Genomic DNA, 54,081 nt, shown 5'->3' on the forward strand with positions numbered 1-54,081 from the left:
TGCTTAACATCTTCCAGTTCCAGTTTGTCTTTTGTTGTAACACAGGATAAGTCAATTCCTAATCTCCTGGGATGGCTTCAGATTTTTCCATCAATTAAAAAAAATAAATAAATAAAATATACCAGTCAAAAACAGAAAATATTCCATTAATGCAATCACTGTTATAAGTTGTCACAATCTGTCAGAGGGACATATTTTTACAAGAAACTATTGTTTTAAAGAGACACTGCTCCTGTAATTGTTTCCTTGCTTGTCAGTAAAAACTTCTATAATAATAACTTAGCAACTACATCAATCTGGAGACAGCTCTGTTATAAAAAAATTAATAATGTACTTGTTAGATCACATTTATCCATTTGTATTAACTCATTTAAATTAGTTTTGCAGCATTAAGGACACTGTTGCATTTCTATCTTAACTATTAAATGTTCCCATGGATACCATGATATCTTGAAACTGTCATTGTTACCCAACATCATCAAACTGTCAGAGTCTCATCAGGGTCCATGGCTACGTCACAGACATGTTGCTTGTAGTTTTAAAAACAGCCTTAATTTGAGCAACAGTTTCAAGCTTTAACAGTTTCCACGGTTTTGAACCCGAGATGAGATAAAAATATCAGAGCTCATTAATTTGTCGCCTTCAAGTTTCAGAAAAGTTGCGTCATCAGAAACATCCAGATGTGAACCAAGAGTTCAGATGTTTCACCCATCATTGAGAGGCCTTGTTGCTTTTTACTACAATGAGGCTAAACTGCAGAATAGACTTCATTTTAAAGTGAAAGAGTAATACTGAAGTTCCCATCTAATGATGGATCAATCAGATAGTTACTGTATGACTGTAAAAAGACTATCTGTAACTAGGAATGCTAGAGAATCTTAATATCATGAGTTCTGACAAATCACTCTAACATCTTTATCAAACATGCATGCTTTCATGAATGTATACAATATTCAAACATTTGGAAATTCTGATTTTATAGTTCATTTTGTGGCTCAACATGGAGCTATCTCACCAGGGATGTTTTAAACTTGTTGGTGTGCAGGCCTGCCTATTAATGTACTGTAATTTCTGTGAGTAAAATGCTTTATTGTAATTTTTTATTTTTATAGGACACCACACCTGTCTCTAGCCGCCCGGAGGCCCTTATTTGTCCAAGTATGCGCACCTGTTCGGCTAATTTAGAAACGTAACATTATCAACTTCATCCACAAAATAATAACTTGGATGTTAATGTTAATTCATCCTAAACATGTTAATATCCATCAGTTCAAACACATAATAATGAGATTCAAAGCAGAGGGAACCTAAACCGTGAGATGTTTCATCAGCCAGACCACAGGAAACTAAATAACTTACAAATTTGACATTTTATGTAATATTTCTAATTAAAACTTAGTAGCTTAGCTGTAGCTCGGGCTCGTGTTTCCACACCTCTCTTAGCTAACATGATACCTTAGTGTCAGAGACTCACCTTGAGGAAATGTTCCCGTTACTATGTCTCTATAATGTTCCCGCCGTCCATAGCGAGCTGTTTACTAAACACACGGTCTGACACGACTGAGTAGAAAATAAAACTATAAACTCTGTTTCTGTCTAAACACGTGGAGAAGAGACTGCGGCAGAATGAAACGCAGACTCCATTAACAGCTAGCTCCTCCCACTTAATGACAAAAAAAAAAAAAAAAAATCACTTCCGTTTGGCGGGCGAGTCACACAAAACCACTAGCAGTTCAGTTTTACCTCCACTATAAACCAGCTCGGTCGGTCAAACCTATTCTGTTCATCACAGGAGGAAACCATAAAGCTCCGTACATTCAACGTCAGACATATGGGGCCCCTATGAGAGGCCCCAAGGGCCAAAACTTACTAACTCTTACACATACTATCAAACTCTCTTACCAGAGGTTAAATCTTTGTGTTCATTAATTTGCAAAACAACATTATGTATCTGAAAAAAAATTAAATATATTGTGTGGGCAAAAAATCCTGTAAAGCATTTATGTGCAACTACGAGTTTATTCTTTTGAAAAATCTGCAGAGTTCCAGTTCCGGTTGTAGCTGCGGTGTTAGTACCGCACATGAATGTATGATTATCAGGTGAAATAAGAGTTTTTTTGTTTTCATCAACTCTGTCGTTAAAAAGATGTCAGTCTAATGTTTCATCATAGCAACAACTGAGGGAAAAACAACAAATCCCTGATAATAATATCTATAGAATTTTCTTCTGTCTGAATTTGGCCTTATTATAATTTTTTTTTTCTTTGCAATGTCTCCTCTCAGATTTCCTTTGTTGCTCAGAGTCAAATTAATATAGATTTCTTAAAATGACTCAAATAACAGCATGTCGGTGGAAAGCTTTTTGTGCTGTGTGAATTGATCTCTGTCATATTTCTGTGCTTTTGAAACATTGCGACGGCGCAGAGCGTCACACTAAAACATGCTCCATAGGAGAAGAGAAACTCAAGGACAAACTCCATCATAAAACAGATTTCCTGGTTTTCTGCGCCCCCTCCTGGTGGAGCAAGCAGCTACAACAAATGGGAGCAAATCTCCAGGCAGTGCAGATGCTAGTTTATCTACGCATCTCCGTGCTTGACGAAAGTTTAAAGCCAGACTGTGTTACAAAGTCATTTTGCTGAACCGTCTTCCCCTTAAATTGTGGTAAATGCGTCAACATTCAAATTCAAAATATTTTATCACATAATAAGTAGAGGTGCACCGACTGCAGTTTTCTGGCCGGTCGCCGATTACCGATCTTTTAAAAAAACCTAACTGACCGATTCCGATTTTTGCCAATACCATTTTTTTTTTAAATCATAAATGTTGCTCAATATATCAAGAAAGTTGCTGAATTGGCAACAATGGAGTGACTACTGTTAACTGTAAATGTGCAGACATGAGCTGGACGGCTGGTTTGCCAGTCAAGCCTCTCAAGGGAGAAAAGAAAAGCTGGTTGATTTTTAGACTTTTGCTGATGTTGATAACATTGGTGGATAAGATCGGCTTCACACCTGAAGATATTTGATTTCCACAGATATATAACATTTTACTCCTTTTATCTGTACGCATACATTCATGTTCTCAAAGCATCGCTAAAATGAATGTTTTAAGAAAGGAAAGATCAAGGTTGTGAACTGATTAAATGTGCATGGTGAAGGTTACTTTGAAGAAAGGACAGTCTTTGTGTCAATCTTTGGATGTTTGGGTTTTGATTTCTGAGCTCTTTAATATCGTTAGAAGGGTAGCTTGCCTGTTTCTTTTAGGAACTTTATTATTAAGATTAATTACACACAGATGCATATTTGAAAGCCTTTATTTATGACAATTTTCTGCTTTCAGCTAGTAAAAACATGGCATTTACAACTAGAATATTACATCAGACTAAAAAAAAACAAAACTACGTTTAAAACAGAAAACGAAAAGTACATTTAAAACTTGTTTAAAGGTTATTTACAAAAGCTTCTTTTGACTCATCGGGACGAATATGTTCTAATTTATTATATAAGACTGTCTATAGCAGCAGCTGTGAGCAGGAGGAAAATGTCTGTCTGTGGTGATCACAGCGACATAGAAAGGGCAGGATGCTGGAAAAGTTTAAGACAAAAGGATTTGTTAGTTTTCTGTTCAATTAATGAAGTGAGAACAGTCAGCAATTTTATCAACGTGTCTATGAAAATATATAATTACAACTGAAATAATCCATTTGGTGGAATCTGTTGCATGGGCACATGGATTGTATATAAACACAATACCAGATTGTGTAGCTTTGGCTGGTATGATCTTTGTAATTAGTGAAAACTACTAATCTAACCTAATTTTTTTTTTTTTTTTTACCCCTCCAGGGGGTCTTTTTGTGGGCTCTAGTGTCCCTTATATGACAGTAGACTGACAGGTAACGGGGAAGCAGAGGGGGGAAGACGTGAGGCAAATGTCGTCGGGTCCGGGAGTCGAACCCGCGACGGCCGCGTTGAGGACTGAAGGCCTCCAAATACGGGTCGCGCTAACCGCTACGCCACCACGGCGCGCCCAATCTCACCTAATTTAATTTTTCTCTGACTTGTTACCAGGATTATATCCTGAATGAACACCAAGCCAAGTTACATCTGGAAACTCAGTCTGAACGTCGTTCTGCCTTCAGAACCACTCCGTGTCCTAAAACCCAGTTCATCTGTTACTATGAAAGAATCCTTACATTTGCTTATTCTTCACGTTTCTGAAGTTGGGACACTAAAAATATTGGATGAATAATCCACAAAAATACAATACTGTAACAAAAACACTTGCTACAGTATGTTATGTAATTGCATCCCCTGTAGACGAAGTGATCATCCTCATCTCATTGTCTTTTTATTTTCTTCTTCTTCTCTCTCCGTTCCTCCGTCGTCTCCTGGCTCTTCCTCTCTGCTCTGGGCTGAAGTGGATTTATTTCCAGGAGCAGCTGAAACAAAACATCAGTCAGCTCTACTGTTGTTAATGCAGTTAATGCTACTAAATCTAACAACTTCTCAGTACCTGGAGGTTGATGCTTCTGAGCTTTATGAACTAAACACTCAACACAGATGATGGCTGCGATGAGGAGGAGGATGAGCAGACATATCAGGATGAAGATGATGTAACTAGGTTTGGAATGGTCTAACGGTACATTACAGAGACAGAGGAATATAAATGTAGAAGTTAATGAAAGTCAAGCTTTTTGGTATATTTTACAAATAGTTTGAATATTTAGAAGAACATCTATCATAAATGCAGACTGCATGAAGTGAAATCTTCGGGCTCTGCCATGTTGTCTGAACTTTGCACCTATAATTCTGGTCCATTTAAGCTGCTGTTGGTTTTTTACTAATCTGTTGTCTTCACACAACAAGATTAATGAAGAAAAATACACAAGGTTTGAACTCTTCCAGACATTTTATAGCTCCTATTGAAGAATGCATCATGAAAGTATGTATTTTTTTTATAAATATTTCTATAATGTCAAACATGAAATTGTTAGCTACTTGGATTTAGACTAAAATTTCCTGCTGTTCTTTGTAAGCCTTGCTGCTATTATTTCTTTTATTTACAAACAGTGGAACTGTCATTACATTTGTTTTGACTTTTAAATATTCTAGATTTCATTTTGACCTATGTTTATTATATTCCTTTTATAATTATTCATAGGTGTGCTGCAGGGGAGTGAAACATGTCTGAAATAGCAAATGGTAAACCAAGATGGAAACAGTGACAGTTTCAATATTAGGGCTGTGATTTAACTTATCATCAAATTTTCAACAAAGGCAAATTTACTCCATAAAATTATTCTCGTAAAATGAAAAATTATTATTGCACAGCTTCAATATCACAGTTTGCAGCTGTGATATTGCACATCTGCAGACAGGCAGCGATGCAATAACAAATAAGATTCACACTTGTAATTATTCTCTGATTTCTGAACTTAATATTCCACCCAACAGTCAGATTAACAGTGTTTCAGTCACTTACCTTCATGTGTGCTTTTAGTGATGTTCTCTCTGGCTGTAACAATGATGGTCGTTCCATTTCCTTCAACTACAGCTAAACGTGGTATCTCCACAATAACCTTGCAGATGTATCTTCCTGAATCACTTCTTGTCATGTTTTCTATTATCAGAACTGAATACATACTTCTCTGCTCATTCTTAGAGCCTGTAGACTGATTTATGACACACTCATTCTTTATTAATGTTTGGTTTTTCAACCATTTAATTCTAACTCTTTCTGCTGCCCCATTAAAGCAGCAGGTGATCCTTCCTGTCTCTCCTTCTTGAACGGAAACATCAGGACTCTGAGTAACAACAAGTGCATCTGAAGAAACACCTGGACAGAAACACAGCTGAGAATCAGTTGTGTGAAGCTGAAAATGTTCTGGTTTTGCACCTTGATATGGAAATGAGCCACATAGGGATATTTATATGATAGGTTTGATTTAAACAAAGAGCAGAAAATAGCTGAGGGAAAATGTCGCTCTTGCTCATTACAATTGCATTTCCTGATCGGACAGTGATGAAATAAATGTTTTTAATTGTCATTTTATAAAATATCCATATTTACATAATGCCTGACATAAACTTTTGACATCAGACATCAAGATTAGTTTTCAACAGACTTAGATCTGAGTTGTTCTTCTGCCTTGGAACAGGAAGTCATCGGCTCATTGGTGTTGCATTTATTGTATTTTGATTGTTGTATTAATCTTTTATTATCTGACTAATGACAGATCAAGCCGTGTACTCCTCCTGTCTCTTTGTAACAATTCCCAGCCATGGTTTACTCACCTATGATAATAGTTTAATTTAGTAGTAAATTACTTCCGTCAGCTTTGAACGCGACGTCCATGTTGAGCACGAGGTTTTGTGTTTCTCAGAATAAAAGCTTTTTCATACAAACTAACCAAGCGTAATTAGCTGAAGTTAGCTGTTTAGCAAACATTCATCCTTTTGTTTTACAGTTTTCATTTCTGAGAAATAGACAGCATCCAGCAGAAATGAACAAACGGTAAATAAATGAATATATTTAAAGAAAGTTACTCACTCCCAGATGAACCTGCACAGAGGAGCAGCAGACTGGTGAGGAGACGTGCCATCGTTTGACCAACGAACACTTCGAAATAACGATAACTGTCTATCCTCTAGCACAGATCACTCTGCCCCCTCTTTGTCTTCATTATAAATAATCTCAACTGTTTTTGAGGAGCAATGTGACAAACCACAGACAAGGTTCCTTCCTCTCTAAAGCGTCACTTCATTTCTCAAGCAGACAGAGATCAGCTGGCAAAGTCCATCCATCTGTATTTGTTCTAAAAATTAAATACATGAGATTTGCAGTTCATATTTTTTAAAATGCATGTTTTATATTTTTAAGGATTTCCACTGGGGTTCAATTTCCAACCTTAAGAGAACTACAAAGAAAAGAGACACATAGAAGCAGCACACGCTATCTGGGAATGGGAGCTGAGGTCCAGTCTGACGATTGTTATAGAAATCATGTCTTTACAAAATGTGAAACGACTATTAATTCGATCTCAACTTGCTCTGTAGGGTTCAGTGATCCAGGACCCTGCAAATAAAAATGAAGATTAGAATACATCTGGGGAGGCGTGCTGTGGTGGCGTAGGGGTTAGCGCGACCCACATTTGGAGGCCTTGAGTCCTCGACGTGGCCGTTGCGGGTTCGATTCCCAGACCCGGCGACATTTGCCGCATGATTTCCCCGCTTTCCTGTCAGCCTACTTTCCTATAAGGGACACTAGAGCCCACAAAAGACCCCTGGAGGGAAAAAAAAGAAGAATACATCAGAGATCTCTGTTTTCTTATTCTCATATCTGCAAAATACGTCAGTGTAATAACTGAGCCTCATTTAGAGGCTCAGTTATTTACAGTCCATCTGAGGTCATGCTAATGAAACATGACCTCTGTTAGTGTGAAAGCAGCGCTAAACAGGAAAAAGCTCAACCGCAAACTTTATAAACGTACTGGTGGCGCTGCTCTGGACCAACTTTTACTGTCTGTTTGCTTCTGACCCAAACAGACAGAAGCAAACAACCAGAGAGATTTTCTCCTGTCAGAGTTTTACATCCACTGAGCCGACTGTGGCTTTTAAACCATTTGAGAAAACCCAAGGGATGATGCCGTCTGTGACTTCTGGCTTCACAAGCTGTGAATGCATGTTAGCGCAACAACACTTCCACCATGTTGCTTCCTTTCGCAGCATCCAGATGCCTGAAAGTGCCACTTGTATAAACAGCATGAACACATCTGGCCTTAATACGGTCCAGGAACAAACAGGCTTCTGAAGATGAATTGTGTGTTGTGGAATTTTCTGATAGAGAAGTGATTAGGACTGAACCCTTTGTCTTTAAGAGTTTTATTAAAGCTTATTTTAACAACTATGCCACAAGCCAATCCTCCACAGAGGTTCTGTCTGAAACCTGTTGAGTGACTCATTATCCACAACAGAACTAGTCCTGTTCCTACATGGGCTGAAAGGCCGCAGAGAGAGGATGAAGCCATTTCTCCAAAAGCAACACAGAGAGCTAGATTATGATTTGCAGATGCCCTCTGGGACAAAGAGTTTAATTTTTGGAGCCATGTTTTCATCTTCCCATGAGAGGATTGTGGAAATAAACCCAACATGTTGTCGAAATCGGAATATTCTTGAGTATAAATGCCACCAACTCAATTCTCCTGTTCTTTAATTTGGCATTTAGGAAAGATGGGCTAAAACAATCCTGTCATGAACGGTGCGGTGAGGGGTGGTGAGGCAGACGCTGCAGACCCAGGTAAGATGAATAAATGATTTTAATAAAGCAAAACACAGTCCAAAATAACGGGCAGCACGGCCGAGCGGAAACCAGGGCTCGATGCCGGTAGCAACCTTAAAAATGAATGGACAACGGAACAACATGAACGCACATTAGACGAGGACCCGACAGAGAACAGACACACAGGAGACACTAAATACACTGGGGGTAATCAGGGAACAAGAAACACCTGGGAACTAATCAAAGGGAGAACAGGACAACACGGAGACACAGATACACAGGAAACTCTAAATAAACACACAGCAAAACACCGATCACAACAAATCTATATTTTTCCACATACAACATGACTATTTGTTTAAGGAGTTGTCATTGTATTTCTCCAAATTGCTTCTGTTCTATGTGTGTTTCTTGTTTTCATGTCGGTCCCGCATTTATCTGCTGCAGATCGATGTTGTGAGTCTGTAGGTTTGTGGTTGAGCGGCTTCCTGTTCAGCCGTCCGAGACAGAGAGTGAAGCCGTTTCCGATAAACAGACCTCATGATGGTTCAGAGCTCGATGCGAGCGGGAGTCTCTGCACGCCGTGCTGCTGTCGTATTACTGACATGGTGTGGAGGAAAAGGAATTGATTGAGAGGCAACAAAGAAAATCTCAAAAGCAGGTTCTGGTTCTGCTGGGAAATCAGTTTTAGACCTAGAGAAAGAAGAAGAGCAGTTCTATGAAAACACCATTTTTTCACTTCCTCCAGATCAACCAAATCAAAACTGTGCATAGGGCAAAGATTAAAAGTACTGACAGCTAAGCTAAAAACAATATTTTAAATGGTATATTAGAACAGGATCAGCAGAAAAGAAAGAAATACTTTTATATCTAATGTGACTGAATTATGTACAAAGAGCCATAGAATTTCAAATTATGCTGTGGCTCATATGCTATTTATATTATAGCATTTAATGAAGCACTTGGATTATGTTGCATCAGCTGATTCATGACGTTTGAAGAGCTATGACGTTCACGGCTTTTAAATACATTTATGAAATATTAGCTTGTCCCTCAGATATTCTATATGTTTAGAAAAAAACTAGAGAAACGGGCTGTGAGAGAAAGGTGTGACTCTAACGCACACGGAGGAAATAACCTGTGGTTTCCTACGTTCTTCTTTGTGAAGACTTTCAGATGAAAGTCTTCATCTTTCAGCATCATCACTCCGTTCAGGCTGCAGACAGTCGGGTGACAGGATGAACCTCCTCAAGTGTTTTCTGCTCCTGTGTGTCGGTTTAGATCCATCCTGGGGTAAGAACAGAAAAATCTTTGTTTTTGCTTCAGTTATCACAAATTCATAACATATAACTGTGTCATCTACACAGCAGTTAGTCGCAATCGGTTGAGCTCGGACATATTGGAATAAAAATGTTTGAATGAATCCTGCAAAGCTTAAAGACAGAACGATATTACGATACAATATCGTTATATCGACATTCGAATATCGATATAACGATTTCACTTAATGGTTCTAATTGATGGTCCTACAAAATAAAATTGCAAAACTAAGTGAAGACAGTTGTGTTTCTATCGTGCACATCGACAGTCATGTTCGATAAATTAGAATATCCTTGAAAGTTCATTTATTTTAGTAAATAAACTTCAGTTTAGTTCACTCTGTGAAAAATTTTATATAGATAAATTACACACAGATTGATGACTTCAAGTATTTATTTCTGTTAATAACGACGATTTTCCGCTTGCGGCTGATGAAAACACAAAATCGGGATTAGAATATTACATCAGACCAAAAGGAAACACATCTATAACACAGAAATAATAAGAAATATGTTTAATACCTGCTCGAAGGTTGTTGTTTTCAAAAGGTACTTGTAATCTGATGAATGAGCCTCATCAGAACGCATGTTCACTTTTCCAGAAAAACGAATAAATACTACAGAAAACAGAACTGCTCTGCTTCCTCGCCACACATTTTTGCGAATATTTTTCCCGATGCTTGTGACTGTGTCCCTCCGCAGGTGTTTTGTCCCACGCGCTTGCTGTGAGTCAGAGTGCGGACGTTTCTGTCCTGGAGGGAAAGACGGTGAACGTCACTTGCTGCTGGACTGACACTGGCAGCAGAGTCGGCCTGAAATGGCTGAAAAACCAAACTTTAATTGAGAATAAGACCGTCATGAGTCAGTCCGAAGGCTCTTGGAGGGAGCACCAAAACAAATGTGAGAATCTGACGTTGGGAAATATTAAGAGAACTGACTCAGGAACGTACATCTGCAAGGTTAGCGTGGAAATACCAGTTTTAATTGAAAGTGAAGGAGCTGGTACGACCATCAGAGTTACACCCAGAGAGAACCCAGCTGACAGAGAAGACCACCAGACGAGAAACGGTAACCAATAAAACTCTTTTGACCGAGATTCACCAAGAATCCTGTAAAATAACATATTTGTTTAATTTGAAGGGAAGAAGAGGATAGAAGAAGTAGGTGAAGACAGAGGAGATGACAACAGTAAAACCCACATTGCAGGCAGTAGGTGACAAAACACCAGAGACCTGAGGCTCATAGAAATACAGCAACGGAGAATGGGAGAATGTCTGTTCTAGAAACTCTGTCTTTATCTTTATTTAGAAGATAAAGAGAAGGCAGTCATACACAAAGAGAAAACAACTGACAGACCAATGAATCGCATGGCTAAAGGTAAGTGACATACCTGATATTTGCAGTTTTAGTAACTAATAGTGTCATTTGTTGTCGCGATACCATATGGAGCTACCAACAATCCGTACAAGAAGATTTAGCTGATTATTTTTTACAGATAAGGAGAAAACCAGAGAGAAATGGGGAGAGAGAGAAAACCAACGACCGGCTGACGGTAAATCAGATGTTACGTTTAATATGTTGAGCCGTCAAGACTTTGCACAACCCGCATAACATAAAAGCTGAACTGACAACAATAACTTGTGTGGATATTGTATTTAGACGGTTCCCAGGAGCTGCTGTTCACCTTCATCCTGAGGTCCCTGCCAGTCATCGCCCTCATCACTGCCTTCTTTTGGCTCTACTACGTAGGGACTAAAGCCCAGAGAGAAAAAGCAGGTATTGGATTACATCCTCTCAAAGTATCCTGTACGGATACTTAGCTGTGGAGTTGACTGATGTTATGTTTTTTGTTTTTTTTAAATTTCCAGCTGCTTCTGGAAATAAAGCGTCTTCGCAACAAAGCACAGAGGAAAACCGAGAAGAGACTGTGACTAAAGAAGCAAAAGGGAAACGAACGAAGACCAGGATGTCTAGTGATCATCATGTTCATCCAGTAGAGGACGTGGACTGAACTGCCTATATGTCCATTTATTTTTACATTCAGTCTGCTGACCTGTAGGTCTCAGGGATGTTGGAGCCCATCTCTAATAGTCAACGGGCGAGAGGCAGGATTTCTCCCTGAACTGACCCGGCTACCAGCCCAACAAAGGTCAACACAGACACAAACTAGACGAAAACATTCAAACACAACTAAGTGTAAGTTAAAGTATCCAGTCAACCAAACATGTATGGTTGTGGAGGAAGGAAAGAAGCAAGAAAGTAAAAAGTAATTTATAAAGTGTCTTTCAAGTGCTTCAACAAACAAAATAGTAACTACAAACTTACAAGAAATTTGTGTATGTGTGGGTGAAGGGCCCAGGGCAAAGTGCAATGTTCCTTTTCAACCTCAAATTGTCATAATTTGAGTTTTTCTCTGTGTTCATTTTGTGTTCTCTGTGTCTCCGTGTTGTCCTGTCTCCCCTTGATTGCTCCCAGGTGTGTCTCGTTCTCCGTGATTACCCTCTGTGTATTTATTCCCACTTGTGTTCTTTGTTCCTCGTCGGGTCCTCGTCTCGTTTGGCGTCTTATCTGATGTTGTGCTCAGTCCATTCGTTTCTCCTTGTCGCTACCTGTGAAGAGCTGGTTTCCGCTCTGCAGTGCTGCCTTGGTTGGTGGACTACATTTCTGGATCAGTTCTGTCATTAAATATTCTTTATTTCACTTACCTGGATCTCCTGGCGTCTACCTCACCACCTACACCTACACATCATGACACAAATAGTATTTTGTATGGGAGCCAGAAAAACAGAATATCATTAAAACAGTTCAACCGTTTAGCTGGATTGGCCAAGACATGTTTTAATGAAGGTATCGTAATATTAAATATATTACAATATAAGGTATGGAATGTAATACTGGTACGCACACAAATTTCATGTTCTTGTCATGTAAAAAATTGAAGACATTTTACTGACTTTTTTTATTATTATTAATTTGGTGCAATGAATCACAGAGATCTTGCTTAACCAAGATATTTCAAGCTGTGCTAGTTTGTGACCTTATCGGTGGAACATATGTGCAAATTTACTATCCAATATCAGTGCAAGACTGAAAGACTGAACTATATAGTGTTCAGTCACAGGCTTGGGTGGAAAAACCAGAAGAAAATAAACATTTGGACATTTATTTTTGTTTGAAACAGAGAGCTTGTGATAGTAACACTTAACTGTTGCTGACACTTTATAAGGGATTAATACAGTCTTCTTGGACGCTTTCTGCTTGTTCACTGTTTTCTATTGGATCTGAGGCCTTCACAGAACAGAGGCTTTTATTCATATTTTTAATCTGTTAACATTTTTAGAAACCACATGATTTTTTTCCCCCCACTTCAAGATCACACACTCCGTTGTGTTTCTAGTTGCAACATTGCAAAACGTGGAAAAAGCATAGAGGGTATAAGCCATGAATGTGACTGAAAGCTAACACCTTTTTCTTCATTACGAAGCATTGTTGTGTAGTTTTTAAGATTAATTTAAGAATGAAGAGCTTTTCTCCTGACCGGTTCTACAGAAACGAAGGTCGTCTCCAGGAAAGCGTGACAGTGTTTCTGCGTCATCTGCTCTGCGTGGTCAACCGCACCAAGGTTTACCACCACCTTCACACAGAGCTATAAAAACGTTCAAATGCTCCTTTTATGTTTAGATTTATTAAACCCAACAAAGACTTTCTAACACAGAATCACAACATTACTATTGATCTGATATTGTATTGGCATCAGATTAAGAAAAATACATTTTTTAAAGCTAGAAATAAAAACGCAGAGGGCTGCACTCAGAATACTGGTGTCTTGCGCCCCCTGCTGGTGAAACAGATGCCTCACCGGTCTGGATGTGATCACTGCTAGCTGAATTCTTGCTAGCTTTTTGTCGCTGGTCACTTGGATCAGATGTTTTCTCTTTTATGCAGCGATGACAATGTTAAAGCAAGTTCTTTTTCAGACATCAGGAACACAGAGCTTGCTCCCACTTTCGCTTTCATTTTCAATTAATCCATTTCAATTAAAAAAAAATACTCTTATTATTCCAAAAGGGAAATTAAATGTTGCTGACCTCAAACTACTCAAGTTTCTGTAAAGAGTTGTTGTAGATGCTGAAGGTTGTGGTTAGGAAGCTGAATTAGCTTCCTGTAGGGGTCAGTATTATAGTTTTTGAATTCCTGGTTGTGATGCTGCTGTAGTCTAATGGATGATAGCAGAAGAGGTCTCACTCTCCACAATACATTCATAGAAGATATACATCTTGCCACAATTCCTGAATGGACAAACCTCCCTCTGTCTCTTTTTGTAGACCGGTAAACACTGAGACATTTATGTCTCTGCTTCTTCATTTTCCCGTTTCTCCTGAAAGCTACAATCAGCTGATTTGTTTTAACTCAAAGATTATTGTTCCCACACTGCGCAATAAATACTCCACCACATGTTTTTAATGTTGTTTTGATGCTCCTGATAACTACACTGTCAACTGGGCGTTTGTGCTGTTAATAGGACTCTGTCTTGTGCTGGAAGTATGAACTATGCAAAGTGAAAATGAACGGCGAGAGTACAGCTCCCTGTGGTGCTCCTGCACTGATGACCATCTGGTTTGACCCACAACACCACAGTCTTACACACTATGCTTTTATCTGTCTGATATTTGTTGATCCAGTTAATCTCAATCAAAATTGCACATTTTTAGCCTTCACAGCATCACTAAGTCATGTGTTTTCATCCAGTTATTTTTCCAGCATAAAAATGTACTGCTGCAAACACACTTGATCATTTTTCAACTTGTGATTTATCGCCAGGGAATGATGAGTACATTTAATTCTTCCCTGCATTCAGCTTGTGGGTGGGATTCTGTTCCTTTTGGGGTTCATCGTTTGACAGTTTGGTTGGCCTTTTTTTTTGTTTGTTTGTTTGATGTAACCATTTCCTGCTAAGTTGGAAAAAAACGCCTCAGTGGTTTGTTTACGTGTAGAGATCACGGAAAATACAAGCCGAAGCCGCAACAAGCATTGGTATCAGGTGAAGCTGTTTGCGCTAAACCACAGCCAGGGGCGACGGTAGCAGTAGCACACGCTGCAGTCATAACCAGCGGTTAGAGAGCCGCTGCTAGTAGGGCTAGAAACTGCTGGGAGGCCTTAGCAGGAAGTTACAATCTTCAGCCACCAGATGGCAGCAGAGGGGGACGTAAAACTAACGTCTCGCTCCGCTTCTGACATTAAGTTTAACATCGTCACCTTCCTAAAATAATGGCCTTGGTGATTTCTTTTTTTTTTTTTTTTGCCAAAATGATGTTATTGCCTAAATCGTTTTTAGGTAAAAAAATAAAAAATAACAACAATATAACAAAAAAAACAACAAAACAAAACAAAAAATAACACAGGTCATTATTTTATCAAGGTGGCCAAATGTGTGTGTGTTTTTAAACTAATTCAAAAATGTCTATAGTTCATATTGAGTTTAAAACAAAAGGTTCAGATTTAAGTAGGTGGCCATTCTGTTGAGAGATTGTGAGGTGTCGCGTCTACAGAGGCGGATTTTCACTGGTTCATTCAAACATGTGAAATGTTTAAACGGCTGTAACGTTCCCATTTGATTTTAAAAAGTAAAAGTACGATTTGGAAAAGCCGAGTTGTTTTCCAAACAGAGGATTGTCATTTTTAATCCGGAGGTTCCAGAATATCGACAAGTTATGAAAAACGCTTTGTATGAAAGGATAGGAAAAAAAAGACTTTGTTCGTCTCACACCGAATTCTCACGCAGTGAGAGGCTCACGGGGAAGTGGTAGGTGGCATGGCAAGGTGTTAACATTTATCCTGACCTCTGAGTCACTGAAGTAACGGATCATCTCTTATGAGAGATTTCCACAACTAATATCTGCTGAGAGAGGCAGCGGTAAAGGTCACGTATGCACCTCTCTGTTCAGCAAAGTCAATCACTCCCTTCGGCTAACGATTCATAATTCCCATTGACGCTCTCAAATGATTACATAAGTTAAAGCAAACAAACAAACAAACAAACAAAAAAACAAACATGTACTGGTATGCTTAGCATCGCTACTGTTCCTGCAAATGCAGCAGTGGTCATTAAGGCCAAACGGCTCCTGTTAAGTTTCATCAGATGTTTCTACAGAAATAAAGATCTTTACTCCTCTGTGCAAACTGCAATCTGGCTTTTTTTTTTTTACAGTCGTTTAGAAGTGATATCTTTCTCCCTGCTCTATTATCATGTTTCTTGTTTTCCTCTTTCATTGTGTTAGGTATTTTCACGTAAAACACTTTGAACTGTCTGAGCTGAAAGGTGCAAAGCAAACAAACAAACTTGACTTGACTTGACGTGGAAAACCTGAGCTGAGAAGCTTTGTTCTTGCCGCCATTTCCTCCCTTAAGAAGCTCAACACACATCGAACCTAACTTGAAGACGAAGTCGTTTAAGTGGGCGTCCGTGTGACATCGTAGTTGTGACACAGGGAAACAGGAAGTCATGGAATCATACTAATTGAGTACTTTGATCAATATACCAAAAAAGGTATTTTTACTACTGCAAGGAAAGATTAAAATATATATTTTTAATATTTTAAGTCTTTGACTGCTGTGGCATTACCCTAAATCAAATCAAATCAAATTTTATTTGTATAGCACATTTCAGCAGCAAGGCATTTCAAAGTGCTTTACATCATATCAAACACAGAAACACAATGCAACATAGAATTGAGATGTTATTTGTGATATTTGATCACTTTTTGGATGTCTGGGTGGTTTAGATCAGTCAAACATAAATGCTCATTTAGAACCAAACCATCAAATGCTTAAATTAAACTTTGCTAGAAAGCACAGTGGCAAGTGGCCGTCGCACCTTTTTCAGAGGTGACACTTTGGTGTCAAAAGAAGTGTGAACAGCACCGAGTCAGAGAGATAATAATGACTGAACACAGAGGTCCCACTTTCACATCACCACACAGTCACATTAACTTAAGCGGTTAAATATTAGCAATGCCACATAAACAAGAAATAAAATGACATAATCTACATGTAATAATTGTAAACTGTAAAATTTCTCAACTGCACAAACTGGCAGAAAAACCTCACAAGTTTATAGAGCTAATCTAATATTTTTCTTCCAGTTTGTACAATCTCATAGGTGTCAAATAGCAACATATTCCCCAGAAATACATGTGAAAATATGGAGACAAAACCCAACTGCCCTAGTTAGAACTAGGGTGAGAATAAGCGACGATCTACAACGTGACGTGTAGGAACAAGACCGGCCGGTCCATTAGGAGGTGACTAGTTGCCATGTTTGTTTGTTTGTGAATTTACAGGCCGTCATTTATTGTACTGCAGAGTCTTGATGTGAAGGCTGATGCGCGGCAGTGGCAGCTGTGAGGTTTGTGGTTCGTCTTCCTGTTTGTGTCGAAGCGGAGCATGTGGCCATTTTCTTTAAGCAGACCAACATGAGAAGTAGAACAAGAGGGGCGAGGTGGCCTGAACAGACCCTGTAAACAACCGGGTCACTAACATAATCTGCTTTTCACATCTGAGAACGGAAAACAGATGTTCTCCTTCTATGAAATCGGACCGGAATGCCGCTCTTTTGATTCCGATGATGGTGACTGGTGCAGCAGACGTCTTTTTATTTATTTATTAAGAATTACAAACTTCTCAGTTAAAAAGCCAGAAATTGGCTTAATGATGAAACAGCAAACGGTGGATTGACCGTGGTGGTCTCTTATTGTTAAAGGGGCAGCGTTATGTGTTCTCCAGGCACTTAGTGCTATTATATAGCAAAATCAAGTGACTTAAAATCATGTTAACTTTAGTTGTTATGAAATGCTGTAAATATCAAACATGACTAGAGATAAATTTGACTTCACATGTTTGAAATTAAGCTTCTGTCTCTTTAAGAAGCTCCTGTTCTTTCCAAAAGTCCGCCTTCAGGAAGTCATTGCAACATGGCTCCTCTATTAACCCTTTAATGCGTTTACCAGCGTTGCTCTGAGAAGTAGCTCATATAACGAGTTTGCTAATTGCTGGCGGCTAGTCTGAAGGATCTGATTTGCGAAGTTGCGACTTTGCGAGGCGGACAAACTTACACAATACTGCCCCTTTAAGAATGCAATCCGTATGGAAAAGTGGAAGCATTAAAACATATTAATATTTACACATTCCATCCATCCATACTGAAAAATGTGAATGGGCTTTGACGTCATGTGTTCTTTGGTGTGCAGTGTCTCATTCTCTCTGTCTGAGGTTCTAGCTGTGTTGAATATAATGAATCATTTGAATACGAGTAGTTATTTCCCAGAACACCTGGCAGGTATGTAGAACAGTTCACTCTCTCCTCCTGGGACATTTCCTTTCTGTCCGTCTCTCTCTCCTTTCTGTCCTCTTCTCGCCGGTCTTCCTCTTTGCGTCGCAGCGACGCGTTATCATTCTCTGCGGCAGCTGAAGCTGAAAACACAGCCGGGCAGCTCCGACGCAGCGAACGACCGGTGGCGGACATGCTGGTATACGGCACGGCGGAGGAGCTGGTCGGGTACCTGAGACGCTCCTCTGAGCTTCCCCGGCTGAACGGTGAACACAGAAGACGGCCAAGAGGACGGAGAGGGAGAGGATGAGCAGGGCCTTCAGGAGAAACCTGATGTGGATGTTGGGGAGTGCGTGGGTTTTCTGGAAAGATCAGAATCATTACCAACAGAGATGGCTAGTAACTATGGTAACATTTACCACATTTTGTTTTTTTTTTACTTTTACTTGAGTAACATTACTTTCTAAGCAACAGTACTCTTACTATGGTACCATTTCTACTACTCTACTCACTCTGAGTTACAGTAGATCACATGTTTAACCAGAAATACACTAGACACAAACCTACATATTTATATATATTAAGGTTTTATAACTGTGCTTTTTTTTCCCCAATAACTTGTCCTCTCTGAGAGTGTGTTGTCGAGGTGAAGCCAAACACATACACTGTAGTTTATATGTTAAAATGAAATTTCTTGATTGTACTAGTAGATGGAGAATGCTGTGCCATTTGGAGGTCAAATGAACACACAACATGTCACAGATTATTATATTTTTTCATCTCAATTTCTAAAATATCAAAATTAGCACATAACTTGAGGACAGGACATTGCAAGATCTTGCATCTTCTCCTCCTTTTCGAACAGATAATATAAAATTGCATGTCACTTGGTGGCTTGTTTTCATTTTCTTTTTCTTCTTTCTTGCTTTTACTTTTGTCTGGTGGAAATAAATAATTTTTTTTTTTGTTTACAATGACAATCATTTTCTAAATATTGAACCAAGTATTATGATTATGATTATGATATTATGAATGCTACTTGCTCCTCGAGTAGCATTTTGTATCAATGCCACTCGGGGAGCGAGCAAGAAGTAGTAATTTTGACTTAATTACTACTTACTAAAATATAATATCAACTAAAGTATAACTTTTCAAAAGTGAATTTTACTGCCGTACATTCAGTTAGTTTATAAAGTAACTGAATGATATAAGAAGAAACTTACTGGCCTGCTGCTTTGGCCTTATCATGGTGATACAGTACATCCAGTTTACTGTAATATCTGGTGAAATGTGGTAAGATAGATAAGATAAATCTTTATTGTCATTGTCACAAGAACAACGAAATTTAAAAAGTGCCGTCAGTCAGTGCATATGATTATTAACAAAAAATAACTGTCTCACAATTCACACACAATGTAAGAAATAACAAATAACTGGAAAAAAAAAACAAAAAACAAAAAAAAAAACAAATAAATAAGAATAGCCACATTCTCACATACAATGTGGAGCCGTGCTCCTTATTAATGAAAGACAGTGGTCGTGTGATAACATGAAAGAAATGAATCACCTATTGAGGAAGATGGATAATCTAAAAAGTAACAAAGGAGTTTACAGGATTATTGGAAACATATTTTTAAACAAAGCACAAACCCTCACGTCCCCCAACAACAACAGGGGGAATGCAAAATCAAATGTCAGTAAAAGTTATTCTATTTGGGGCGTGCCGTGGTGGCGGAGGGGTTAGCGCGACCCACATTCAGGCAAAACGTGGCCTCAACGCGGCTGTCGCGGGTTCGACTCCCGGATCCGGCGACGTTTACCGCATGTCTTCCCCCCTTTCCCTTGCGGGGCTATAAAAAAAAAAAAGTTATTCTATTCACTGATGTAAAAAATACACAATTTAATTCAGCATTACTTGATAAAAGGGTTTTTATCACAAACTGTTCAGTTCTATCTGTTGAACCAACAGAGTTTATTCACCAGTGCCTGCATCCTGCTGGGTCAGTGGTGTTCTCTCTGGCTGTAACTGTGACGGTCGTTCCTTGTCCTTCAAAGTCATTTAAAACTGGTATCTCCACAGTAACCTGGCAGATGTGTTTTTCCTGAATGAGTTTCTGTCATGTTTTCTATTGTCAGATTCGAACACTTATTGTTCTGCTCATTCTTAGACCCCGTATTAGACTGATTTATGACAGCCTTATTCTCTATTAATGTTTGGCTTTTCAGCCATTTAACGCCAACTCTTTCAGCAGCCCCGTCCCAGGAGCAGGAGACGTTTCCCGTCTCTCCTCCTTGGAAACAAACATCCGGACTCTGAGTAACAACAAGTGACTGGAGAAACACCTGGAGCATAACATCAGATAATACAAAATAGGGTCACATCGCATGATAAGACAAATAAAACAATTCAGATCCTGTTTTTGGACATGTTCCGATTAAATTTGTGACTTTACATGAAATGAAAAATGCAGTAATGCAGTAAGCAAAACACGGGTTTATTTGATGTTTACACGTCATCAGCATGAATGTCATTTTAATTTTGAACTATTCATCATTTATTTGAACAATGGCACAAGAAAGAACTAGTTGCCTGAATCGGTTGTGGAGTTTTTTTTTTTTCAAATGATTACTGGAACATTTTTAAACGTGCATAGAAAAGCACTGATAATTGAGTAAATATTTGCTCAGCAGGTTGAACCTAGACTACACACTTTCTATAATTATTAACAAGTTTCTGGTGCAACCTACAGTTGAGCTCTTTTAATTTGGTTGGGTTCCTGTGAGTTCTGCACAATCAGATGAAAGAATACTTTAAGGTTCTCACTTACGCCCAGATGAACGGACACAGAGGAGCAGTAGGGTGTTCGGAGGAAGCTTCATCGCCGTTATCGCTTCAGAAACTTTACATCCAGATCAGAACAAGCGTTCCAGCTTTTGCTCGCAGAGTTTCCGTGAAACACAAACTGTCTCCTGCAGACCAGCAGAAGGCAGTCAACTCCTCCTTTTTTACGTCGATTCGCATCGTCAACCGGGCGTCTTTCCCTCAGTGGGTGACGATGAGACACGGGGTTTGTTTCAGCTGCTTGCCGCCACATATGTATTTAGTCGCATTTTAAACTGTGCTTATACATGTGAAAGGACAAGTGAGATGCAGGCTTTTACTTCCTGAACTTTTAATTGCTTTTCTTTACAGAGTATTAGTCAGTTCACCATGTTCAAGAAAGGCATGGAAATATCCAGAGCATCTGTCAGATATTTCACATCTGACGTCAAAACAACAAAAAATGTTCATGTTACAACATCATCCAGTGAGCACAGTGTTGCAGAAACCACAGGTTATCTGTATAGACCTGGTTCTCAGGGTAACCTGAGTGAAAATGAGTCTAATCTGCCAACATCCCTTTGGCCAGCTGGAAGTAAGGGCCCTTTATCACTAAACGTCGGCATCTTTTCCTCATGAATGTCTGGTGACAAAACTATATCTAGCTGCTCTGAAAACTTGGGTGTTGTGGTGTGAGGTGATTTCGTGTTGTGACTCCTAAGAAGAACCACACCGGTTGTGGTTTCAGCATCTCTGGGGGAACATGGACCCTGTGGAATGACTAGAGGAGCCCATGTCAATGAAAAACCAACAGTAAAGGAATTACAGACTTTTCCAGAAATATCACAATGTTCTTTCAGTGTTTAATGAACGAGGCCTGGGGCAGAGTGTCAAAAATGGAACAAAAGTGGTGAAGATCGTCTCAAACCGACATCAATGTTCCGGTTGGGGATTGGTTTAGATCAGAGGTGGTAAATTTGATTCGGTTGAGTGACTTGAGTCAGTGTTGTATGCGGACAGACCCCTGATTCTGTCCGCAGAATGAAGGTCTGAGTCATTAATCCAGGCGATCAAAGAATGTCCTGGTGTGAACATGTCCCAGCATGCAGTCGTTCTTCCAATAGATTAGCCTCTAGGTCCGAGTTGAGTTTACAGTCAATGAACTTAGAAACATGGTAAAGTGTTTTAAACGTTTTACCAAGATGATCTTCCCAAAACTCAGCACAGAACCAAAAACCAATCCGGCATTTAAATTGAATACAAACTGGATCTATCTTCAAATACAACAAAATACAAAATGACGCCACAAAAGCAAGGGCCTATTTGAATCTAGGAATTTTCATATTCTGGGTATTTTGTCCTTTGTCAGTTGCCATTGAATTATATTGTGTATTCTCAGCAAATATTTTAGGAAATAACGTAGCTAGTATTGTAGGAGCAACACTTTGCTTTACACTGATTTGTCATAATCCCATTGTCTCTTCATCATACTTCTGCCATTACCTCATGTCCTTCTGCAATTTTCTGATGTCCTTCTATCATTCCCTCATGTCCCTCATGTCTTTCTGCCATCTCCTCATGTCCTTCTGTCATTCACTCATGTCCTTCTGCCTTTTCCTCATGTCCTTCTGTCATTCCCTCATGTCCTTCATGTCTTTCTGCCATTTCCTCATGTCCTTCTGTCATTCCCTCATGTCCTTCATGTCCTTCTGCCTTTTCCTCATGTCCTTCTGTCATTCCCTCATGTCCCTCATGTCCTTCTGTCATTCCTTCTTGTCTTTCTGCCATTTCCTCATGTCCCTCTGTCATTCCCTCATGTCCTTCTGCCATTTCCTCATGTCCTTCTGCCATTTCCTCATGTCCTTCTGTCATTCCTTCATGTCCTTCTGTCATTCCCTCATGTCCTTCATGTCCTTCTGCCATTTCCTCATGTCCTTCTGCCATTCCCTCATGTCCCTCATGTCCTTTTGTAATTCTCTCATGTCCTTCTGTCATTCCTTCATGTCCTTCTGTCATTCCCTCATGTCCCTCAAGTCCTTCAGTCAGTCTCTCATGTCCTTCACTGGCTTCCTGGTCTTCTTCTTTGCTTTGCAGTGGAGTAGCTGAAACTAAAACATAACACCAGTCAGATTCACCACAGCTAACCTCTCATCACTATGAGTTGAGCTACTTTTTGAATACCTCTTGTGTCTCTCTGAGCTTTGGTCCCCTGGTGGTAGAGCCAGAAGGAAGCAGTGATGAGGGCCAAGATGGGCAGGCATCTCAGAACAAATGTGACAATATCTTCTTGGGGAACATCTGAAATCCCTCCACAGAGATTGGAGATCAAATAAGCAGAAGTTAGATCTATCAATCAGGTTATTGTAGCAAAACGTCTCATTATTTGTCATGTCATTTTAGAGAAAGATTTTTTACGCCCACTTGTGGATTATTTAAATCACTTTCTATAATATCATCATTGTCTCTATTGAAATGTGGTTATATGTAAAATATAAATAATGCATCTCAGCAGCAGGCTGCAATATTATTCTGCTTTAATTAGGTGTCATGCATCTGTACAATTTTATTGTCAACTTGTCTAAATGGGGATTTGGACCACAGTCAATGAAAGCAGAGAATAAAGTTTTTAGAAGCAAGATTGTAATTAAAATTAATTTCATGTAAGATTTGAGCATCTTTATGATCTACCTACATACCTCATTGAAAATAGCCATCCATAAACAGAAATAATTTGAAAAGTTAGTAAGCACAAAAATACTGAAAGGTTTACAAAACAAGACAGAATGATCTCCAGAACCTGCACAAGAAATGCTACTTCTACTATGTTTAACTGACAACTTAGACGGATTTAAAAAAAAATGTAGAGAAAAATTCACTGAGTGATCTTTTGTCAGAAGGTTTTGTCCAAAATCACATGCAAACACTTTATGAGGGATTAACATTTCGTTTTGTCCCAAAATTAGTAAATGAATAAAGAATAAAAAGTCTCTCTGCTGGTTGTCAGTTAGCATATTAGCCCATTAAAGTGTGTACCGGATGAGAATCACACAGAGTGGTGAGGCCTGTGCTGGTTGGCCTCCCTTCCTGCTCTTTATAGCTACAGAAGGTGAGAATGTGCCGCATTCTGTCAGCGACATCAGGTAACGGCATTTAGCGCAACACCTTAACTTCACTCAACGGCTACATCGAGTTTCAGTCGTTCTAAACTGTCATTTTCTTCCACTCCACAGTTAAATAAAAACATCTCATGTGGTACAAAGAAGGAGTTGTGATGTTTTACTTTACTTTGTTTAAAGAAGAGCAACGCTCTGGCTCGGTATGCTAATGCTAAGAGCCACGGCTAACTGTTGGGATTTTTCAAAACACAGCTGCACCAACAATGCAACAGTTCTTTCAGTGTGTTAGCGTCAAAGTGTCTGGCCTCATTTTGTTTTGGCTGCAGAATTCAACAGATTTATGGACAATTGAATCTGAAGAGTTGATATTTTCCAGTGGTAGATGGCTCCCTCCTGCTCCCTCCAGCTCCATCCTGCTCCCTCCAGCTCCATCCTGCTCCCTCCAGTTCCCTCCTGCTCCCTCCTGCTCCCTCCAGCTCCCTCCTGCTCCCTCCAGCTCCCTCCTGCTCCCTCCAGTTCCCTCCTGCTCCCTCCTGCTCCCTCCAGCTCCCTCCTGCTCCCTCCAGCTCCCTCCTGCTCCCTCCTGCTCCCTCCAGCTCCCTCCTGCTCCCTCCAGCTCCATCCTGCTCCCTCCAGTTCCCTCCTGCTCCCTCCTGCTCCCTCCAGCTCCCTCCTGCTCCCTCCTGCTCCCTCCAGCTCCCTCCTGCTCCCTCCTGCTCCCTCCAGCTCCCTCCTGCTCCCTCCAGCTCCATCCTGCTCCCTCCAGCTCCCTCCTGCTCCCTCCAGCTCCCTCCTGCTCCCTCCTGCTCCCTCCTGCTCCCTCCAGCTCAGTTCGCCTCTTCATCCTATTTGGACCATTATGTTCACATCAAAAACAAACCCTTCCATACCCATGTTCTCCACCTCTGTATAATATTTTGCTCCTCGTGCAGTTAGCTTTTTGGAGATAATTGTAAAAATTAATACAATGCCATATATAACTTTACTGTATTCATTTCTTAAGACTTCATATTACTATGACCAAAATAACCAAATAAGTCTGAATGACATCCCGCCGATGTTTAAATGCTTCACAAAATGGCTTACTTTTTTTTTAGTAGAATTTAATGATGTTGATTTTCATGTAATTCAACAATAATCTCTTTTGACCAATGAAGTGAAAGACATACATTTGAAATCAGCCATTTTCTGTTACATGGAGACTTTAATGTTCCATCTCAAGACATGAGAAAGGATGTTTGAAGTTTGGGTAACAACTCCACCTCATTCCAACCACTGTTAGAGGACACAGGATATACTAAACTCAACCCAACCAGCTTAGAAGGCAGTTCTACCAAATAATCAAATGTTGCAAATGTTTTTTTTTTGTTTTTGTTTTTTTTTTAAAAAACTTTTGAATTTACAGGAAATCTTAAAAAATCTTTCATTTTAATTCTCATATTGAACAAACAGTTGTAAATCCTAAATGACATAAACACGCAAGGTTAAGTGTAATTTAACATAAAGCTGTGAAAAATCTAGGTTGTAGGTCTTTTTTTACAGTGTGGAAAATTAAGACATGAGTATCTTACATACCGTTTGAACTGTGCTGGTCTGCGCTGTCAGCTGGGTTCTCTCTGGCTATAACTGTGATGGTCGTTCCTTTTCCTTCAACTTCAGTTAAACGTGGTATCTCCACAGAAACCTTGCAGATGTATCTTCCTGAATCACCTGTTGTCATGTTTTCTATTATCAGAACTGAACACTTATTTTTCTGCTCATTCTTAGAACCTGTAGACTGATTTATGACACTCTTATTCTCTATTAATGTTTGGTTTTTCAACCAATTAATTCTAACTCTTTCTGCTGTCCCTTTCCAGCAGCAGGTGATGTTTCCTGTCTCTCCTTCTTGGACAGAAAAATCCGGTCTCTGAGTAACAACAAGTGCATCTGAAGAAACACCTGGACAGAGACATGATGGACACGTTAGTTTTCATCATTAATCTCTCATGATAACTTTTCACACATATGTTTCAAACCAAATTAAAAGACAATGTTGAAACATTTTAAGAGGCTGATTTTAGGGAGCAAATGATCAAACAAAGCCTGTATAAGGATGTAGAAAGTATTCACTCTCTTGGATATTTTACCCCTTTTATTTCTTTTACAAATCAATCATAATTAACTAAATTAGTTTCTTTTTTTACAAAAAAAATTACAACATAAGTCCTTTAATGTCAAATGAAAAAAAAGACTTTTACAAAACAATGTCAGTTAAATGAAATGAAAAATATTTAAAATAAAATAAATGATTTCTCCCTTCAACTCAGGATTTTGTTGCTACTTTTAAAAAAAATGTAAGCAATGCGTCAGGTGAACAAAGCAGACAAATAAATAAGCTTGATCAAAGTCAAAATCATATTTTACTGTTCCTTTGATATGAATTGAAATGTCAATATTTATTGGATTGGTAACTTTGTCCACTGGAAATATATATTTCTTCATTCTTGTTGCCGTGTACGTCTACAAAAATCATCCAACGCCAGTGAACAATGACAAATCCATAAAATGTTGCACTTTTGATTGTTTTTGTTTTTAGCACATTGTTACTTACTTAGTTAATTCTTAAATTTTTTTTTTAATTTTCTCCCAACGAAGATTTTTTTTTAAAAAAATTGTCTGTTTTCTGCATGTAAGTTACGTATTAACAAATATCCGAGTTAATCTAAAAACACTCATAAAGTCAACCACTTTAAGTTGCACTCTGTGAAATTAGTGTAAAATATAAATTTGTTGTTACTTACTCCATGAGACGTGAGCGCAGATAATCAGCAGAAAGCTCAGTAGAAACATCATGGTTCCAGTCTGGTTTACCGCTGAGTACTGGTACCTGCCTCTTCACAGTCTGTGACTTTTAACACAGTTCGTACTGCAGGCGCTCTCTCTATTTGCCAGGTTTTTATATTTTAAACCAAAGGCGTAAAGCCACACATTGGTCCCTCCTCTAGTTGAGTTGGGGTCACACAAACTTTCTGTTCTTTCATATTTAACCAGTAAGCCATGTTCTTCTTACTCTTATTTTAATGGTTAATATGGAATTTCTTCTAACCACTGCATCCATTGTTACATGTAACTTGCAGTTGTATTGTGCTTATCAACTTAATGGAGACTGAACATGGTAAAAAAGAAAAAGAAAAAAAGGAGTAAACAACATAGACAGTAAGCTATTTAGAACAGTTTAAAATTCTTTGAAAAAATGAAATTTCACTAATGCAAATATATATGTAATATCGCACATTCAATAACTGCAAATGTCAGTAATATAGCAGTATTTGACTTCATTTAATACTTTTGAGGCACTCTGTTGCTCTTTGGCAAGTACGGCCCTTGAATATGGCCGTCAATATCTGGTAGAGTTGGGGATGAGAGGCCTGATGCGTTCAAGAGCAGTCAGGACAATAAAAATGCCACTACGAGCTAATCTAGATCTCATTCTCCTTTTTATCAGTTGAGGATATAATTGAAAATTCAACTTATTGCAGTACTTTATTTCAAAAATCAATTCCAAACAGAATTGCTCTTTGGCAGCCATGTTCTCTGCATGTGGTGAAATGTCTGCGGTGCAGTTGGGGACAAAAGGCCTGTGTTCAGGAGCAGTCACGAAAATAAAAATGCCACAACACGCTAATCTACATCTCCTCATCAGATTAGGACATCACTGACAATTAATGAATTTTACAAGTCATTGATATTTGAATAATTGATTGGATTAATTATTTTGTAGCGCTGGTAGGAAATGTTGCAGTTCACAACATCATGTGTGTAAAATCCCTGCTGGAGGGCAAAAAGCTGGTCACCAACGTTGACTGCCATTGGTTTTAGTTGTGAAGTTGTCAACATAATGCGCTAAATCTTACATGTACACATGACATAAGAAAGAAAAAGTTGTAAAGTTATATAGTCTAGCTGTCAACTCTAAGAGAACGAGATAACAAGATCAGGAAAAGGTTCTCATTAAAAAACAAAATAGCGAGAGAAATAGGTCAGTTATGCTAGCTTGACTTTGACAACCTTAACATTTAGACGTGCTGCAGAATTTGGTGTTTTGGTTCAGTTAAAAAAAATAAAAGGCGACTCACACACCGGCTCCCTGACAGATCATCACTATAGCAGGTGTTTAATTTGGCAAATCAAACCATTTCTGTGGTAGCTAATCTACCACAACAATCACTTAATAACCACATTATTAACTGCAAAATAAAGATCAAACCTGAAAACATAAAACTGTAAAAATGTAAAGAATGTTCTGTTATTTCTGTGTGGGAAATGTTTGCATATTTTTTGGTGTTGAATTCTGATCCGTTAGTGGCGTTGTTGTCAGTCAGTTGCTACGGCAACAAGCCTGCAGCGTAGCTGACACAGAGAGCAAGAAAAAAAATAAGAATACGAGTAATTTTGAGTTATTCCTTGGCGGTTCTTCTGCATTATGTTTTCCTTTGAGGTGGCGGACTGCGATTAATTTACAATACCTACAAATCCAGGTTTTATTTTGTGAACAAAATTGTTCTACTGCAGCAGCGCGGCTTTGGATGGCAGCTAAAAGGATACCTTTTTGCTGAGCATGCACAAAATTGTAAACAGCAACATCCAAGTTGTCTTTACCCGTGCTTGTTTAAAATGCAATTAGATACTGATGAAAATCAACCTGATGACATAACAAAGAATAAGACAAACATAAATGGGAATAGGTTAAAAGCTGATAGGCAGCATTGAGGTAAAGATCTAAACATTCTAGACGTGACTCCAGCTGAGCTCTAGAACGCTAAGAGTTTAAAAGTGAGGATTATTGAGGGTTAAGAGAAACATCGGTCACAACATCTTTTAATAAACTCGTGTCAGAAGGACTTGTAGAACAGCAGAGAGAGTAATGAGAACGAGGAGGGGAACATGAACACTCGGCCCCTCGGATGGAGGCAGCAAACTGAGGATGTGGTTAACACCAACACGTCCCACCAGCTGCAAGTGGAGGCTTATTTAAAAGACAAAACAGACTCTGATCACGACACGACCTACAGTCACTGACTAGATTAACAATGTTCTTCCCTATTTCATTAATAAATATATTTCATAAGAAGAGTGGAGGCTTATTGTTACCACTATGGAGATGTGAGTTTCAAACGAATATTAGGAAGGGTAATGCTGTGGGAGAAGACTGCAGCCTTGTACAAATTTCCATCACATCATTTAAAAGTATAATATTTGTGCACACGGATTCGTTTTCTGGAAAGTTTTCATCCACAAATAATTGCCACAAATAATCCGCCCCTGAACATTGCTTTGACCACGCCACACCCACAGGGGGCAGTGCAGTGCAAAGCTAAAACCCGTGTCAGCCAATCAGATTGTTTCAAAACCACCATGACTTCCTGTTAGAGATTAAACGTAGCACTATGAGGTTAATTTGTGTGGACAGGTATATGAATTGAGATACGTTTAAAATAGTGCATTGAAATATACATTTAATATAACACAAGACAATGTCGACTAGGAGTCATGCCAAAGAAAGCATGTGGACATATTGGTGCGTTATTCATCCCAACAATCATAAAAATCCTTTGTTTTTCCACTTCTTTCATCTCTAATGAAAGCAGTGGAAAAACTTCAGACTTCAGACTTTAGTGCTTAAAAATCTTCAAGATTTTTAAGCACTAAAAAAAAATACACTTGACAATGTACAGTAGTTTGGTTGCTTTGGTTACTCAGATATAACCAAAGCAACCAAACTGAAGGGTGAGAAATAGGCACAAAGTTCATTGCCACTAACCGTCTAGCACAAAATTTTACTAAACTGCACAGGTGTTAATTCCTATTTGCTACTTTGATCGGGCAGCCAGTGACTTCCTTCCCCTGTGCATCTCTAGAAAATGTGATTCAGAACATAGGATGGTACAGAAGATAAGCAAGACAAAGGTCAAAACGAGAGGAGTGGAAGAAAAAATGTACACATTCAACGATGAACTTTTAGTTAAATTCCCCATCACCTCCACTGTCAGTCTTGTTTTATTAAAATCGCTTCTCCTAGCAACCTGCTATTAGTCTTGTTTACATCTGCTGAAGTGTTAACCACCAGGAAGCCAGGGCCTGGGCAAAATGGAAGTTGCATTAAGTGTCTTCTTCAGATAACCACAGAGGAGCATCAGCAAGGAAATACACCAACAGACCTTGGATGTGAATAGTACAATAAAGCAGGAAATAAAGCAAATATTTAATGAATGCAGTTTCATGCATTGTATTATTAAAGAAGACAGTCCAACGACATTAGAACTAAATGTAGATTAAAATGATAAACACTTCATAAGACATGCAGAACCCAAAAACTAGGCATTGGGCATTATGAGATTGTCGTGATATGACAACACTGATGAAAAATATCATGGTGTCAAGTTATTCACACAACAATTTTCAACTAAATATATATAATATGCAGTGTTGTATAAAGTACTGAAATCTCAGAGTCAAGTAAAAGTACAAGTACCTCTCCAAAATACGACTTTGGTAAAAGTCCAAGTCACTGACTGAAATGTTACTTGAGTTAAAGTCTTAAAGTATCTGAAACTTCTTGTACTTAAATATGGAAATTACTGTAAAAATGGATGTACTCAAGTAATGCAATGAAAAGTACAAGTAAAAAGTAAAACAAGGCAAATGCAGTTTGAATGACATTTTTTATATTTTGGTAAACTTGTCAAATACACTTAAAATAATGTACCCAACCAAGTGCAGGCAAAATTAAACCTGCTAATAAATTGTTCCAGTTTTAAAGAGTAGCACATGTTAATGGTTTGTGGTTTTGAACTTGCATGCCTTTTCTATATTCGTTAAATTTAGTCTAAATTGCTATCGCTATGGCTTCTGTCCCCCTTGAACAGAGGAGTCTAGGTAGCCTGCTACAGTCAACATTAGGCCTCAGCTAAATACACCACATGTGGAACTGAAACAATGCCAAACAAAGTTAATTTATGGTCAAGATTTCACAATAGTGTCTAGTAACCAAGCTATAGTTACTGAAACAGGAGGATTATAACCATTTCATAAGACGTTACCTCGATGTGTTTCTTCAAGTTGGACAGGGAGTTTTTGTAAGATAGAATTTCCACATCTTCGGGCAGGAATAACATAAACTGCATGCGGTACGACGAATCTTTAACACCCACGAAAGAGTGTATTGTGTTTAAATAAGGCCCTGGGCTCTCATCACCAGCTGGTGGTTCCCCTGGAGCCGTGTCCGACGTAGTTGCAGTCGTTGTGGTCTCCGTCTCCTCCTCCATGTGGCTGCTGCTGATTGCGAGACTTGCTTTGTGTTTAATGGGAGAAGCGAAACAGGTGTATCCTATTGGTGGTGATGAACAAGCCCAGGCAAGTAGGCTACCGACTTTGTTTGGTAGCCTACTTGCTACTTGCTAATCAGTAGGTGGGGTCAAAACACTTTGTTTCTCTCTCTCGCTTTTTTGTAACGAGTAACTAAACCACACATTGAAAATGTATTGGAGTAAAAGTACGCAATTAAGTTCGGAAATATAGTGAAGTAAAAGTGAAAGTCATCAAAAATGTTCATACTCGAGGAAAGTATGAAGTACTCCAAAATATACTTAAGTAAAGTAGTGAAGTATTTTTACTTCGTTACTATACAACACTGATAGTATGTGTGCAGTGGAGCAGATGGTAGCACTGTAATTTTGCAGCAAGAAGGGCCTAGGCCAGGCATGTCCAAAGTCCGGCCTGGGGGCCAATCATGGCCCGCGGTCAGATTTCATACGGCCCGCAGCTTCGGTTTTATAATGTATTATTTATGGCCCGCCTGCACTGTGAAACAGAATAAATAAATCATAAAACTTGAAACTGTAATTCCTCCTATCACCAAATGGTGGCAGCACCACTTTAATACTATCAGTCTCTGCCTCCATGCAGCGAACCCCTCTCCACTCATTTCTGCCATGGCCACTGCAAAGAAAACAAGTTTACAGTGAGGGCCGCCGCTTTCAAGAGAGATGGGAATTATAATACTTCTTCACTGAAAATCAGGGCAATTGTGCTTGTCTAATTTGTAATGAGATGGTTGCCTTGTTTAAGGATTTCAACGTAAAAGGACACTACCAGACTAAACATGCTAACACATACAACAAGCTAACAGGAAGTGACTGTGCTGAAAAAGTGAAGCAGCTCCAAGCTGCACTGGCATCACAACAGCGATTCTTCACGCGGGCCTGTGAGTCAAAAGAAAATACCACCAAAGCAAGCTACGATGTTAATGTTAATAGCTAAACATGGCAAACCTTTTACTGAAGGTACATTTATCAAAGACTGTGTTATGAAAATGGTGGAGAACATTTTGCCCTGAGAAGAAGCAAGAATTTGAGAAAAATGTTTGCCTGGCACGTAACAGTGTGGCACTGAGAGTTGAGGACATAAAACTGAGTGTTTTGAACGGTAACGTCTGTCACTATCAGCAGTGAAGAGCGAATCGAACATTTATGGCACTTAATTTTATTAAACTCTTGAGTAAGATTTGGTTATGAACCTGTAGATATAGTAAATGACGAGCAAAATTCACTTGTTTTAAGATTTAATAATAACAGACAACTTTGCATTACTTATAACTCCTGTTTAAAATGTTCTTGAGGCAAAGATATTTTTAAACTCATGTAAATTTAAGGTATTTCATATAGTTTGTTCAATGTTATCTGACTCTCCAGATATGAATGAAAGGCAGAATTTGGGTTTTTAGAGTTGTTCTCATTTGCCTGAGTGGCTTATATTTGTTTTTTTTGTCATTTGAAAAATAAAGATAATTGTGACAATTAAAATTGTGTATTTGCATGAAACTTTTGTAGTTAAAAAATGTCCAGGGCGTGCCGTGGTGGCGTAGGGCGACCCGTATTTGGAGGCCTTGAGTCCTCGACGCGGCCGTCGCGGGTTCGATTCCCGGACCCGATGACATTTGCCGCATGTCTTCCCCCCTCTCCTTCCCTGTTTCCTGTCAGCCTACTGTCACATAAGGGACACTAGAGCCCACAAAAGACCCCCTGGAGGGGTAAAAAAATAAATCAAAAAATGTCTGAACAAACTATTGGCCCCCGGGCATCTTCACTTGATCAAATCTGGCCCTCTTTGCAAAAAGTTTGGACACCCCTGGCCTAGGCTGTGTCTGACAGAGCGTTCCGGTTCTCACTGTGGGGTTTCTCTCTGGGTACTTCCTCACACACACAGACCAGAACCGTGACCGTTCAGGTGACTGGTCAAACTCTGATGGGGACCAGAAAAACAAACTCCGGTCCGCCTACAAACTCCGTCTTGGTTCGGTTGAAGTGAATTCTGATGCGATTCCAATGGATGTGTGAACGCTGTGCAAACCGTAGACCACTCCAAAAGCAGGAAGCGGACTACAGCACAGGGCATTCTGGGTAAATGTAACCAAAACAAACCTGCTAGCGCTAGCCTGAGAAATGGCTCGTGTTTTTTTTTTTATCAACCACAAAAGAGAAATCCTACAAACGCTAAAATCTGACGTCACTCCACTTTTGTTTACATTTGGTGGAGATGGGAATTGCTTTAAGTGTCTTCTTCAGAGGTTTTTGTGTCATTTCCTCCACTGATTCTTGGTGCAGCGCCACCACAGGCGAGGAGGGGAACAGGTTCTTCAAAGTGGAGTGTGAAAGCGAACTGCAGCAGCTGAAAATGGAACAAATGTAGAAGTTGTGGTCCCCAATTGAACTGAATCTATTGGACTATCAGGAGTGGAAACGCAAAGAAAACGTTCATAATGACGCTAAAATATTCTAACATAATGATGAAGATGGCGAGAAACATCCTTATCGTAGAGTACCAGCTGTAAGTTGGTTGGAGGTAAAACACAAAGAGACAGCCAGCTGATGCTGACCAAACATCCCAGAGCAAGATAACTTTATGAGGTTTAATTACGAATGTTTTAATCAATGTGAAAATATCACTATTTGACAGTTAATGCAGCCATTCATAAAGTCAGCAAAGCCTTACTATGTTTCAGACGCCTGTAAAAGCGCAGGGCATTCTGGGACTGATATTTGAAGGAGCTGAAGTGTTTCTGTTAAAGTTAAGGTTTTGCTGATTGACACTGTGGCTGTTTTTCAGGTTAAAAATAGCTTTTAGGAAGTTATTATAGATTATTATCAGCCAGGAGTTTGTATCTGTGTACCTGGTAAACCTTAAGCAGCGCACGTACTAAAGAGGAACTGATCACCAGATGTATATGCAAACACCGACTTTTCATTATTCTGAACGTTTCTGACTTTCTTTTCTTGCTCTGTCTGCAGTGTTTCTTACAGATCTGTAGTGATCATGTTATTATAAAAGACCGAAGAGTGAATCTCAGAGGCCGTTTCTCGGAACCATCTCTCTTTCTCTCTTTCTCTTTCTGCCATCTGTCTGAAGACGGAAGCAACAGAATTTGTGGGTTCAGATTCTTTGAAAAAAAAAAACCAGTCATGTAATGTTTCTGTTTCTGTCGAATGTGTGTCGCTGAGTGTGTGTTGGTCTGAGAGGATGGTGGGTGGTACTTAGAGCCGCAACAGGAGATGTAGATCAGTCTTCTGTAATGAATCGAGGTGGAAAGATGAAGCTCCTACTGAGAAGTCTGCTTCTTAGCTCTCTCTGCGCGCTCTCATCATGGAGTAAGTAGAAAACAAAACTTCTCCTTTGGTTCCACTTCTTTGCATCGCCGTTTTAGCTTGGGCCCAGACTGAGCTACGTTACACTGTTGCTACAGGACATTTTTATGACGGAAATATGAATGTGCATACGATGGTCGGAGTCTTTCACCCATCCAGTACAAGTCCTTCACTTTTATTTGAAAGTTTTAAATATTTTATATCTAATGTCGCTTTATATATGATGAGACATTTATTACCTTCCATTATATATGCAGTGAGTCTTTTTATAGATGTTTCTTTGAGTGTCAATAAAAGTCAAAAATGAATATGATATTCATGTTCCGAAAAGTGCTCTATAGATTTTGCTACATGCAGGTTTCCATCTTGTAAAACCATAAGAGTTGAAGTTAAACATTAAACATCCTCACTGGCTTTACCAAAAACTTTCAAACTGAGGGAACTTTCAGTTTCTGGTTTTGGTTCTGTAATCGTGGAGTATTTGTTCTGTATAAACTAACGTGTCCATCATGTTTCTGTCCAGGTGTTTCTTCAGATGCACTTGTTGTTACTCAGAGACCGGATTTTTCTGTCCAAGAAGGAGAGACAGGAAACATCACCTGCTGCTGGAAAGGGGCAGCAGAAAGAGTTAGAATTAATTGGTTGAAAAACCAAACATTAATAGAGAATAAGAGTGTCATAAATCAGTCTACAGGCTCTAAGAATGAGCAGAAAAATAAGTGTTCAGTTCTGATAATAGAAAACATGACAAGAAGTGATTCAGGAAAATACATCTGCAAGGTTTCTGTGGAGATACCACGTTTAACTGAAGTTGAAGGAAAAGGAACGACCATCACAGTTATAGCCAGAGAGAACATCACTAAAAGCACACTTGAAGGTAGGTGACAACACATGCAGCCTTTCTAATAGATTTATACATAAACTGTGTGCATTATTTAGAATGCAGAGCCTACGTCTTTGACAAAAAAATCTGAATTTTATCAGAGGTTTTCTCTGCTTAACAGAAAAAGAATATGTAGGAAAGAATGCTTTGTGTTTGCTAATAAAAATAAACACGTATTCCTTTTCTCACATTAAGATCCAAATAATAAAGGAAATCAGGAGAAACCCGTAATCATTGGCGTTGGTGTCATGGTCCCGCTCTTCCTCATCACTCTCATCTGTTTCTGCTCTCTGCGAAAGAAGGAAGGTACGACGAAAACTCCCTCAAAAACACAAAATATATAATCTTTTATTTTTATTTTGCAAAAGAGTATTTTTCCCTTTCAGACAGTTCCCTTCAAACAGTGTTTTTTGTTTTTTTTAACTTAAATTTAAAAAAGATTCACAATCATTTTTTATTTGGAAATCTACAAAAAAAAAGGTTTATTGTATTTCTTCGAATCATTTAGAAAAAACTTGGAAAAGTTGTGCTAAATTTCTCTAGAACACTGCCTCGGCTTCCTCTGACTGGCATTGTGAAATGTACCAAAGAGCTAAAACATACTGACAATGCAATAAGTAACCGCTAACGAAGCGCTGAGCTGCAAAGAACAAACGAGGAAGGCCTTTGTAATGTTACATCAAACCTGCAGCGTTCATCTTGTGTCTTTGGACTGTTCGCTGTTATTCTCTAAATAAAGTTTTAAATGTCCAGTAGGCAACATAAACGGTTGTTTAAGGTGCATTTTAGTGATTGATGAAGCAGCGAAGACCATTTAATGTCAATAAATCTGAGTCAATGTGTTGTTCGCCGTCTGTAAAGATGTAAAAAATGATTAACACAGAAATGGTTTCAGAAAATAAAGAACAATCTCACAGCAGAGATGAAGAACTGAAAAAAGAAAAATTAGCAACCACAGATTTTTACTTTATAAACATGGATTTTGTTAGACTGAAGCAAAAGAATGCAGGATATCGTCTCTTAAAAACACTTTGACATTCATAGTCTCTCTGTAAATATAGTCTTGACTGCATTATTGAACACATTGATTTTCTTTCTTACATTGACAGAACAAACATATCGGGGTTTTTATCATGGACTAATGTCTCTGAAAATCCTTCCCTAATCTGCAAAGTTCTCAAGGGATAAAAAGTGAAAACAGGTTTTAGATTATGATTCGCTTTACTAAAACAAACATCAGTAATCTTTCTTAGCGCCGGAACTAAACCGGGTTTTGGCTTAACAAATAAAAATTTACTTCAGTTTCACTGTCATGTTTGCGATAGTTGCGGTCCGATTTTCATACACTCACCATCAGCTTCATATTTAGATTTTTAACTTATTTATAATTTTTTTTCTACAACAAACAACCAAAAATATTTCTACAAACATCAATTTTAATCCAAAAGTTTGAATTCATTGACTTTTTCTCTGATATGTGGTTAATCATCTTAGCATGTCTATACCTCGGCCAAAACTTGTTTTGGAGTTGATAAACCAGGGAATAATAATTTTCAGTGCTTTGTGACTTCAGTCATGATTAATATTTATGGGCAACGGATTCAAGTTAGATCAGTTCCAGGAAACCAGCCAATTTAAATAAACTATATTCATTTGGCCATAAAAAGTGTTTAAATATCTTGCCGAAAATAATTTAAGCTTCGATTCATTGCTAGTACAGTGTTCTTCTGAGGTGCCTTGCTCCAGGGTCATTTATACAAGCATTACTAAGACTGCTTGTGTATGTTTGATCCTGTATGTATAATTATGAACATGTGGCTTAAGGGGAAACTGACCACAAGTTCATATTTGATCACTTAATCACTGTTTATAAAATCCATTGAAGTTGTACAACCATTTCAACCTGCTTACAGAATGCTGCACACAAATCATTCAAAGCCCCAAATTTACATGACGTTCAATCAAAAGGAAGGGTGTGCATGAAATCCATCCATAGAGCAAGACTGAATTCTATAGCGCTTTCAACAAAACATTTCATGAGGCCTATTCACCCGTTCTGTGTGTTTTGAGAAAAGACTAAGTCAGTTAGGAGGGTTAAAGGCTACCCATCGCTGTTACATTCCCGACAGGTCAGACAACGTGTCACAGTTGACTTGTGTAAGTTTAAACCACATTTGCTCCTCAAGAGATGCAGCGTCACTAGCCGAAGATTTAAGTTGATGATATTCAGAGATTATCCTCGTGCGGTTTGTGTTTGACACAAAGGTTTTGCCATTAAGAAACATTGGGTTGAATTGAGGTAACTAAGTAGATCACTAAACTTCAGCCAAGCCTGGTACCGTCAGAAACAGCTACAGCTGAAACTACGACCGAACTTAAGACCAAAAAGGCGTCACGGGTCACAGACGTGCTTAGCCCTTTCGGACAGAGGTCTTCAGATTCAACAGCTTCCAATGTCCTGAAACTTTTAGATGTGTCTCTCTTTAGCACACACGAGTCAAATAATCAGGTCGTTAGCATGACTCTGGAGAACTTGACTGGACTTGTGGAGGTAATGAGTTTGATTCAGAGACCTTTCTAAAACTTGCAGGACACCAGCCCTTGATAACCGGAGTAGAAGACCTCTGCTTCATTAGTATCCTGTACCCTGTTTAATGTCTAGTACATTGTGAACCTATTGAGTTTCACGGCACCAGTTCAAAGGTTGCATTGGGTTGCTGGCTTAAGTTTTGACGCCTCAAACGTGTGTGGCAGGTTGTTGATATGTAAAGCACCAGTGGCAGCCCAGAGAGGCTGGTCTCTGTGGGTTTGTTGACTGAACACTTCTGCAAAAGAGGTTTCCTATGGTTCTATTCCAAGAAGAAGTACCTCTAAAATGGAACGTGTTAAATGTTTTCACACGGAGTAACTATTGTTACAAAAATACACTTTTTTTAAATTCAATACCATCTGTCATGTACACACTTGCATTTTAGTTATTCATTCAGGAATTTGAAAATTGTTTGCCAATAACAGTATTAAAGGCAATATGATCACCAGTGCCCGTTTGGCAGCCATTATTATATTTGCCACTCATGATTTACCTAATCTGATAAAGATATAGAAATATACTTGAAAGTGTCTGGAAAATCTCACAGTATTTCAAGTTTTTAGCCACCAAACTGTTTTAAGTTGAGACAAACGTAAACCTGATCTGATCGGTGAGCAACGTGAGTTTGAAGAAACCAGGGCGAGGCAAACTGCAGCCACTCCTTTTACTTCCTGTCCTAGTTGCTGCTGTACCAGTTGCAGTCAACAACTTTTGACCATCAGCCAATCTCAATGCATCGCCAATAAATCTAAATATAGCCTGTTTTCATAAAGTATAATTTATTCTTCATTATGCGTAGCGGGGAGTTGCTATTCATTTATGTTCAGAAAAGTCTCTTGAAAGCCATTCAGAACTCTTTATAAACTGCATTTTTAAATAAGATTTGGTTAAGTTAATTCAAGTGCAACATTATTTCATAGTGTTGCACTTGAACTTGATGAAATAAAAGAAAATGGGACCAAAGCATGCACCCTGTGGTACATGTCTGACAAAGATATATATTATAGATATTTAACACATCAGGATATATGTAGCTTGCAGTGTTTCGGTAGGAACGGCAAAAATAAGTTCCTGCTTCAGTTTGAAGTGTGATGTTATGCTTATAGGACCCCAAGTGTGTGACTAAACTAGAGCTTAGTGGTGATAAAGGAACTATAGGAGCATTATTTTTAAAGTAGAAGTGATATCAAGTCTCACTTTCATAGAAACTGTTACAAAGCTTAACACTTTCATTTAATTCGTCAGGTGAAAAAACGAATGGTTGTTTGTTCCTGTAAATATGTCAAAACTCATGTGTGTGTGTGTGTGTGTGTGTGTGTTTCAGGACAAGCAGCCAGGGTGATCTATGAAGTTCCACACACTGACTCTATCCAAGCAGATATGGACAAAACCAGCACCAGTTCTTCCAGAGGCTCAACTCAGTGGGTGAGTATGAGTCTGGATATTCAGTTTTAGTGTTATGAGAAACCATATAACAAAAAAGCCTTAACTGTTTATTGATTATTTTTAAAACACTAAAAAATTATAACACAGAGCTATAGGATTCGAATCATTTATTATGCGCAAATTAGAAAACGTGTATAACAAAATTTGTTTTTTTTTAAATCTCATATTAAACATCCTGAACTATGTTGTAACAACTTTGTTGTTTCTCTCTGTTTTGTTTAGTGTGAAGTTTTCGTGTATGACTCCTTGGATTACTTCGAGCAAGTGGAGCCCAAAAGAACTAAATAGGATCTCATCCGACACGTTCCTACTTGGAATTTTGTAAATGCTGTATATTTCTATATCTGAGTAACATAAGTCATTTTATGCGTGTAAATATGTCCCATTTTCATATAAACCACGTCTTATTCAATAGCGTGGCCAATTCATTTATTCACGTTGTCATCACACATACAATTATATTCAACTTATTGAAAAGTTGATTTATTTCAGTAAGTCCGTTCACTCAGTGAAACACTACATGCACCACACACACCATACACACTGATCTATTCAAGTTTTTATTTCTATTACTATGAGGATTTTATGCTTTAGAATCGTATATCAGAAAAAACAATGTTTTTAATAAAGAAAAGTGGGATTGATAAGTATTATGACCTGCATGCAGTTATTTTGAAAAGGTACTTTTAATCTGACATAAACCTCACTGAAAGACATTCTGATCTACTGAATATGACTGTAAGTGTACAAATATGACGAATGTACTTTTTTATGGGGATAAAAGTGTCAAGTGTACCTCTACTGTGTCTTAACCACATTACTGGCAGTGGTCCACATCACAAAGACATACTAACTCTACAGCTGGGGTGGGAGGTTTCACAATACGGACCCTGAATGGAAAGTGTGGTGTTGCCGCGCTGCAGCATAATAGGTCAAAGGCAGGAAGTGGAAAGAGCAAGCGACTACATGACGGTCAAAGTCTGTCTGTGAGCCTTTAGTGTACTCTATATCAATACATCTTTGATTTACTCTGCTGTGACTGTGTCTCAGTGATGTTATCGTTCAGAATACTCATTATCGGAGAGCTTACATACAGATTGTTATGTCCTCTGACTGGAACTTCCATACTAAAACACTCCCAGCACTAAATGTGTGCTGAACACACACATTCAAGATTCACGGGGGAGTTCCTACAGCTATTCACAAATAGAAGCACCGTGGCAAGGAAAACACAACTTTCTTTCAGTTTGAAACAGCAGGACTGTACTACAGGTTTATGTCAATGGACTAAGCACTTTATAAAATGTTAGCTAAATATAGGCTACATAAGGTTTCACAAATGGCTTCCCAAGGACTTAAAACATAGCAGCGTTCTTCGAGCTAGTTAGCTAGCAGCCACTAGAAGGTACAGAAGCTAGATGCTAAGTCAAACCTGATGAAGAAACAGCTTAAAAATGCAACTAGAAGTCTTTTTGTGTGCTTTATTTCACAAAGTCTCACCTAGTCATCTGTGGATGTCATCTGTATCCGTCAGACCCAGAATTTCTGGATTCCAATTCTACCCTATTATCAACCGTCTAGCGATGCTAATACTTTATCACGAAGAAGGAAGGCTCCTGTTAAAATGCTAAAACATCCTATCTCTCATCCTGGTGTGGCTGGTGAAAGTGAATAAACCACATCGGTACTGTCAGCAGTACCTAAAACTGTTAGTTTTATTTAATGGAAATTCAATACTGATAAATAAACATGAGAATCCTGCTTTAATGGTTACATTTAAAAATACCCCAAGGTGGAAGAACAAAATGTAAAGGTAGAATGGGCTAAAGGGGCAGAACTTAATGATTTCATGTTAAATGCTGGTAAAACAGGATAAAAAGCTCCTATATAAAACAGCAAGATCAATCCACCATATAATTATTTGACTTTAACAATCATTTAATATTGCTCATTCCTTATGTTACATGAAGTCACAGCAAACAGCAAAACAAGTTTAGAGAAAAAGAAGTCTAGAGCATATGAAGATTACAGATGATGAATGTAAAAAAAAAAGTTATTTTGTTTTACGCTTCAGTATTTGTATGTTCACATATTTTCGCAGAATTTTCTGTGGAATTTAACTCCAACTTAAACATTTGTGGAAAATTGACCTATTAACGTATTTTTTCATAGCGCATACTCAAAACATTCGAAAGACGAGGCAGCTTGGGAATCTGAAATACGTAGCCGCAAAGCTACTTGACAGGCTACTGCTAGCATTAGCGAAGCAGCTAATCCAGGTGTGCCAATATTTTTCCTTGGCACTGATTGTCTGTGTCCCCAAGAGCAGAGATAAGGAAGATTGTGAATGTTAGCTTCTATATGGCAATACCAAATCGCTTTCCACTGGTCATATTAATGCATATAGAGTATATGTGGTATTTAAACTATTATAATATGTACATGTTTAGAGGGGATCCCTAGTATTTGGGAATTTGAGCTATTAGTGGGTGACTGTGGGCCCTAACACTTGCAAATACGGGAGTCCGTTGTATTTGAAACAACAATGTATTCAGAAGTAATAATATTAAAGTTGCTAAGTTGGTCTGAGGAAAGGCAGTGAGCCCTTTGGACAAGCATCCTGTGTGTATGTGAGCATTGTGCAAGAAAATGTCATTTCCAACACAACAAGCAAAGAGGACCAAAATAGAAGATGAGCTCAACTCAAGCTTATCTGCAGAATCTGTTGAAGAGATGCAGCAAATGCAAAAGCTGCTGAGGTATCATAGGGACATTACCCTCGGATGTACCGAGAAAGATTACAACAGGATAAGAAAGAGGTTAGAAAATCCCCAGAGAAGCGTTTAGAAAAGGGTTTCAAATACAAATGATAGTGTAAAACAAATCAATCTTTGTGTTCCACCTGCCTTTACAATGATTAAATTAAAGTACAAACAAACAAACAAAAAAAAAAACAAAGTCACATAAGGTCAGAAAGCCTCAGACTGAATCCATTTTTCGTCCATGTTGCAAAGTTTAAGTGAGCTCGTGTCAGTGTTTTGTCACGGGCTTCATATTTGATTCTGTCAGGTGGCTGAGACTTGGAATCAACAAGATGTTTAAACATGACAATAGCAAACACAGAACAAGATGTCAACTTAACGCAGAACGCAAACTAAAGCTAATTTCTGGACAAAAAAAACCAAAACAAAAAACAGCCAAAGCTTCACCGATTCTGTCAACAAGAGTTGAATATGCTAATTCTAGCGTGCTCATCAAGAATTACCCTAGAAGCTTCCTGATGAGTACAAGAATGACTGAATTAAAGAAGTGTGTGGTCACAGTGCAACTTCCTATAGCGCATTCACCCAAAGATTAGTGGGGGTCTATGTTTCTCTTTGAGCCCGTATGTATAATTTTGATCCTGTGTAGATGGAATAAAATCCACATTAAATTCAATCATTTGAACTGGAATTGGTTTATAAAAGAAAACACTGCTGCTCTATGTCATACAATCAGAATAATCCAGAAAAAGAAGAGTTGAAACAAACCAACTAAAGGCCAAACTTGATATGACATTCGTGGCCAAAAATGTCGATGGAAACCAATCAAAACAAGAGACCTCTTTCCTGGTTGAAAAGTTCAACAAAACTCCCCTTCACCTAACTGAATCAAAATAACTCTGCATCATCACATGACCACACCAATTTCATATTCCTTGCAATGACCAGCAGAAGGTGTTAACCACCTACTGCGGCTTTTCTCCTATCATGACCTGGTTTATTCTGGTTGCAGTTAAACTTTTTCCTTTTCCTTTCGCCCTAGTCAAACATATTCACCACATCCGTAGGACGGTCTTGTGCTCTAAGCTCTTTTGACAAAATACACATACGGTGCTATGAAAGAGCATTTCTCCCCTTACAGATAACGTTTTAAATTCTTAAGATCTTAAAAAAAAATGTATTATACCAAAATAACCAAAGTTAATACAAGAAGCAGTCTTAAAATGTGTCAGAAAGCTGCCACATCTGGGTCTAAATAATGGCAGTCCCAAAGAGTGAAGAAGTCACATAAATAGTACTTGATTAACAATCTTCAATGGGGAAGAAATCTGTAAGGTGGACACTTATTATTTTACAGAACTGTAAGATAAAGTCATCCAATCTGACATGGATCTCTGGCCATCAGTAGGGGCTTGGCTGTCAGTTTTTATTCATCCTCTATAGAGTCATGCTGTACAACAAGATCAAGAGAAACTTGATTATTTCCAGGGAGCAATCTGTTTCGCAGCCAGTAGAGAATAAATGCAAAGAAAACTGAAGATACAGTTGTCAGAGGTACAAAATTAACATTCAGGCTACAACCAGGACACAAATATAGACTATACTTTCCTGTCTGGGCTTATCAGGTCACATTAACAATGAAGCTGACTCTAGAAATGGACATTTGTACCTTTTCTTGATGCACTTTATTATAATATATCTGCAAGCAGATCCCTGTAGATAAAAAATAAGGCGGAGAAAGCAGTTGTTGACTGCGTGAGCAAAGGTAGCTTACTTTCAGAAACCCTACGGGATTGTTTGCAGGAAATCAGGTGCACAAATGAAAACGCAAGCAAAAGCAAACACTTCTGTTCACCAAACCTGTTTGTGTTCGCTGGTGTGCAGAAGTATAGGCAACCACTGACCACGGTGAAACGCAGTGATTGTGGATTTAAACCTGTTTCGATATCGTGATCCTTAAAAAAAAAAAAAAAAAAAAGACAACGATCTGCAATGTTTGGATCCAAGGTTGCCCAATAAGATGATAACAACCTAAAGTATTAAAGTAATTTGGTCTCCAGCTTAAGTCGACCCATCTTGTGGTTACATTAATGATAGAGCCTCTCCTTAAATCAACAAGACAATGATAGCAGCTGGCTTTTAGTGGGTATGTACACAGGGTGGAGTATGGATGTTGTCTGTAGAGTCTGAGCCACCACCTATGCTAAACACACGGCATTGCTTAACCTTTCAAGTCTAGCCTTGTCACTGGTCCACGCAATATAAAAACAGCCTCCACCTTGTGTGGCCCACACCCTGTGCATCCGCCGCTCCGATTCGCCTCTGAACTACGCTAAGGACCAGACCGGCTGCAACCATGAGTCAACTGGAGATGGCAATGGCCACCCTGATACAAACCTTCGACAAATACGCCGGCTCTGACGGAAAGAAGAGCACGCTGAGCAAAACGGAGGTGAAGACTTTGATGGAGAAGGAGCTGCCTGGGTTGCTCAAGGTACGTTGCTCACCTGGGGAGGCATGCCTGGGTGCATCGGGGTGGAAACAGACAAGATAGTCATGCAGATAATTTCACCTATAACAAAACATTTGTTCCAGACCTTGCTACATAGACCTTGCTATGTATTGCAAATTTTTTGCTCAGGTCCCTCTTGAAAATGAGATCTAGATCTCAACGGGGTTTACCTGATTAAATAAAGGAATATGAATTTTCCCCTAAGTGATTACCTGCAAGTGGAACTAGTATTTTTTCATTCATAATTGACTTTAAACAAGCTCCTTTATCTTGCTGAAAAGTTACTTGTGAGGTAATTTTGTCTTATTTCAAGTGAACTAAGATATACTAGAAATTAGACAGAAAATAGTCAGTCGATGTACGGCAAGACTTTTGTCTCTGCAGGGGTTATTGTACGTTTTCATTGATTTCTATCTTCAAAGACCTTGTTTTTATCTCAAATATACCTATTTAATCAGCAGAAAGTGGTTCTAAAAGGAGCTTGGTGGAAGCAAACTTGCCAGTAAAACCTTCATTTGCTTTTCCTGATGTTCAGGCAGCGAAGAACCCCGGCGAAGTGGACAAGTTCCTGAAAGGTCTGGACTTCAACGGGGACGCTGAGGTTGACTTCCAAGAGTTCGTCACGCTGGTCGTCGCCCTGACCTGTGCAGCACACAGCCGCTTCTGCAAACAGTAGAGAGCGAGGAGCCCAGGAGGCCCTGGGGCCACCACCGGCAGGAGCAGGAAAAGCCCCTTGTACTTACTGTTACTTTGAGGCAAATAAAGTGATTCACACACATGTACCTTGTGGTGTATAATGGTTTTGTTAAAAAGTTGTACTTAGTAGGTTGTTTTCAACAAATTAAAAGTACTATAAGGAGAAGTAAACAATAAAAAAAGGGGGAAGGAAGCTCTTGTAGTGCGCTGTCCGCAGTTGTGGAGCAATTTTTTGAGAGGATGAAACTGAAAATTTTGTGCACTAGATTCTGATCCGACACAAAATCCTGCTGAAGTTCCTTAAACGTCACTTACCCACAAGTTTTTTCAAACTTTTTCTCAACAACTGATTCATGCAACTCAACTACCGCTAGAACAAAGAGACTGGATAACTGGATCTCATAAAACTTTCAGTATATTGTTGAAATGCATTTGTTGTGCTCCACTCCACTCCATCAAAAATGAAGACGGGTGAAAATCAAACTAAACATTTTACGGAACAAAACAAAAGGAAATGTAATTTACATGTAATTTTTCACTGGAAAATATTTGGTATCATAAATACCAAAGCCATGCTCTTCTCAAGCCTGTCCCAGATCTTTTATTTTCGAAGCCAGGGACTACACACTCTGTCCAGACAACTCATAATGAGAGTGTGCTCAGGCCCGTACATCGTGTTCTCTCTCACACATCAGATTAAACAGCGATCGCAAACTTCCTCATTGAAATACTCAGACTTCCTCAGGCCGACAAAGTCGTCTTTTAGAAGTTCCATAGTCGGTCTGCTGTCTGGACATCGAAGGTTTGAGTCACAAAAAGATTTATTATTGGGGTCATCTGATCTTAAAACAATTGAAAGCTCTTAAGTGCATTTCACTTCAGAGGGGTAAAGTTTTCAACACGTTCAGATGCTTTATCTTTTAAAGCGCCGCGAGTCACTTCGTTTCACCAGACGCACGGCTTGGATGGAAACGGACCCTTGCAAACATCTCCAGCGAGCGGTCGAGCTGTGGCTTCTTCTCTGCGAAGTCGGCCACGAACAAACCTTTTTCCCTCCCCTCAAGCTGTTTCTCAAGCAGGGCTATTTTTGAACTCGAGTGGGTGTTCAAAGTAAACACAGCAACACCTAATGACCTTCTTCAAGTTTAAAGTTATCCTGTGGTAAAGAATTATTAGATAAAAAAACACCTGAAGAAAAGAGGTGTTGGTATCTGACCTCTCAGTGGTCAAACAGTAACAAAAGTACATTTACTTGAGTTCTGTGCTGAAGTACATTTTTTGGGGTATCTTTACTTGAGTATTTATTTTTGTGGGAACTTATGACTTTCACTCCACTACATTTCAAAGACAAGCAATGTACTTTTGGCTCCACTACATTTCTAGGAAGCCTGACATTACTTGTTCTTTTCGGCTAGCTTTGCAGCTAGCTAAAACAAGCTCCTTCTGATTTTCTTTACTGAAGAGGGGGAACCAATCACAGTCTCCAAACACACCTGGGGGGGGGGGAACGTGGAATTACGTCATCCTCGTTAAGCGTCTCGAGCTGAGCTCCCGCAATGGAGACGGTTGGAGAAGCATTGCATGAATTACCTGGTTCAAAGAAACAAATTAGCTGAGAATCTTAGAAATATGAAATTGAACATTGTTGATTTAGTGCAGAAACATTCGGGAATAGATTAGATAGATTAGAAGACGATGACAACGAAGACGGTTGGAGAAATTCAAGCCAAAGCTGTAGTAAAAAGTAGCTGTATTTTTTTTAAAAGGATTTTTATGCTTACATTTTTACAGGTGGTGTAGACATATTGTAGCTGAGTGGCTCTAAATGCCAATTCCTCATTGGCATCAGTTACAAGGTTGTGTAAAAGCACTCAGAAAGCAAGATGTACTTAAATTATAAAGTATGAATCAGATCATTTTGAATATATATTTTTAGTACTTTTGAATACGTAAGTATTTTCAAAAGTAAGTTCAGTACTTTAACTTGAGTAAACTTTTGACCGAGCAATTTTTTACTTTTCGTTGAGTAAGATTTGACCATGAGTGGTATCACTACTTTTATTCAAGCAGCTCTGTAATGTTTTTACACCTGATTTTCTGTACCGGTCCTCTGACTGAAGGGGGTCACGGTTAGATGAGCGTCTTTGCTAATCCACCTTTGTGATACTTTCTGTTTTAGATTCAGGTCATCGCCCTCTCGGCCCACCACGGGGCAGCGGCCAAGTGACACACTTTCTCCCGCAGAGAACAGTTGTGTAATTACCAAATGTCGGTGCTGCCCTCTAGTGGCACACGGCATTTTATCCTCCTCGTTTTAAAGAAGTCAGATCAGCGTTTTGCAGTAGAGTGGAGTGTTTGCCTTGGCGGCTCTCGGCCTGAGCTACAGATATCCTGACGATGTCTTCAAGTTTCTGTCGCAATGTGCCTGTCCGGGCTGAGATTGAGGCCTCGCCGGGCCGCTTGTGAAACTCAGCTGGCCCGTAATAATCGGCTTGAGGGGTCATAAAGTTCAAACTTTCCCTTCACCGCTTCCTCTCCCCAGTCCAGGGCCATTACGGAGGCTTATGGGGATTAGGTGTCCAGAGACGGGGGAAGAGGATGTGGCCCTTGAGTCAGGAGAGAAGCAGTTTGACTGGGCCACAATAATACACACATACCAACAGATACTGATATCTCTCGGTCAGTGGTGTCCATGTTTTTTGGCAAAGCTCGCAAATTTAAGCTAATGGTTGGCCACAAACTTCATTAGATTAAAAATTTTAAAAGTTTTTGTTTTGTTTTACCTGCTCAACGGTAAATACATTTTTAATTCAATCTGTATATAATTAAAGAGCCAAAACATAAAAACGGCTTTGAACTGTTGCCTTAAAATAGGCAATTTTCAAATGTTTTGGGTCGTCAATTGTTTTCTATTTCAATTTTTTACCGTTCTTGTGGTCAGGAGGCCAAACAAAATCCTTTCAGGGGGCCAGAGATGATCGAGTCTGTAATCAAACTGGAACTTTTATGGGTTAGGAGGCATTTGTATTGTGTATATCTGTGGTGAAACACGGTGGTGGAAGCATTATGCTATGGGGATGATTGCTTTCACCAAGGACAGAGAAACTGGACGATATCATGTGAATGTTATTTGCATGGCACATATCAGCAACAAGGCCAAGTGCTTCACATGTTAAAAACATAACACAGCAAGCAGTTATGAAAAAAGCAACAGACATTTACACTGTGTTAATCTAATAATTTTCAAACGTATCAATCAGTGTACCAGTTATTATTAATCAGTGGCAACTTGAAATATTTTTAGCCTTGATTTAAAAGAATTCAGCGTTTCTTCAGTTTTGCAGTTTTCTGGAAGTTTGTTCCAGATTTTTGGCACATAAAACCCGAGTGCCGTTTGGGAGGACGACTGGAGTTAAGAGGAGGATAATTCTAGAAGAAAACTTCTTATGAGTTCCAACAAACCTGAGACTGCGGCGGAGCTTTATATTTCAGCAGTGCAACAACGATGAACAAAAATAAAATTTAAATCAAGTTAAAAAAGGCTAAGGATGTATAAAGTTATTTTTGCCTTCCTGTATCTCATATGATGCAGGTAGAAACTTCACCTGGACACACACACACACACACATACACTTTTGTTTTAAGCCCTTTGTATTGCCTTGTCGCTGAAAATGTGGTACACAAATAAAATTACCTGTACATTTAATAGTTTTCCCCACTGGCCTCAGCCTCGACCTTGTACAGGATTTTGGTGGTCAGAACTTTTGACCACAGGGACACACAACTACAAGCGCACGGCTGCTGTACACGCTGCTGAACCCCGGTCCATGTGAGGAGACGGACAAGCGCAGTCATGAATAAGTCATTCAGTTTTAAAGCCACACATCCCGGGTCATATGATCCACCACGGTGTCCCGGCTCGTCTCGTGGCCTGACATCCGGAACACGCCGGTGAGCACACTGCGGCTCTTTGTCTCTGCTCTGTTTATCTGTACATGGAACGTCGTTTGGTTTTTGTACCGACGGACCTCGGTAATTCTGAGACTTTGGACAAACGCCTCAGCAGACTGGTTTTACTTGACAGCTGTTTTGACTGTGGATTACAAAACCCTGGTCAGCGATAAAGAGCTGACAAAAATGAGAAAAGTCTGGTGTGGTATGAGTTGATGTATGGTCGCTATGAAACAACCCAAACAGGAAAAGCCAGTGTTCTACCTGTAAATGTTTGGTACGAATCCATCAATGACTACAAAGGCACAAAAGTATAACTTACCTTTAGAGGTTCTTAATAATGACACATTATTAAGAACTTTGATTTTTGGAAGCGTGAAACAAAAAAACAAAAAAACAACAATCTCATTTACTGATATCAGGTTGTTAGAATGAAAGAAGCTCTTTAGAGAAGTTGACATAAATCAGACAAGATGAGTAAGTGCCATTCCCTTTAAATGTCAACAGGCGAGTAAATTCCATGTTGCTAATATTTCCGTCATGTCAGCCTGAAGGGAACCACACACCTCACCACCCTGCCGGTCCGACCTGTATTCTCTGAAAGAAGTGCAGATTGAAAGGAATGCAGTTGTAAAAGAAAAAAGGCACACCGTTTCCTGAAGACAGAGCATCAGGGATACCATATGCAGCCTACTTAAAGCAGTACAGCTTAACAATATAACTCATTATACCGTCTAAAGTCAGCCTTATAAACTTTAAGGTCTACTCTTTTTTTTTTTTTTAGCGGTCAAAATCATGAGAAACATTTCAAACCAGCAACAGGTGCTGAGTGCTGAGCGACTCGTGATCAATTTGCATCGCAAAGCAGGAGGAAATCATGCAATCTTCTATAATCAACCAGGAGATCATATTAATAAGAGCGTCGTTTTCTTTCACCCAGGAACCTGTTTCCAGAGTCCGACCTGTTGGTCGTGTGCACGGCCTTTAGGTTAGGGCCTGGGCTAACAACCAGTTGCCAGGGCTCAGACGGCGTGCCGCTGAGTTCCTCCCATACCGCGCATACCTTTCAGCTGAGTGTCACAGGGGATGTTACTGTCAAACAGGCCGCTGGTATCCGCTCCGTAGACTAAACACTCTACAGAGCCTGTTTTACTGCATGCTAATTCATGAAAGCAGCCACAGGACGCCGTCTGCCTCCGCCTACGGACGAGCCGGGTTATCTTTGTCGACATAACCAAACGGTCTGAGAATGACAGGAAGGGAACAGCACTCACTACCAGCAGATAGTGTGTGACCTTTGACCCACTCATGTCGGGCCAGGTTGCAGCAGGTTCATTTAAGCTAGCTGAAAGGCGAGGGCAAAGAACATTCTGCTGATATCGGGCGGATGGTTTTGAAGCCTTCGTGGAACAGGAAGCATTCAGTTCAGTTCTGACGCAGAAATTTCTCACCAACATCCATTGTTTGGTTTTGGTTTTAGTTCCGAATTAAAATGCTTAAAAACAAAAGCGGGTGGCAAAGTTCAGGAAACCATGCTAAATCTTCCTTGTTGCTTGATTTCTGTTTTAGGGAATAGAGACTGAAAGGAAGCTGCAAGTTGTCTGTATTTTACCTTCAGCAAACATCATAAAACCATTATCCGTAAGGAGGCAAGAATTTGTTTCTCACACTAACTACCACTCAGTTCAGGACAAATATAAAGACTAATTTCTGCCATATTATAAAGTGCCAACCTCAAACAAAGTCACGTTAGTAATAGGAGTAAATGTTTTATCATGATTTACACTCTCCGTGTTTCCATTACATTTTTTTTTTTAAGAATTGCATTAGAAAAGATGAATGAAAACGGCAAAATTCAAAAATAACTTTAAAATTATTTAATTAATTTTTTTCCCCCAAAGAATATAAAAGAAGTTTTTTTATACTCACTTGAGGTGGTTTCCTGATCTCCTCTAAACATTTTTTAAAAATTTATTTACTTAAGGCGTACCAATATTTGTGCCACCAGTTTTAATTTGCTAAACTGCTATTTTCTCTCTTATTCAAATTGATGACGGGACTTTTCTTTTCGTTTTTCTATGCGCAATGCAGAAGTGATTTCAAACCGCATCTTTAACAGCAGGACCAACAAATATGGCTGACGCTTAAGAAAACCTTTCAGATCAGATGAAACGTTGATGGTGAAAATCTGAACTTAACACACTGATTTCTCCTCGTTTCTCTGAACAGAAATAAGTTCAATATTGTATATTATCCACTTTAAATGAATAAAAAAAACCATGACAAATAAATACAAGCATTTATTGAATAAAATCTTTATGAGTGGGTTTTTGAAAAACAGACGTCAAAATAAAATAAAAAACAACTCATGCATACCCCATCCGTATTTACGCAGTGATTTTGGTTTCTCGACTATTTTGTCGTTGGGCTTTTAGTCTGGCTTTAACTGCTCTGTTCAAACAAACTTCAAAGTGAAAATAAAACTATGCAAACGATGCATCGTAAACCTGTTGAGGCGACTATCTGCAGTCTGTCAGCTGCACACTGCAGACGGGCTTTACCAGGGTTGTGAGGACACGTTGTTTGCTTTGAGAGCGCAATCATGCCTGCAGAGCCCAGATAGCAGCAGACTCTCTCTGCGGACGGACTGTGACCCGGTGTCGTAATCCCCATTTTTCTGCCACCACAGCCTCTCTCGCCTGTGATGTAATGAAAAGCAGCGTGGCCGGTGGCGTGTCCCGGCTCAAACAGGCCTGCTCTCTGTCTCCGCTGTGCGCTCAGCAAACACCCGCCCTCTCCCTCCGCACACGCACGCAAAGTCAAACAAAGCGACAGCGACGCGCTGTTCTCCTTTATCGTCACCGAGGTCTGATATAGTTCCGATGAGTTCTTGGCTTTAGCTTCACCAATTGCCTAGAGGACGGGAGGATTTTCACCCATAGAAGTCCACACAGAAAGGCGTCCGTACCCGGAAGACGCCTGATGTTTGGCACGATGTTGGCCATCAACAAATTACGATGCAAAAAAATTCATCATTCCGCAAATTTTGCCCAGACTCGCAATTTTCACCAGTCATCGCAACTTTTCCGCAAAACTGACCAGTCACTGCAACTCGACTGAATGTTGACCAATCCCCCTTTGCGACCTTCTAATTTGCCTCAACTTTGACTGCAACTTTTTTGAAAAAATTTGCTGCAAAATCGGTAATTTTAGGATACAACAATCACAATATATATATATATATATATATATATATATATATATATATATATATATATATATATATATATATATATCGCAACATCCAGGGGGGGCAAATTATGTCGCGCTCTGACAACAAGCGTCAACGTACCACCGCTTTTGCGCCCGTTTCTCTGCAATTACAGGCACAAGAATTTCCGGGCATGTCTCTACCAGCTTCGGACATAAAGAGATCTGAATTCTTAATATCAGTTCTCTAACTTGTGCCCAGAATCTTAATTGGATTAAGATTTGGGCTTGGACTGGGCCCTTCTATCACATCATTGATTTTAAATCTAAAAGTTTCCAGAGTAGCCCCGGCTGCACACGAACATCTGAAAAAAAAAAAAAAAAAAGAATATTATGACAAAGTCACTCATTTCATAAAGTGGAACTTTCCTTAGAGGAAAAATATTGTCTCCCCCTAATAAGTGAATCGAGATGAAACACCTAGGAAGGTTTCCTCAGCCTCTAAATGCTGTCTCAATCTGGGTTAGTAGGTTACACAATCATCAGGAAGACTGCTGACTGAACAAATGTCCAGAGGCATTGACTCCCTCCACAAGGACAGTGAGCTACAAAAGGTCATCGCTGAAGATAACTGATTTTTCAAAGAGTTCTGTATCCAAGCATATTAATGGAAAGTGGAGTAGAAGAAAACATTTGGTAGGTCAAAGATTTTGGGGAAACGTCATAAGAAATGGACTGAGGCTGTAGTCACAGCGAGAGCCACTGCAGACGAATCCTATTCATGGGCTGCAAATGTCATAATCCTCGTGTCAAGTCAGTCTTGAACTAGAGACAATGTCAGAAGCGTCTTACCTAATGCTTTAAAAAAAACCCATTTATTTTCTTTTTTTGGGCCAAAGGAAAAATAGTGTATTTTACAAAACACTTTTTTTCACATCACATACTCAACAACCAGATGTTGCCACTCGCACAAACCATGAAAAAGATGACAGGAAGTAGTTGGAGGATGATAACGCTGCTTTTTTTAAAAAAAAAAAAAAAAGAGTTATCACATGAACAAACTTATTCACATGTGATTTTAATTGCATTTCTTATTTAATGGAAACACCACAATTGCAAAATTGTGTGTTGTTTCTTTTTTACATTAGCGGAATACTAATTTTTGTGCAGATTTGTAAAGGAAACATCGCTATAGACTTACCACGGACCTATGCTGGTTATCAAACAGAGACCGTCTCATGTGGATCCTGCTGAAACAAAAAAACTATTTTGAATAAAAACACAAGATCACAAGATTTCCCCCCTTTTCCTGGCTTTGTTACGCGAGCGCCGTGAGTCTAGAAAGAACGTGTCGTACCCTAAATAGCCGTGGTCCCGCTATAGAAAGAACTCGGTGACCTGTGCAAGAATTTGCAGCGAGTGAAAGAAAAAGCTTTGCTGCTGCTGGTCTGACTGACACACAATAAAAATAACTGGAACTAAGTGGG

The 54,081-nt window shown here is 39.1% G+C and overlaps 5 protein-coding genes and 1 long non-coding RNA gene across 7 annotated transcripts in view; 3 read left to right on the forward strand and 3 right to left on the reverse strand.

Annotated features, from left to right (window-relative positions):
• The window catches only part of LOC116732385 (equilibrative nucleoside transporter 2), a 17,751-nt gene extending 16,079 nt beyond the window's left edge, over positions 1-1,672 (reverse strand). For both annotated transcript variants that reach the window (XM_032582504.1, XM_032582503.1), the window contains exon 1: positions 1,475-1,672. The gene's annotated coding sequence lies outside the window, so the exon portion shown is untranslated. The remainder of the gene's footprint in view (positions 1-1,474) is intronic.
• A 2,144-nt stretch (positions 1,673-3,816) lies between these two features.
• On the reverse strand, positions 3,817-6,692 carry LOC116732168 (uncharacterized). The gene is made up of 4 exons (XM_032582160.1): positions 6,553-6,692; positions 5,485-5,838; positions 4,516-4,644; positions 3,817-4,441 (listed from the first exon to the last, which is right to left on the reverse strand). The coding sequence occupies exons 1-4, from the start codon at positions 6,602-6,604 to the stop codon at positions 4,335-4,337; spliced, it is 642 nt and encodes a 213-aa protein (XP_032438051.1). The 5' UTR covers positions 6,605-6,692; the 3' UTR covers positions 3,817-4,334.
• Positions 6,693-9,443: 2,751 nt separating this feature from the next.
• LOC116732235 (uncharacterized) lies at positions 9,444-12,299 on the forward strand. The gene is made up of 7 exons (XM_032582272.1): positions 9,444-9,573; positions 10,302-10,667; positions 10,740-10,808; positions 10,908-10,976; positions 11,095-11,151; positions 11,259-11,375; positions 11,468-12,299. Exons 1-7 carry the CDS (start codon positions 9,519-9,521, stop codon positions 11,608-11,610), a joined length of 876 nt encoding a protein of 291 aa, XP_032438163.1. The 5' UTR covers positions 9,444-9,518; the 3' UTR covers positions 11,611-12,299.
• Positions 12,300-20,399: 8,100 nt separating this feature from the next.
• On the reverse strand, positions 20,400-24,068 carry LOC116732280 (uncharacterized). The gene is made up of 2 exons (XR_004341758.1): positions 22,928-24,068; positions 20,400-22,854 (listed from the first exon to the last, which is right to left on the reverse strand). It is a non-coding gene; the product is annotated as an uncharacterized LOC116732280 (long non-coding RNA).
• Positions 24,069-34,351: 10,283 nt separating this feature from the next.
• Positions 34,352-40,258, forward strand: LOC116732054 (uncharacterized). Its single transcript, XM_032581986.1, has 5 exons — positions 34,352-34,547; positions 35,068-35,421; positions 35,623-35,733; positions 39,342-39,442; positions 39,686-40,258. The coding sequence occupies exons 1-5, from the start codon at positions 34,472-34,474 to the stop codon at positions 39,749-39,751; spliced, it is 708 nt and encodes a 235-aa protein (XP_032437877.1). The 5' UTR covers positions 34,352-34,471; the 3' UTR covers positions 39,752-40,258.
• A 4,197-nt stretch (positions 40,259-44,455) lies between these two features.
• On the forward strand, positions 44,456-45,519 carry LOC116732102 (protein S100-P-like). Its single transcript, XM_032582052.1, has 2 exons — positions 44,456-44,719; positions 45,273-45,519. Exons 1-2 carry the CDS (start codon positions 44,582-44,584, stop codon positions 45,411-45,413), a joined length of 279 nt encoding a protein of 92 aa, XP_032437943.1. The 5' UTR covers positions 44,456-44,581; the 3' UTR covers positions 45,414-45,519.
• The last annotated feature ends 8,562 nt before the right edge of the window (positions 45,520-54,081 follow it).

This window comes from Xiphophorus hellerii, chromosome 14, assembly GCF_003331165.1.
Source record: "Xiphophorus hellerii strain 12219 chromosome 14, Xiphophorus_hellerii-4.1, whole genome shotgun sequence".
Classification (NCBI taxonomy): Eukaryota; Metazoa; Chordata; class Actinopteri; order Cyprinodontiformes; family Poeciliidae; genus Xiphophorus; species Xiphophorus hellerii.

What these genes read in the sequence shown, in the direction of transcription:
- LOC116732168 (XM_032582160.1), bottom strand. Translation starts at nt 6,604, where the DNA reads ATGGCACGTCTCCTCACCAGTCTGCTGCTCCTCTGTGCAGGTTCATCT. An exon ending in CACTAAAAGCACACATGAAG is followed by an intron (nt 4,645 to 5,484) that starts GTAAGTGACTGA and finishes GTCTCTGTAATG; the next exon opens with TACCGTTAGACCATTCCAAA. An exon ending in TCAGAAGCATCAACCTCCAG is followed by an intron (nt 4,442 to 4,515) that starts GTACTGAGAAGT and finishes GTTTTGTTTCAG; the next exon opens with CTGCTCCTGGAAATAAATCC.
- LOC116732235 (XM_032582272.1), top strand. Translation starts at nt 9,519, where the DNA reads ATGAACCTCCTCAAGTGTTTTCTGCTCCTGTGTGTCGGTTTAGATCCA. An exon ending in CGGTTTAGATCCATCCTGGG is followed by an intron (nt 9,574 to 10,301) that starts GTAAGAACAGAA and finishes GTCCCTCCGCAG; the next exon opens with GTGTTTTGTCCCACGCGCTT. An exon ending in AGCCCAGAGAGAAAAAGCAG is followed by an intron (nt 11,376 to 11,467) that starts GTATTGGATTAC and finishes TTAAATTTCCAG; the next exon opens with CTGCTTCTGGAAATAAAGCG.
- LOC116732054 (XM_032581986.1), top strand. Translation starts at nt 34,472, where the DNA reads ATGAATCGAGGTGGAAAGATGAAGCTCCTACTGAGAAGTCTGCTTCTT. An exon ending in CTGCGCGCTCTCATCATGGA is followed by an intron (nt 34,548 to 35,067) that starts GTAAGTAGAAAA and finishes GTTTCTGTCCAG; the next exon opens with GTGTTTCTTCAGATGCACTT. An exon ending in CACTAAAAGCACACTTGAAG is followed by an intron (nt 35,422 to 35,622) that starts GTAGGTGACAAC and finishes TCTCACATTAAG; the next exon opens with ATCCAAATAATAAAGGAAAT.
- LOC116732102 (XM_032582052.1), top strand. Translation starts at nt 44,582, where the DNA reads ATGAGTCAACTGGAGATGGCAATGGCCACCCTGATACAAACCTTCGAC. An exon ending in AGCTGCCTGGGTTGCTCAAG is followed by an intron (nt 44,720 to 45,272) that starts GTACGTTGCTCA and finishes CCTGATGTTCAG; the next exon opens with GCAGCGAAGAACCCCGGCGA.